Raw genomic sequence first — 60,948 nt, forward strand, 5'->3', positions numbered from 1 at the left:
CAAACACCACCTCTAGCTTTCTATCCTAGGCAAACGTTCATATATGTGTACAAGAAGACATACACAGTACGGTATATTCATTGTAGTACTTGTTTTCAATAGCAAAAAAGAAAGTGAATACAACCTAATCATCCATCAGTAGGGGAATGGGTAAACTATGCTTTTATTCACACAGTAGAATACTATGCTGCAGTTAAAATAAATGGACTAGCTCTCAATGTATCAACACAAATAAATCTCAAAAACAGTGTTGAGTGAATAAAGCAAGCTGCAGAGATAGCATACAGAATGATGCCATCTACTTATTTATTTAACTCATTCTGTAACTAATTTTTCTGACGTCTGTTTCTTCACATTTAAAACACAGATGACAAAATAGTATTTCACAGTTATTTCGTTTAAATCTTTTCCACTTTCATATATACAGTCTCATTAATAAAGGCAAAAGGGAACGTAAAGGTGTTAACATTACAAAATGCTTCTTCAGCCTTTGGAGTCCTGAGAATTTCTAGTAAAGACTTGGTTAGCTTGAGAAAGCTCCTTGAATGGGTTGTATTCTTATCTATAGGACATTGTGGGCATATCCTGCCCAAAATGTGAAACCCACTAATTAACATAAGCCTCTAACCTTATTCCAGCCTCCCAATCAGCTACTCCTTGAACCAAAGAAGAAGAGCAGGAAGTCAGTCCCAGGAAGGGCTTCTCACGGTGGTGCCTCTGCAGATAGCTCACTGTATAAAATAACCTGAACGTTTCTACAAGACTTCTTAGAGGAAAGCATGACGTAAGTTCCTTCTTTAAACTTCCAAATATAAAGTGATTCAGCTTTCATCACATAGTAGGCCCTCCAGAAGATAGTCCTAATACACATTTCTTCCTAACTGTCTTTTCTTACCATGGAGAAGCCAAATAATTTGAAGGCAGGAATTATAACCCTGTTTTTGCATCCTGCAGAGCATGGTTTTTGCACATGAAAGCTGCTCAACAAATGTGGAAGGCAGTACAGAGCAGCGGAATTCATGCAATCTGAAGTCACACTACACAGGGCTGCCTTCAAGTCACAGATCTACCATTCATTCAGTCATGGATCTGCCAACTGTCCTTGGGTATGGATTTCCATGATTATTTTTCAGGTTTAGCAAATAAAAATCCAGGATACTCAGTTAAATTTGGGGGACACATTTATGCAAAAAAATTATCGTTTATCTGAAATTAACATTTAGCTGGCCATCCTGTATTTTATCTGGTACTCCTACTTTGAGCAAATTACTTGTCTGTGTTTCAGGCAGTTTTCCCTGGAGAAGGGGACCCAGGGAAGCAGAACTCCCTATTCAGAATCACACCATGGATGAGACCAAAACCCTGGCTTTGACACTTGACAAGGGCTACTTGACACTAGTGCCCTAAACTCAAGACCCTAAACAACCTACTTAGGACTGCCCTTCCCAATGAAGAACAGCCCCTCCCAAAGCACTAATGATGCCTTACTTGAGAAACACTATACCAGATGCCTGTGGAATAGGGGCAACTGTGCTTATTTAATTGTTGAGTTGGGTATTTTATACAGAATGCAAATTGTTCTCTTCCCCTCGTTTTGACCATGTATGGTCCTATGCCACACACAAGACTGGAATGGTGAAATTATGAGATAACAAGTTAAAAGAATGAGCAGAAATCACTCCAATTCTGTTGATATCACTCTAATGACAGGCAACAAATTCCCACCATTCAATCCTTGTGGTTTTCTGAGAGAAACTTCCTTTTTAACTAGGAATTTGTTTAGACAAGAGAGTGGACAAATGCATCTTACTTCTCTCCCTCATTACTATTTTTTCCAATACATTTCCCTAGACTCTGAGTGTTATAGGAATACACAGAACATACTATAGCCTCACCTCACAATCTAAGGAAGATGAAGGGGTTCATATCTTATGTCTGCTCTGAAACAGTTGATTATTCAATAACCAGAATAACTAGACTTTTGGTCTGCCTGCATCCTTGGGTGGGTATCTCAGCTTGTCCTAAAAATGGTCCCTTCCCCTCTTGAACGCAATATTACCATCAGTATTGCAGTTCGTGGGTCTAGTCATACATTTGGCAAAAAATAGAAGGACTAAGGGGATAGTAAGAGTGAAACAGAAAAGACGACTCAGTTCCACAAGTAATTTCCTGAGGTTCTCTTCAGTGTCATGAAAGGTACTGGAAGCTTTAGCATTACATAGATGGTTCAAATTTTGGCTCTACCACTCATTAGCTCTGTAACTTTGGAAAGTTATTTGGCCTTTTTTGTGCCTGTTTCTTCATCTGTAAAATGGAGTTGTAACACATACTCAAAAGTGTTATCAGAAGAAATGAGAGAAATAAATATATGTAAAGCACTTAACACAATTTTAGGCAGAGAACAAGTGCTCAATAAATACCTATTATTACTATGATGCTTTCAGAGAGAAGCATTCCCTCTGACTCTAAGTCAACATAACCACAGGCAGGCTGAAGTTAGCCTTGAATAACCCGTGTCTGGCCAACCAGGGGAATGGCCAGCCTATCTCCTGGCTCAGAAAAGCCTTCTAGGAAGCGTACATGCATGCACATGTGCACGCATGCACGAACACACACACACACGAAGCAAAATGATAGGATAGTAGTTCACGTCTAACTCAGAATCAGTCTCATACATACTTAAAGAAAAGATTTTTCATAAGCAACTTATTATTTGGGAAAAAAAATGATTCACAAGTTCTCAGTTGAAAGCACTTGGCTCAGATGCCAGTGCCAATAACAAATGCCATTTTGAAAACAGAGCCAGCTATAGAATGTCTTCTATAAAAGGGAAAAATTAATTTCCATTTTAGCCTCCTGTGTCTGGAAAGAGCATCTCACTCAGCGTTACAAGTGGACAGCAATATCTCCATGTTTTGTGACTCAGGGCTTTACCAAGCCAGTTAGATCCAGCTGCTTAGCACTTCTGATTTATGATTATACTTGAGAGCATTCTTTGACACTCAGTGTCCATTCCTACCCTCTTCCATGTACCTGCTTATATACCACAGGGATGGAAAAACTAAAAACTCTATTTCCCTGGCTCTCTTGCAGCTAGGATTCTAGATGTGAATTCCAATTGGCCATTGAGATGCTCTTGTACAAGATTTGCAAGGCGGAAGTGAGGCAAAGGCCATCTTCCTGCTGCAATTATCACTGTTGGTTAAGTGTCACTGATCAGCCCTGTGCTCTGTGTGGCTGACAGGTAGTGGAGGCAGCATCAGTGGTGACAGGGCTACAGCAGCAGCTTCTTAGCCTTTGGGTCCCAGTTACAGTGGCACCTCCTGATCTCCAATCTTCTAATCTTTCCAAGGATTTTATAAGCACTGAACCCTGACTGATACAGTTCCCTTGATGCTTTAAAAACTTTTTCATCAAAATACTTTTAACAGTAGGGAGGCATGAACTCTACCTCCTCGGAGTCTGGGAAATAGCCCCAAATGAGCCCTTGCATGCATTAAATATCTAAGGCTCATATTTTATTTCAGAAATTAATGCAAAATTGGAATTCTGCTACATAATTTATGTTTCAAAAGGAAAAAATGTTATCTTCGAATAAAACATATGCTAGAGGAAAACATGCTACGCTTATTGTGTATCCCAGATCAGTGGTTCCCAAACCAGGATTTGCACCAGAATATGCACAGAGCACCAATTAAGTACAGGTTCTCAAGCCCAATGCCAGATCTTCAGAATGAGACCCTCAGAGGATGCATGGTGGACCATGGAACCTGAATTTCTAAAAGCCCCCCAGCTGATTCTGATGTGCAGCCCTATTTAAAAATGATTCGTTTCGATCATCAGGAAAGTATGTATCTGGACTATATTCCCTCAATTTCCCCAAAGAGATTTTTTTCAGTGACTGAGTTATGATTTGACATTTTGGCTGCATTTTTAAGAGGGTAAATGAAGAAAACAGTCAAAGGTTCTGGGCCTTTGGTAAACATATAATAAAAATATTGTCTAATATGTCAGTCAGTATTGCTTATATAAGATGCCATACAATAAATTTATTTTAATATTCTCCCTTTAGTATAAATACAAAAAATAGAGCCAACCTATTTGTCTTTTCTGCTTGGAAACCAGAAAGGTCAGAGCTAAACTCTGTGTTTTATTTAGTAGAGAAGTCATTCCATATTGCTGGTACAGTTATCTCATTCTTTCTAAATTGTTATCTCATTTCTTCTAAACAATTTGTCTTTTTTAGTAGTTTATACATTTGCTTTTATTGTTCCACTTCAGGTCTTTTAATGTTGTAAACAGCTTCAAATGTAAAAAGGATATTATTTATAAGTTAATTAATTGGTTTTCTTTGGCTTTGGTCTGTTCAAGATGAATGACAGAATTGATTATACTGAGCAACAATTATATTCAGCATATGAAGATCTCAGAGGATTGTGCCAACATACATTCCCTTTATATCATTACTTACTCAGATTACATTCTCATTAAATAATCCAGACAACAGGAAAATATATAAAATAGAAAATGTAAGTCCCCTTATACTGCAATACTACTCTCTCCCTCACAACATAAAACAAACCACTTAAAGCAAATTAGTGAATGGTCTCTTAGATCTTATTTTCTTAACACACAAAAGCAAATATATATTTCAAGCTAGGATCATATTTTACATATTGTTCTGCAACTTGCTGTTTCTCTTACAGTTCAGTTTTGATACCTTTCCATGTTAATATTTATGAATCTATGCCATAATTTTCAACAGCTACATACAGTCCATCATACAGACGTGTCATGATTTCTTTCACCAGTTCTTTACCGAACATTAGCTCTTCTAGCCAACACCACAGCACAACACATTGTTTCCATCAGGAATACAAGAAAGGAGAAGTTAAAAGTTCCTTTCTAAAGACATGACCATTTTACTATTTAGTCTCTCACTTGCATTCGCATTGTTAACTACTGGTAGCTCATAGTCCCTCAATAAGGAATTCTCTAACACTAATGAAGTTGAGAGAGTGAAAAAATGGTAAGAACTCAGTAAATGATACTTTAAACCAACTACACACTGCTAACGCATCTTAAGCGAGCATTTTATTTTCCCTGGGTAGATTATAATACATGATCCTTTTTTAAAAATCCATACCACCCAGACATCCAGATCAATTTGCTTAGCAAAGATTTTCTTCTATAATCAAGTGAATACACAAGTTTTAAAGACAGCTATCTACCAAGTTGTTTTCAATTTCACAGAAAATAATGTCCACTCTGCTTAGTGAATCAAAAAGAGGAGTGTTGTGTGGCTCAGCTCTCACACTACAAGCTGCTCACATTACAAATTGTATTTAAACCTAGTCTTGATCCAAACCAGGAACTCTCAGAGGAAAACAAGAGGCACAGTTGACACTCACAGGAGACTAGCAGCTTTCTGTAATCACAAGAAGCCTGGCTCATGTTACCCTAAAAAATGAACTCTTTTGATACATGTTTATAAAATGAAAGTTTTATATGGGGTAGCATCTCCATTGACCAATAAACTATTTTTCTTTGGGGAGTGAAAAAATAAACAGAGGCAAATGACTGATTCTGTTTGGTAGAGAATTGCTTTATGTGACCTCAAATATTTCGCTAAAGACTTTCTATCTTGGTGTGTGAGTTTGAGGAGTGGTACAGGGAGGCAGGACACTAAGTGCCACATTACACCTAGGTCTTCTGACTCCCATCCATGCACATCCATTCATCCTTACATCAATCCATTTAGCAAATACTCTTTGCCAGGGCACTTCAATGAACTCAAACAGTTTCAGAGAACTTATTTTAAAAAACAGCTAAAACTACTACCAACTCTGATGTGGTTAAGGCATTGACCTACTGACACTTTTTTGAGCCCCTCGAGCTTCTCAGTTTGGGGGCTGATAACGGACTACTCTGAGACATGGTGGAAGTTGTAAATACGCTCACCAGAAAAATGCTCATTTATACAACATTCTAGACACATTTCAGGAGTTTTGTGGATCAAATTTAACAAAATGGTATTTATTTCAACAAAAGCAAACTGTAGAATGATACAGCCAAATGACATTTTGTGTTCATATTTTTGTATAAATTTTCACATTAAAGTATTCACAGAGCAAAAGCAATCCTTTGTTGGATCTCACATCCCGCTTTTCAAATTAGAAAATAAGGTCACCTTATAAAAGGCTGCAAAGCACATTCTAAGAGTGTTCCTCTACTGCCATCTTGTGGGATTTTGTTGAAAAAATAGTAAAAGCCTACAAGGGTTTTTTTTTTCCCCTTCTAATTTTCAACACCCATATACCCCTCACCCATGCTTGCTACCTGTTAACATCTTGTTACACCCACTCCACCTCTCTGCACACCCACACATCCATTTTTTCAAATCATAAAAAGTAGGCTACTTTCATCATGACACTTCACCATGAAATATTTCAGTATGCATTTTCCAAGAGTAAGATCCCCCTATTTAACTACAGTATCAGCACACCTAAAAAAATTCATCATAAACTCAAAATTAAGCATCCAGTCCATACTAAAATTTCTTCAACTGTCCCAAAAATGTCCTTTATGGATTCCATTTTTCCAATCCAGAATCCACTCAAGATTCACTCAGAGCATTTGGCTGTTAACATCTCTTTAGTCTCCTGCAATCCAAAACAATACCCCTGACTCCCTCTGCTCTTCATCACATCAAAACCTTTGAAGAATCCAGGTCAGTCGTCCATCATGCTGCACATTGTAGACCTGTCTATTTTCTTGTAATGAGATTCAGGTCAAACATTTCCAGCAAGGACATCACATAAATGATATTGTGTACCTACCAGAGTCATACTGAAAGAGCACAGAGTCTGGCCAAACCACAACTGGCATTGCCAAGCTTGACCACTTGGTTAAGGTGGTGACCACTTGACTTTTTCATTATACGAGCACACTTTCCCCTTTATTAAAAGTAACCTGTGGAGTGATAACTTGAGACTTGTTCGCAATGACATTTTACCCAGTCATATTTGCATCAATTCATCATCCTTACCCAAACCAACGACTACTTTGGGGATTTTAAGACAGCAATTTTCTAACTATATTATTCTTTCTACATTTAATAGCTGGCATTCTTCTGTAAATATAAGAACAAAAACAGAGCTTTCCTCTATTTTCCTTCTCTCCTTTTCTTTTCTTTTAAGTATCACCATGGATTTATAGATTTTTCTTAACTCAATATATTATAAACCTTTTCCATCATTATAATTTTTGATGTTCATATTATTCCAGACTTAACCATTGGATGTCCCTTCAATGTGTCCTTATGACATGTTCCCATCCTTCTCTGGTCATTTTCTTACTTTCTGATACAGCAAGATACCCAGGCTCATCTTGTACTTTCCTTGAAATCAGCCATTTCTTCAAGGAAATTAGATTCATCTAACTGGGAGATGATGTATAGAAACAAAGATCTGGGTATAAGGTGCGTTCACTGCTACTGGAGAGGTACTGCTCCTATATCCTTTTGACCAATGTACAGAGATAAGGGGAAACACGCACACACACATTTTAATCATGAGTCCAGAAGACTTCTTCTAACTATGATGCAATAGCTTTGTAGTAGACCAATAATCTAACAAGAAAAACTAGCAAATTCCTGTTTTTAAAAATATCTTTTATGAAGAAATTAGAGGCCTAATGAGGCAGCCAGGACTTGAGTGATGAGATCCAGAAAGAATGGAAGCTCTGTAACGTGAGCCTTACTTTCTGCACACTGCTTTTCCCTCAGGATATTTTTGTCATGAAGCATGTGACAGTGAAGCCAGCAGATTAGCATTAGGTCACTTCATACGGTGGGGAGACTAAACATGGAGTTTGGAGCTGCCAAGGCAGCTGAATGCTGAGGGACCAAGATTCCAGAGAGATAGGAGGACACAGAATAGAATCCAACACTTGGAACCAGGTTTCTTTCAGAGGCACTAACAGCTTAAGCTGTGTGAAGAATGAGGCTAAAAAGTCAGGTGGAAAGCATCAGCAAAGCAGAGCAAGTCTGTGACAGGCTCACAGTGTTGGGGCAGGAAAAACTGGAGTTTATGACCTAACTGGTAGGAGGAGCCCTAGCAAACAGCCCTGATTCTTACGTGGAATTCCTAGAGGGCTACACCCTCGAAGTGGGGGGCTAGCCAGAGGTAAACCCAGACATATAAAGATTGCAAACTAGCCTTGAGACAGCAAAGTCCCTATGTGAATTAAAGTGATCTGATCCTCTGCTCCCTGGAGGAAGGAAAGGGTAGTTTTCTCTGGAGAAAGATGACATGATCAGGAGCCTCTATAATTCATCATATCTAATGTTGAGCATTCAATCAAAATTTACTGGCATACAAATACACAAGGCAAGAGAAAAAGAGAGATGGTAGAAACAGAAACATTGGCGATATTGGAGTTACCGGACACAGACTTTGAAATAACTGTGATGAATAGGTTCAAGAAAACAGATGGCAACAGAGAGATTTTCATTGGAAAATAAAATAAAACATAAAATGTAAAGTCTGGAACAGAAAATAAAATGGTTGAAATTAAGAACTCAACAGATGGGTTTAACAACAGATCGGGAAAAGGTGAAAACATGATTAGTACACTAAAAGATAGGTCAGTAGATAATATCTAGGAAAAAAAATGGAGAGCAAAAAAGAATGGAAATTCCTGAAAAGTATGTAAGAGACATGTGATATATGGTAGGAAAGTCTAACACAAGTGTAGTTGGGAGACCCAAGAAAACAAAAAGTGAGAGAATGGGTCAGAAGCAGCTCTAGAAGAAGTGGACAAATTCCTTGAGAAATACAACTCAATAAAATGGCAGAAGAAGAGAGTCTTATATCTATGAAAGACATAAAATCTGTTGTTAACATCCTCCCAACAAAGTCAAACTCAAGGCTTAAATGGCTTCACTGATAAATTCTTTCAAACACTTGTAGAAGTAACACTGATCGTACACAAATACTTCCAGAGATCTGACAAAAAGGGAATACTCACTACCTTATTTTATGAAGTCAGCATAATCAAAACTTGAACATTCCAAGAAATGAAAATTACACAACACAGTAAAATGGGCAGGAAGAAACTTTGGGAGGTGATGGATATGTCTATGGCCTTGATGGTGGTGATAGTCTCATGGGTACATACTTATCCCCAAACTCATCAAGTTGTATACACTAAATAGATACAGCTTTTTACATGTCAATTTTACCCCAATAAAATGGTTTTGAAAAAGAAATGAAAATTGTGTGTGTAATGAAACGTATGTGTGTAAATCTAATCCAGTGATATTTATCAATGATAATACATCTCAACCAAGTGGGGTTTATGGGGAAATCAGTGTAGTTTACTATATTAACAGGAAAAAAAGATAGAAAATTATATGATCATTTCAACAGATGCAGAAAAGACATTTGATAAGACTGAACTCCTCATAGTAAAAAAAAAACAAAAACAAAAAAAACAAAAAACCTCTTAGCAAACTTGGAAGAAAAGGGAATTTCCTTAATTAGAATAAATAGTAATTACCAAAAAAAATCACTATTGTTAAGTTATTCTTAAAATTTCCCCTGAGATCAGGAATAAGACAAGGATGTCTGCTAGGAACACTTCTATTTAACACTGTACTTCAGGTCATAGCCAGTGTAATCAAAAAAGAAAAAAATATAAAAGGCATAAGGATTAGAAATGAAGAAATAAAAACTATCATTTGCAGATGACATGATTGTGTACATAGGAAATCAAAAAAAATCTACAAACATTGTGAATGAATGAATAAATGTATTTAACAATGTTGATACAATGTGAAAATATAAAAATCAATTTAATTTTTACAGATCAGGACAAGTAGAAAATATACATTTTTCAAATTTACATTACCAACTAAAAGCCATCAAATATCTAGAAATAAATCTAACAAAAGATGTGTATAGTGTTTACACTGAAAACTAGAAAACACTGTTGAGAGAAATTAAAGAAAACCTAAGTATGCAAATGTAGGAATATACTGTTTTCATAGGTTAGAATCTCAATATTGTTAATATTGTTGATACATCAATTCCTCCTTGTTTGTGGAGTCAATGAAATCTCAATAAAAACTGCAATGGGTTTGTGATGAAAACTGACAAGCTGATATGAAAATTTATATGGAAATGCAAAAGGCCAAGAAAAGCCAAAGCAACCTTAAAGAACAAAGCTAGGACTTACACAATCACGTATCAAGACCACTATACAGCTATAAGAGAGTGTGGTATTAGGGAAGGAATAGATAAACAGATCGATAAAGCAAAACAAAAAGTATAGGAACAAACCACAATTAAATGATCACCCGATTTTTATATCCTTAGGAGACAATCTTTCTAAGACTGTTCACAGTCAGATTTACTCCAATTAATTATTTTGTCTGTGATTATCAATTTGAATCATTTGTTTTTGTATGTATTCACTTTAGGTTTGCTTGTCTTTCAACTCAACCTTTTAGATATGTAAAATATTTACATGGCTCAAAACTCAAAACTATATTAAAAGAGTAGAAATAAAACAGCACACTCCTTAATAACCATAGGGTCAAAGAAGAAATTACATACAAAATTATAAAATACTTTGAAATGAATGAAAATGTAAACACAACGTAACAAAACTTATGATACAACTAAAACACTTTTAGATGGAAATTGAGTTGTCAAGACTTATATTAAAAGAAAGATTTCAAATCAATAACCTAATCTCTACCTTAAGAAATAAGAAAACAAAGAGCAAAGTAAACCCAAAGCAGTCAAAAGAAAGGAAATAATACAGATTACAGTAGAAATGAATAAAACGGAAAGCTGAAAAAAAGAGATCAGTGACACCATAAGTTAGTTCTTTGAAAAGACCAACAAAATTGACAAAATTTTAACTACATTGACAAGCAAAAAAGAGAAAAGACTCAAACTATTAAAATAAGAAATGAAAGAGGGAACATTACTACCCATCTTACAGAAATAAAAAGGGATATAGAAATAAAAGAATACTATGAACCTACAGCCAGCATAGTACTCAACGGTGAAAAACTCAAAAGCTTCCCACTAAAATGTGGGACAAGACAAGGATGCCCACTATCACCACTCCTATTAAACATAGTCTTAGAAGTCTTAGCCACAGCAATCAGACAAGAGAGAGAAATAAAAGGGATCTAAATTGGAAAAGGAGAGGTAAAAGTGTCACTATATGCCAATGACATGTTACTATATATAGAAAACCCTAAAAGGTCCACACAAAAACTACTAGAGCTGATCGAAGAATTCAGCAAGGCAGCAGGTTACAAGATTAACATTCAAAAATCAGTTGCATTTCTTTACACTAATGATGAATCAACAGAAAAAGAAAGTAAAGAAACAATCCCCTTTAAAATAGCACCCGAAGTAATAAAGTACCTGGGAATAAATCTAACCAAGGAGGTGAAAGAATTATACACAGAAAACTATATACCATTGATGAAGGAAATTAAAGAAGACTTTAAAAAATGGAAAGATATCCCATGCTCTTGGATTGAAAGAATCAATATTGTTAAAACGGTCACACTGCCCAACGCAATCTACAGATTTAATGCAATCCCTATCAAATGACCCAGGACATATTTCACAGAACTAGAACAAATCATAATAAAATTTATATGGAACCATCAAAGACCTAGAATTACCAAAGCATTACTGAAGAGAAAGAAAGAGGCTGGAGGAATAACTCTCCCAGACTTCAGACAATACTCTAGAGCTACAGTCATCAAGACAGCATGGTATTGGTACAAAAACACACATATGGACCAATGGAACAGAATAGAGAGCCCAGAAATGAACCCACAAACTTTTCGTCAACTCATCTTCGACAAAGGAGGCAAGAATATACCATGGAATAAAGACAGTCTCTTCAGCAAATGGTGTTGGGAAAACTGGACAGCAGCATGTTAAACAATGAAGCTAGAACACTCCCTTACACCATACACAAAAATCAACTCAAAATGGATCAAAGACTTAAACATAAGACAAGATACAATAAACCTCCTAGAGGAAAACATAGGCAAAACATTATCTGACATACATCTCAAAAATTTTCTCCTAGAAGAAATAAAAGCAAGAATAAACAAATGGGACCTAATGAAACTGACAAGCTTCTGTACAGCAAAGGAAACCAGAAGTAAAACAAAAAGACAACCTATGGAATGGGAGAAAATTTTTGCAAATGAAACTGACAAAGGCTTGATCTCCAGAATATATAAGCAGCTCATACGACTTAATAAGAAAAAAATAAACAACCCAATCCAAAAATGGGCAGAAGACCTAAACAAGCAATTCTCCAAGGAAGATATATGATCAATAGGCACATGAAAAAATGCTCAATATCACTAATTATCAGAGAAATGCAAATCAAAACTACAATGAGGTATCACCTCACACCAGTCAGAATGGCCATCATTCAAAAATCCACAAATGACAAATGCTGGAGAGGCTGTGGAGAAAGGGGAACCCTCCTACACTGCTGGTGGGAATGCAGTTTGGTGCAGCCACTGTGGAAAACAGTATGGAGATTCCTCAAAAGACTAGGAATAGACTTAGCATATGACCCAGGAACCCCACTCCTGGGCATATATCCAGAAGGAACCCTACTTCAGGATGACACCTGCACCCCAATGTTCATAGCAGCATTATTTACAATAGCCAAGACATGGAGACAGCCTAAATGTTCACCAACAGATGACTGGATAAAGAAGAAGTGTTATATTTATACAACGGAATACTACTCAGCCATAAAAACCGACAACATAATGCCATTTGCAGCAACATGGATGCTTCTGGGGAATGTCATTCTAAGTGAAGTAAGCCAGAAGGAGAAAGAAAAATACCATATAAGATCGCTCGTATGTGGAATCTAAAAAAACAAGCAAACAAACAAAGCATAAATACAAAACAGAGATAGACTCACAGACATAGAATATAAACTTGTGGTTGTCAAGGGGGTGGGGGGGTGGGAAGAGATAGACTGGGATTTCCAAATTGTAGAATAGATAAACAAGATTATACTGTATAGCACAGGGAAATAGATACAAGATCTTATGGTAGCTAGCAGAGAAAGGAATGTGACAATGAATATATATATGTTCATGTATAACTGAAAAATTGTGCTCTACACTGGAATTTGACACAACATTGTAAAATGATTATAAATCAATAAAAAATGTTAAAAAAAAAAAGAAATAAAAGAATACTATGAACAATCATATGCCAATAACTTAGACAACTTAGATGAAAGGGATAAATTCCAAGAAAGGTAGAAATCAGCAAAACTCAAGAAGAAATAAAAAAATCTATACAGACCTTTTAAAAGTAGAGATTAAATTAGTAATTTTAAAACTATCCCCAAAGAAAAGCCCAGATCCAGATGGCTTCCCTGGGTTTTACAATGTCTTTCAAACAATATAAGAAGAGGAAACACTTCCTAACTCATTCTGAGGCCATTATTACTCTGATATCAAAACCAGACATAGATATTACAATAAAGAAAACTAAACCAATATCCATTATGAATACATTCACAAAAATCTTCAACAAAACACCAAACCCAGCAACATATAAAAAGGCTCATATACCAGCACCAAGTGGGACTTACCTGAAGAACGCAAGGTTGGTTCAGCATGTGGAAAATCAATCAGTGTAATCACCATATCATAAAATCAAGGGGAAAAACCACATGATTATCTCAATAAACACAGAAAAAGCATTTGACAAAATCTAACACCTTATCAACAACAACAAACTAGGATTGAAAGGAATCTTCCTCAACTTGATAAAGGGCCTTTAGGAATACTGCACAGCTAATTCATACTTAATGATGAAAGACTGGATACGTCTCCTAAAGATCAGGAGCATATGTTTTCATCTCTCTTGAGTATATGCCTAGAATATACTTGGAATTTCTGGGTCATATGGTGCTACTATGTTAAACATAGCAATATATGAAGGTTCTAATTTCTCCAAATCTTCATCAACATTTGTTATTTTCTGTCTTTTTGATTGTAGTCATACTAGTGGTTGTGAAGCAATACTACATTCTGGTTTTGATTTGCATTTCCACAGTGGTTGCTGAGATTGAATATCTTGTGTTTATTGGTTAATTGTATATCCACTTGACATATTATGTTTTAATTCAACACAATCTGCATTAATTGTGCATTTGTCAATAAACTTCAAATGAGAAAATTATCTTTTCTCCAATTATGAAGTACATTACCCTAAAAAAATACATTTCTTGATCTCACCACCCGCCCCCTCCCCCCACCACCTGTCAACTACTGCTTGATTTCTTTGTTCCTCTCTGAAGCAAAATCTCTCAAGAGTTGCCTGTATCTGTTGTCTCTAACTCCTCTACTTAAGTCTTTCTTAAACTCATTCAAAGTAGGCTTTCACTCCTTCCACTCCATCACACTGCTCTCATCAGGTCTACAATGACCCCATATTGATAAGCCCTCAAGTCTAAGCTCTCATCTTATTGACCTATCAGAAGTAATTGACCATGGATCACACCTTTCTCCTTTCCTCTCTTGACTTCCAGAACACCAAACACTTTGGGCTTCCCTCCTACCTCACTTGACACTCGCAGTCTTCTTTGCTGGTTCTCCTCTTTTTCCCTACATCAATTTTGGCATGCCCAAGGATTAGTCTTTGGCCCACTTCTTTAACTATGTGATTCATTCTAACTGTGGTTTTAAATATAATTCCCAAACTTTTATCTCCAGCCCTGAACTCCTGACATATATCCAACAACCTACTCGACAGCTCCACTTGAATATCTAATAATCATCTCAAATTCAACATGGCTAATTCGTGGTCGTCCCCTCTAACTTGCTCCTTCTGCAGCCTTCTCTGTATCTGTACTGACAGCAATTCCATCCTTCCAGTTTTTCCTGGATTCCCGTCTTTCTCTTACACCTCACATCCAATCAGTCAGGAAATCCTATCAACATTTCCTTTAAAATATCCCCAGAATCAGACCATCTTACCACCACTTTTCACCTTGCTTCCAGGCTGGTTTGAGCTACCTACATTGTTGCAAGAGGCTAATAACCGGTGTCCCTGCTTCTCCTCTTGGCATTCTACAATCTGTTATCAACACAACCCAAGTGAATCTATTAAAACACAAGCCAGGTCCCATCTCTCCTCTTCTCAAAACCCTGCACCAGCTCTCCTGTCAGAGTGAGAGCCCAAGTCCTCACCATGGCCTGCAAGGTCCTAGCTATCTTCTGGCCCCAACCACCAAGCTCACCTCCCCACCTTATCGCCTTCCCCTCCTCTCTGAATCAGTCACTCAGGCCTCTTTGCTGTTCTGTAAACATGCCAGAGACATTCTTGCCCTGGGGCCTTTCTTTGCTCTAGCTGTCCCCTCTGCTAGAAAGCACTTCCCTTAGTTATTAGCTCAGCTAACTCCTTTATATCCTTCAAATCTTTCCTCAAATCTTCCCTGCTTAATGAATTCTACCCTGACTATTCAACAGTGCTATCTCTGCCTCCCCTCAATACCACTCTGAACTTCTCTCCTTCTGGTCTTTTACTTTTTTTCCACAGTGTTTATGACATTCTAACATACCATATAGTTTACTTATTATACCTATTGTATATACCTATTGTATCTTCCCTGTCTTACCTCTGTCCTCACTTGAATGTAAGCTCCCTGATGGCAGGGATCTTTATTGTGTACCATAATGTATCTCAAGTATCCAGAACAATGCCTGGAATATAGAAGGTGCTCAATAAATACATATTGAGTGAATATACAAATCTTCTCTAGTTCTTCCAGAAGGAGTCACTGCCACTGCTGCTCTTCTTCCTGAGAAACTTCTTTGCTCAGGATGTTGTCTTCCAGTGCTTCCAACCTGCAGCTTCCATTCAGGCCTCACTGCACTTAATGCTATGTTCCAAGGAACAAATAAAAGAATGCTCTTCTCTCCATAGGACTCCAGCCTAGTCTACGGGTCCAGTCAGAGGAACAGGCACTCTGTTCACCCATCTATCAGCAAGATTCTGCTTCCAAGGGTCAGACATAAACCAAACCAGGCCCCAAGCCCTAGGTAACAAGCCTATGAAAATGGATGCCTACATATGTCAGAATTTTAATTTTTACTCAGATACAAACTTCTGCTACATATAAACTGAAGTGATTGGATGAGACAATTTTTGGACTTCTCTATTTCTCAGTGTTCTTGTTACATTTAAACTTGGCTTAAACAGTTAAGGTCCATTTTTCAATGTACTAATTTTTAATGCTCATTTCCAGTATGCTCCTCTATTTTAAAAAATTGTAATTCAAATTGCCTAAAAGCTGTTCTTTGAGCTATTTTATCATGAACATGCATCCCATGTCTGTCTATACTGGGTGAAAGATGACATTCTGACTGATCGATCATTCAACTCATTAAGTGACTTTTTTCACCGTCCAGTAATCAACTGGTCATTTGATCTGTCTAAATAAAACAACTGTAGAAGAATGTTTTAGAAGGCCATTTCTCTAACTGCAGCAAGACACTGTGGCCTATATAAAAGTGAAAATGAATACGCTCTTAAGGCTATATTTAGCTTTCCATTGTCTAACGCATTATTTGACTAGGCACACAGGTGTCAGTCAGCCCAAATCTCTTCTCCCAGCCTTGGTACTCAACTAAGACAAAGTAGACAGAATATCTGGGGGTTATGTTGGTTTTTCCTGGGAGATGCTAATCTACATGACCTATTTTTTGTTGTTATTCTGTATTTTTAAAAAATTTTTATTTTGAAATAATTCTAAATTCATGGAGAGCTGCAAATAGAACAAAAGAGGGTCCCACATATTTTTCACCCAGTTTCCCCCAGTGGTTACATCTCACATAGCTACAGTACAAGCTGATACTAACATAGTATCAACTATACTTCAATTAAAAAAAAAACCAGGAAACTGACATTGGTACAATGTGTGTATACAGTGCTGTGTCATTTTATTACATGTGTACACTCATTGTTACAGTCACCACAATCCAGATATGGAACTACTCCATCACCACAAAGATCTACTTATGCTACTCCTTTATAGTTGCACCCATCCTCCTCCTCTCTACATAACCTATTTTTAATTATTTAAGGAACATACTGTCTCAGACAGGATTTCCCTATTTTGATGCACTTATATCTAAAAATTCCAAGAACAGATCTTCATCATTTTCATGATCAAGAAATCCCTAACAACTCATCAAAGCTGTTTTGGGCTTGGCCTCAGAGCTATTGGTTTGCTTAATTAACATAAAAAATCTGAGATATATTAGAGCCTTTCTAGGAATAGTTAACATTCAAATACGTTTTAGTTAACTTGTTCTATTCTTGCCCTGGTTAAAGGATGGATTTAAAACAATCCCCTTAGTAAGCGATTGTTTAAAATGCCTGCTCCAATGACCTAGTTACATGCTCAATAAGACAATGCAATCTGGATCCATGGCTCTGAGGAATAACATTTGCTCACTGTCTCTCTCCAATATGAGAGAGGAGTCACATAATGTGAAAGAAGAGAAAGAGCTATGAGTCACAAGTGTTTAAAATACAAACTCTCTCATTACAATGAAAACATTCCCTCCATGTTACCCCTCCCAATCTTCACCATTTTTCTTCTCCAGCCCTACCATCCTTCCCCCTTTCCAGCTGCTCACCCTATAAGATTTCTTTTCCCTCCATCCACAGTAATCCCCTCTGAAAAACACTAAAGTCAATTCTACCTGCAGAAGTTCTGCTAGCTATCTCAAAAATTTTCAAAGATATGAATCCATGACATATTTTTTCTATTAGTACCCAACTATACATAGAGTTGGGTAGGTCTGCTTTTTTCAGTCTACACATGAATATTTTCTCATTTCATTAAACATTTCAGTATTCTTAATGGCTTAAAAAGGAAAATTCTGGTATAAGCACATATTGAGCTGATGTGGATCCATATCTTATGATAAAAATATCTAGGAATGCTGGATAAACTGTAATACCCAAATAAATTTAAGTATATAGCCTAGCTTAAAAGGAAAGTAAATTTCCAGGGGTCATGAGGGAAGAAAGAAATCAGAACCAGAACTAGAGTGACTATCTCAGGTTTAGCATGGAAAGTCCCGCATCCAGGGAAACCCCTCAGTCCTAGAAAACCAAGACAGAGGCCATTCTTGCCCAGAGAAATAAGTAAGAGGAAGCTGACATACAATCCATTTGCAGGCATTTCAGGCCTGATACGGACTCTAGGGACTGGATCCAATGCTCTTAAGACTCTCCAATTCCAATTGTTCCAATTGTTTGTTGACCTCCTTGGATTTTCTGTGTAAATGATAGTATTTGTATATGCAAATAACAGAGGTTGCCTTTTAGTCATTACAAGTCATTTGTTTTTCTTAAATGATTTATTTGGCTAGACCCTCTAGTATTGTTAAATAGCAGCTGTGATATCAGGCATCATTGCCTTGTTCTTGACCTCAGAGGGAATGCTTCTAACCTTTCTCCATTAGTATGTTTAGTTTACTTTTATAAGGTTAGGGGAGTTCCCTTCTAGTCCTAGTTTGCTAAGATTTTAAAAAATCTTAAATGAGTGATATTTGTCAATTGCTTTCTTCTGCACCTTTGTAGAAAATCCTATTTTTATCCTTCAGCCTGTTAAGGTAATTATATTCCTCTGCATTCCAGCACTGAAACATCCCTGCACTCCTGGAACAAAGCCTACTTAATACATTGTTGGATTCAGTACACAGACACACACACACACACACACACACTTTTAGGATTTTTGTATCCATGTCCTTAAGTTAAACTGACCTCTAGTATTCTTTCCTTGCACTGTCTTCTTCTGGCTGTGGTATCTGTATTACATACTAGCTTCATAAAACTAATAGGCAGCTTTTTCTGTTACTCTACTTTCTGGGACAATTTGTATAAGATTGGAGTTATCTGTTCTTGAAATTTCATAATATTCACCTAAAAAATTAGGGTCTGACTTGGGGAGCAATGAAGGGAAAGTAAAGAGTGCAACTAGAAGCTAAAGTCTAATCACTCTGGCATTTGTAGGCCCTGGCCATATCCTACATTTGCTTTCATATACTGACCCTGCCCAAAGGCCTTTGATAGATTTTTAGTTGTTAAGTTGAACATTGAATTCCACCAACTTTCCAATCACCTTTTTGGCAGTGACAGGGGTGAATATGAGGGAGGGATCCATATACGATAACTTGGTTTGCCAACTATGACAACTATTTCCCAAGGCATGCACGGGCGTGCAACCTGTGTAGTCACATAGGGCCCAGCTCTTAGAAAGGCCTTGTGCTTGGTTTAATGTTCTGCTGTCACCATCTTGAAATCCTTAATAATTCTGAACATAAAGTCCTGCATTTTCATTTTGCAGTAGGCCTCACACATTCTATAGACAGTTCTGCTATTCCTGAATAGACTTTCATTTTAGTTTCACCTCCCTCTGCTCTATCTTCATCCCTGAAGTTATAACTCATGTACATTTTCTTGGCAAGCCTCTGAGATCTGGGGCAGGCAGCAGCTAAGTAGGATGGTCCACACATTGCAGCTTGGTCTGAGGCTCTAAATTCAGCCTGGCAAACCAGTAGTAGGTATTATCAGTTTCCCAGTCTCCCCAAGGGAAAGTTGTGCATCATTTAGATCACCAGTAGACGAGAAACATTCAGAAAATGCTGTAATGAATCAAATGTGCCTTTATTACACCAAAGAGAAGCTCTTATTTTATGGAGAGCTTCCATTGTTCATGATGGTGATATTAAAGAGAGAGCTTGTCCTCATTTTCCAAGTGACTGAACTTTACATCTATCCAGATTCTCTACCAATGTCTCATTGGCAAGGGATTAAGGTATAAGGATCTTTGTTTCTGACCTTTTGGTGATTCTTGGTTTAAAGTCTCAATGCCCACAGAATTTGGAAGAATGTCCATCACCTCTAGTTTTAGAGCAGTCACCCTAATCAGTTTAAGTTCAGTTTCTGCATCAGAGGTACTTCTCACTTAGCTAGTATCTTTTCATTTGGAACAGATATGATAATGGCTTGAGGGAAATGACTCTGTGACTGTTAAGGTTTGCATGTTAATGACACGCTTATGATCTACCCATCTATCTCTTCCAGGGCTTCATCATCTGTATCAGACACAACTTCGTAGTACATTAGGCATTGGTGTTGGAGACAGCACTCTGAGCAAACTTATTTCCTTCCTACACTTGTGAAGGTGACTTTGGCTTTTAATCTTTAATAAATAACAACCCTCAATTGCTTCAACTTTTCATCTCTGGTCCAGCCTGTATCTTTAATTATTCGACTGTCACTCTGTGCTCACATTCCTTCCCATTACATTACCCATTTAGCGGTAATCTCTGTCAGTATATCCTGCAACCCAGCTTGTAATCTTTAAACAGGGAACAGTTGCAGATGTTCCCCTCTATTGCTTTCAGAGTACTGTTTGTTTCAGATTATGCTTATATTCTTCATAGAATGTAGCAGATTCTGCTAACATCTCAATCTTATAAAGTTTTTGTTTCCTTATGGAGTTGTCTTATTACTTATTTCTACCCAGAGAACTTTCTTCGGTTGTTCTTTTTCATTTAGTTTTCCCTGAATGCAGTTCTTAAAATTTAGATAAGCAGTATCAGATTCTTGGGGGAACAGCTTTAAAAGCAACCACTTGTTTTACTGAACTCGTGATCATTTGTTGTACAGTTTGACTTTTTTCCTAATATTTCAGTTCTCCTTGGAAGTGCTTGTTTGTTCATCATAGCAAAAGTGAAGAACACCACAAAACATCTTTGTTTCTAATCCAATCATTCAATAGGTATTTTATTTGTTGAGCACTTACTATGTGCTAGACACTGTCCAAGGCCCTTGGGATGCATCATTGGACAAAACACATAAAAATCTCTGCCCTCAGAGAGCTTCCGGGAGGGAAAGGCAAATAATAAACACTACGCATAATAAATAACTATATAGTATGTTTACAGGTGATAAGTGTTATGGGAAAAAACGAAGCGGGTAAAGTGGATCAAGAAGGCAAGCTGAAACTTCCCTACGTCCTTAGCCTTTATACTCAGTGTTCCATCTATTCTCCTGTCTTGAAAAAATTATTCTCCCCATTCTGTACTGCCAATCAATTACTGTACCATTATTTCTGATTCCCTTCACAGACAAATGTCTTCAACAAGTTGTCTACTCTCTGCTTTCACTTTCTCACTTCCCAGTTATCCTGCAACTTAAAATTATCTAGTTTCTGCTCCTATCTCTTCACTGAAACTGTGATTGCCAAATTCACCAATGACTTCCATGTTACCAAATCCAGTGGAAATGAATCTGAATTTTGATACTGTTGATCACTCATTCCTCCTTAAACATGCCATCCTCTTGAATTTCATTATATTGCTCTCTCCTGCTTATCCTCCTGCTTCTCAGTCTCCGACAGCTCACTACTTCTGACTGTCCCTTAAATGCTTGTGTTCCTCTGGATTCTATTCCAGGCCCTTCTCATTTTTCTTATTCTTTCTAATTGGAATCAATCATTTACTGTGATTTCAAATACCATCTATATATCAATGACTCTAAACTTTTATATCAAGCCAGACCCTTCTCCTGAGCTCTGGACCCATATATCTAACTGCCTACTAGTCATATCCACCTGGATGGCCCACAGGCACTTAAAACAGTCCATCCAAAAATGACTCATCTTCCCCTGCCAAACCTGCCCTTCTTCTCATTGTCCCAGCTCAGTGAATAGCTCCACCATCTTTCCAGTTAGCCTATCATTTAGAAACCTGAAATTCATACTCTCTTTTTAGCACCCTCATTTCTTCCCACATGCACATTACTCACTAAGTCCTATTGATGCTACAAGCTAAGCAGCTCTGTAATCTTTCTACTTTTATCTACAAGTGCCACTATTCTAGCCCAGGATTCCATATTTTCTCATCCACATTAATACAACAGCCTCACAACTGGTTCCCTTGACCCCAGTGATGCTCACTCCCAGTTCTCCACACAACAGTCAGAGTGACCTCTAAGGATATAGATCTAATGATACCATTCATCTGCTTGAAACCCTTCATTGGTTCCCTTCTGTCCACAGGATAAAACCTGACTCTTTAACTTGGGTTGTAAGTTCTTCTGATTTAACATCTAAGTCGAAGTTGCTGCCATCCTGAACTATTTGTAGTGCTCCAAATACTCCATGCACTTGGGCCTTCATACCTGAAACACTCCTTTCACCACACAGTGATTGCATGGCAAACGCCTATTGATCCTTCTTACCTTTCATTTTGTCTCTTCCTAAAGTCTGGGCTAGTGCTCCTGCCATCTTCTCCCATAGAACTTGGTCCTCCTCCTATCACAGCCCTGTGATTACTTCTTCCTAGCTTCCTCCCCAGCTGGATGGATGAAGGAAATGCCAAGTCTACCTTCTTCATGACTATATCCCCAGTATATATCCCATAGCAGGGGCTAAATCAATGTTTGTTGAACAAATGAGCAATGAGCCCAGGTAAACCTGAGCCCCACACATTTCAAAGAGGAAAGTGACTCTTAAAAATGTATTTTTTTAAAAAAAAATCAATTTTATGTCACAAAACACAACTGTTTTCTTTAAAAAATAAACAAGGTAATAACAGTGTTTAGCTCTGAGCAATGGATTATGGCTGATTTTTTTCTTCTTTTATATAATCTTTTAACTAAATTTTCTATAATGAGTGTGTCTTACTTTTGTGGTGAAAAAATGTTATAAATTATAAACTACAAAGAACTCTAACACAAAATATTTTTACCTCTTTTCCTCAAAATAGAGTGTCATATTTAGTGAAATATCACTGGGTTTTTCTGCCACTTTGCTGGAAGGTGAATAACAACATGAAATCTCTGCCTTACTTAACACCAACAGAAGTATATGTTGATAACATAACCCAAGTTGCAAAAATCATATCACCACCTAGGACCTGAAATGCCAGCAGTGCTTTTCATATAGTTTTATAAATTCTGTACTATTTTTAATAAGAAGAATTCGGATTCTGGTTTGATGCACCAAAACTGAACTATAACTTTATTTTATATCTGGAAGTAAACATAAAAATAAGAACTAATCCTTATCCTTCTAAAATGCTCCATCAGGTTTAGATGACTGGTACAGTCTCCTCTGAAAGATTTGTGTTCTTCTCAGTGGGAAAATAATGCTACAGGAGAAAAGTGAAGTAGAGTTAAACAACTTGAAAAAAACTAGCATAAACATCACACTTCGTTATAAAAGGACTGCAACAAAGTTCTCAAACTCTATACATTGAATGCTATGATTAACTTAGTTATTTTCAGTTTGCCAACGTATCGTCTTATGGTGAGGCATACAAGCAAAATAAACTAGAGCAAATACCATTACAATGACAATTTCTAAATAACATAGTTAACTTCCACGTCCCAGAGAATGGGCCACAGAAATCAAGTTTTGTTAGTCTAGTTATAACATCATATGTGTGTGCATACAGGTATGTGTGTGCATACATATGTGCATGCATGTATTACATTAATCTTATACAAAGTAATATATAAGTATGTACAATAATATACATGCAATATTATTATATATCTTACATATTATCTTATATAAATAATGTAACAACTACACACACATATATAATACCTTGCATAAGGATTTTCTTTGTTTCTTCTGAGATAGGTCACTTTTCCTATTCATCTAGTCCAAATTTATATTTTGCAGCTTCATGAATTGAGCCCAGGAAAGTTAAGGGACTTGCCCAAGCTCCCACTGTAAATAACAGCAGAACTGGGACTTAAAGCCAGAGTCTCCTGATGCTGTTTAATGGTCTGTTATTCTACTCTTCTCCTTCTCTATAACTGAAGCTAGAAATTCATACCTTAAATTTGAGTAATGAACTGCAATTTTCAAAGAATTTTCACCTATGTTATATTATTTAAGCTACAGAAAAAAAAAAATCTCAGCTGATGGTATCAGGGAGCTGAAAAGGTTAAGCCTGAGTCTCCTGACTCCCAGTCTAGTACTCTACTCCTTGAAGTATACCTCTTTTCTCATAAACCATTTTATTCTTACTTGGCCCTTCACAATTACTTTGGGAGGAAGAGACCCAGGTCAAGGCTAGGGGATCTGTAAGCCTGTGCAAGTGAGGCCCAGGTAATCCCTGGTGTATGATTCTGGGATCGCCTCTCTGAACCTCTTGTAATACTGCATTGTGTATGTCTGGGGAGCAGGTAGCTGAAACCACAGCTAGGATCCAGGATTTGAGCTAAGACCTGTTAGACTCCCAAGGCTATGCTCCTTCCCCTGGGTGTGTCATACGGTCAACAATCATGGAGGACCATGGCCGCTATTATTTAGTAAGGGTGTCTATCATGGAGCTTTAGAGTCGGAGCAGGCAGACTCCATTTCTTTGTTTACCTGAAGGGCTGAACTATGCATATCAAATTATATGGCACCCAAACAACTTGGTACATCTCTTGTCCACCTTCCTCCCATCCAAATATCCCTAGTGATTATATTTGTTTCAGAAGTTGATACTCCTGTGGTCCAAACATTTATGGGATAAAAACATAAACATCAACTGAATCAAGATGGTGAGAATAAGAGTCAAATATTAAATACTTCAACTTTATATGCTATTGTCATTACCTTTGGTCTCCTCCTTTTCATCATCTAATCCTTCCTCATCCATTTCTGCCCCTAACATTTCAGCATCCCTCTTTAGTTTGCTTCTTTGTTTCTTCAAACCCTTTAAAAGTCTGCTGACTTTCCTTCGTAAAGGATTGGCCCATCTGCTGTAATATTAAAAGTTCAAAGTGAAACCTTATTTCTCAACAGTGATAGAACAATAACAATGGCGGGTTATAAAGAAAAGGCTATTTGCTCACATAACTCTTTATACATTCCCACCTGATTGTTTAATTCACCATATTTAATAATTCTGATAGAAATTACTACATTTGGCTCACTGATATTTATCACTATAACCATAATTATTACTCTGTATAGTGTCATTTTGATCACTGGATTCTGTACAACAAGAATGCCACCCTACTTCCCTGTGCTGACATCAATGTTACCCACCCTTCAAGACACAGCTTACATATTATTGGTCTAGAAAGCCTTCCCTGTCACTCCTAGCCTATAGGAAATCCTCCCTCCTATGAACTTAAGAACTAAATAGTAATAGTTTACACTACACGATCATCTACAATCTTACAATTTTGCACTTACATTCACTATTGCTATCATTTGAAACAAATGGAAGCACACGTTTTGCTTGTATTGTTTGTTTGCTGAGGAGGAGGTAATTAGGTTTCTTCACTGATTTCCACTTGGAGGAGGCAGCAGGGATTGAACCCGGGACCTCTTGGGTGCTCAACGTGTGCTCTACCACTTGAGCTATACCCTTTCCCGCACTATTGCTATAATTTGGTATTCAATCTTGTACTTTCGTGCATTTGTGTGGATAGTGGACAGAGGTAGGCACTTGAGAGCCTCTCACAGGCCAAGAACTTGGCCAGGTACTTTACATGCTTTATCTCATTTAATCCTCACAACAACCCTATATGGTGCAAATGATAAGAATGGGGTTTAAGGAGGTAAGATAACTCACCCAAGGTCATACATAGCCAGTAAATGGAGATGCTACTAGTATTTGAATCCTGGTCTGTCAGACTCTAAATTACAGACTCTTTCTATTAGACAACACTGCAGCATTAGCGAGTAATGACTAATAACAGCAAGCAGGATGACTTCCTACATGCTAAGGCCTGTGTATAAGCACTTCATGTGCATGATATTATTTAATCTTCATGTTAAGTTGATGAGGAAAGTATTATTTCTACCATTTCCATTTTTCAGGCAGAGAAACTGAGGCACTGAGAAGGAAGGTAATTTGCCCAAGGTCACCAGACCAGTCAGTAATGAAGCCAGGATTCAAATCCAGACCTGCCTAAATCTAAAGTGCAATCTCTCACCCACTGTATCAGCCTGTCTCTTTTTTCCCCTCAGAGCTTGGAAATAACTTCAGGCTAGTGCTTTACCTTGTAACTTTATATACCCCACAGAGCCTGTTAACCCAATGAGGGCTCAGGAAATGTTAGTTGACTTTTATGTTTACGGAGCTTTCACTTTCTAAAGACCTAAAAACAATCCAAGGAAAAGAAATAGGAATGCTCAAAGCTCAAAGAGTTAAGGACAGAAACCCAAAAAAGAAAGAAAGAGAAAGATTTGCATATAATATTATGAAGAGGTAATGACAGATACATATTCCTATCCTCAGCTCAATGCCAGGTACACAAGAGGATACCGGGCCCCTGATAGTACTACTTAGCTATACAGAGCAATGGGTTCTGAGCATGTGGAGCCCAGAGATAAATAAACCTGCCTTTGACATGATGACTCTGAAGGTAATACTCACTTTTCTCCCCTAAAACTACATTACTAGGTTGTCACTGAGCTCCTCTAGGTGAGACAGATATGGAACAAATAAACATCTTTTTCTCAATTAATCATAAAAAAGTCTCCGGACATAAATGAAACAGTGAAGGCCAAAATATATTTATATGATTTACCTAAGGCCTCTTTACATTGCAGTGCTGTTAACTGTAGTCTCAAACAATAATAATAACTGAAACAACTACATAGTTCTCAGTCCCTTGGGGCTAGATGTGTTTCAGAACGCAGAACATTTTGGATTTTAGAAAGGTAGTATGACATGATATACTGTATATTACATGACACTCTCATGGGGTTTCGGGCAGCATCCCTTGATCAAATACAGTAATATTTCTATAACAAAATATATGACTAGTCACTCTAAGCATTAAATAATGACTAGAATGTGTCTCAGGTCAGGTCAGAAAAGGTTTTGCTGTCAAATGAGTTAGGAAAAAGGGCTTTAGGTTTGCAGAACTTTATGAATTTCAGAATTTTAGATAAGAAATTGGAGACTTACACTTTTTTTTCTAATGCTGTGACTTCAATATATCTTACTTCACATAATTAAAATGACTATGTTATCTTTATCCATAGATTTTACTTTAAATTTAATGATGTACATTTCACTTTAATTAACAAAGAAAAATGCAACACAGCCTTACTATTTTAAAACCCATTGCACTGGTTTAGGTTGCAGAGGACGTGGTTTTAGGTTCAGCCTTCTAACATTCACTACTGAGATCCAAAGTTACATATCCTACCCAATATCTAATGAGAATATCCAAGGGGGAAGGTAGGGGTGAGATAATCTGTTCAGTGTCCTAGAGGTAGTTTTCTTCTTTTCATATAAAATGTCATATATTGTGGCCAGCATACTCATATTTGAAATATACAGATCCTATGCTCATTCACTCACTGATATATTTGCTCATTTATGAAATAAACATTATTCTAAATAGTGAGACATAAAGATGAGTAAGACATGGGATCTGCCCTCAAGGAGGTTAAAATTCAGAAGGGAAGGCAGGTTATACAGGCTGATAATTATATCACACTGAGATAATTCAAGTAGAGGTAAGCAGAGGTTAGGAGGAGGCAAACAGGAAGAAGCCTGACCCAATCTGGGCAGGAGGTTGGGTTAAGCTTCCCAGAGGAGGTGACATCTAATTTGAGGTCTGCATTCTTAGTGGAGTGAGCCAGATAAAGAAGAGTGGAGATGGGGAGATATATAAGAGCATTTCAATCAGTGGGTAGGTACACTGTGTGCAAAGCTCAGGGTTGTGAGTCAGCATGTTGTCTATAAGCATCAAGTAGAGTGGTGTGGCTGGAAACACTAAGTAGGCCCACTGGGAATTTCTAGTGATACAGATTTATACAGTTGTGAGACTATTTTCCCTCTAGGAATTCCCAGGAACCTAGATCTAGGGGCAGAGAAGTGGTATGGATTCAATTTCAATGAAACAAAGGAGCTGGAATGAATGGATATCAGGCAATAGGGTCCAGGGAAGATAAAGAAATCAGATGATGCTAAAAAGACAGAAGACCAGGGAAAAAGAGAGTTAATGGGTTTGGAGATCTCAGTGAAAACAGGAGTAGTAAAGAAAGGAAAAACCTAGAGGACAAGGCACCTATGGTCAAAGATTAAGGTTTTGAAGTTTAAGATTTCAGAGACTCATAGGTTCAGTTTTCGATGAATGACAAGGTTCAGGACATGGGCATAAAAATGGGTGGCCAATGCAAAGTGCAGGTGAGATTCCTCAGAATTGAGCACTCTGAGGCTATGGGCTTAGATGGCTTATAACATGGACAGTGAGGCTGTCTAGGAAGACGACCAGATGGAGAACACTATACCGAGCAAGTGTCTGGACCAAGTAGGAGCTCAATAAATATTTGTGGAAAGAATGAATGAATAAAGGGTTGAACTGGAGAATGTAGTGCAGTCCCAAATGGGTTGCATACCACATTCACTTGGGGTGCTTTAAAAATAGAAATTTCAGGACCAAATTCCAGATTTATTAAATAAGAATCTCTTGGGTAGAGCCTGACAATCTGTATTATTAAATATTCCCAAGGTTACTTCCATAGAAGCCATCTACAGACCACAGTTTGAAAAACACATGGTCTAGTGGGCTGATTTTTCCATGTTTCCTAAACTCTAATTCATTAATATTAATATAAATATAAATTCTTTAAGATAGTTAAAGAATGCAACATCAGTTTTATAGCTAGGAAAACTTATGTTTAACTCATCACAAGGACAGTCATAAAATCCATAGAAATGGCTAAGTAGATTATTCTAGTCATTATTTACTGAGTTGCTCACCACATGGTCTAGAGATCAGAGGTTCTCAAACCTGAGTATACATGAGAATCACTGTTGGGCCTGTTGAAACACAAATTACTGGACTTTAAACCCAGAGTTTCTGATTCAGTATGTCTGGGGTGGGGCCTGAGAACATGCATTTCTTACATGCTCCAAAGGGATGATGATGATACCTGTGTAGAGACCCCATTTTGTCATCCACAGTTTCAGACTCAAAAAAAAAAAAATGAAGCTTAGCCCCCCGTCCTCACAGAAGTTACAATTTAGCCAAAGAAAACCAGGAACAGGAAACAAAGGATAATTACACGTTAGATAATGTGGATAAGAATACAGGTGCAGAAAGAGGTTTCAAAGAATGAGACAACACTGGGATCTGGAACAGTTGCAGAATACTTCATGGAAGAGTTGGGGAAGCTGCAATTTGAAGGTCAGAAGTAATTTAAATAAGTGAAGAGGATGAAGAATAATAATCCCAAGATCTAGGAGCAACATGGGCAAAAGAAGAGAGGCAAGAATAAAACCTGGGGTATGCCAAGAAAAGTAAAGACAATTCCCTGGCTAGAGCAAAAGATACATGGAATGTTGTAAGAAATATTATTGGAGTTATAGAATGAAGACAATATAGATGACTTTGAAAGCCACAGCCTTTTGAGTGGACTTGAAGCAACAAGATGCTGCTATTTTTATTGACATTTATTTTCTTCCTATTTCCTATAGTAGAAAGAGCATGATCTGATTCACCTTTTTGCCCTTCACAGACCTAACAGAAGGCCTGGAATCCAGATATTATTGAAAGCATTAGAAGTTCAGAAATGATACAATGAAATAAAGTAATGCTATTTTAAGAAGATAAATCTGGCAGGATATTACAGGATGGATTAGAAGGAGGGTAGATTAGGAGTCCAAGTATATGTCCAAATTAGCTTGGTAAGCATCCTTACTCATTCCCTCCTTCCTAAGGGCACAGCTATACATTCCTACTGAAGTGCCAGGAAACTTCCCCAGGACCTAACTCCCAGCCATCTTCCAAACCCCGCTTGCAGTGCCATCCCAGTTATTGTCTCTCATGGATGAATTCTTTGGATTGGACATAACCATCCCAAAGCCCTCCTCAGTTCCTAATCCTGCCTTTACTCTCAGATGCTAGCTAGCCTTGTGTTGTGGACTGAATGTGTCCTTAAAATTCATGTTGAAGCCCTAACTCCCTATGTGGTTGATTTTGAGGATGGGATCTCTAAGAATTAATTAAAGTTAAATGAGTTCATAAGGGTGGGGCCTTGATTGGTAAAATTAATATCATTATAAAAACTAAGTTTTTAGTTTTTTTGCTAAAAACCAGAGAGCTTGCTCTTTCTATTCCTCCTCTCATATATATCATGGAAAGGCCATGTGAGCACACAGAGGGGAAGTGGTCATCTGCATGCCAGGAAGAGAGTTCTCACCAGAAACCAAATCAGCTGGCATCCTAATCATGGACTTCCAGCCTGCAGAACTGTGAGAAAATAAATGCCTTTCATTTAAGCCAACAGGGCCATGGTATTTGTTATGACAGCCCTAGCAGACTAATACATCTTGGTTCTCTTTTGCTCCTCTCCTGAAGCCACTTATTTAGGACAGCAGTTGACAACATACAAGGCCTGGACTAAGCTGTGACTATAAAATATAAGAAGAGGTAAATCCCAGACTCATTGCAAAGCAAACAAACAAACAAAAAAGACAAGGAGACCAAAAGAACAGAATTACATATTAAGGATAAAAGGAAAGTTAATAGTCACATATGATTCCAAGGTTTCTAGTCTAGAAGACTGAAAAAATCACCGACAGAAATGACAGGTGTCAAAGAGAGATGATTTGGGGAAAAAAGAAGTTAAGCTTTGCACATGTTGTATTAACTACATTTTGCACTAAAAGAACATCTAATTCATGAGGGCAGTTGGAATATAAAACAGATAGAGGTGAGGATTTCAGAATGTACATTTAAGAGTCATTTATCCAGAGAAACCCAGAACATTATGTTCAGAAAGGGCTGTAGAAATTACCTAACTCAGTTCTCTGATTTTATGAGAAAATCAATACCAAGAGAAGTTAAGCTCACTATAAAACTGGTAGTAAAGGTAGAACTAGAACACAGATCTTTTAAAATATTCTTTCTACTACATACTTGTAATATTCTCTAGTAGATGAGAATAAGGCTTTGGGAAACAACCACAGTTGGGAAAACAAAGAAAAGCAAACTGAGATGGATCAGAATGGTAAGAGGAACAATGAAATCCAAGGAAGGAAAGTTTCAAGAAGGGATCAGTCAACAATGTGACAAAAGGTCAAGTTGGATGGGAATTGAGAAAAGGCCACTGCATTTTGCAATGAGGTTATTAGTTACTTGGAAAGAAACCGTTCTTTTTAATAGTGCCTAATATTCCAGAATTCTCTAAAATGCTGCCCTTGGAGTCCTTGCAACAGGAACACCTCAGACACATAATCCGCATATAATGAGGTTCTCTTATTATTTTAGTAACTAAATTACCTTGAACAGGGTCCAAGAAGAACTAGCTTTATGTGAATTTCAAATCTATAGTGACTCATGTCAGAGCAGAGTTCTAGTTTGCTCACATTCCCATCTGATCATATTTTATCAAAGTTTTTAAAGCCCAGCCATACTTTTAAAATTTACAGACTTTTATTTCTTTTCTCTGAATTTGTATGTATGTAATCCTAGGAACTTCAAACCTTTTAGCAGTTGGCTAATTACTGCATACACCTTTTCAAAATAACATTACTAATTATATTGTATGGTATAATGAAACACACAAACATGAAGATTTGAAAATGTAAATGCCTATTTTTTAAATTCAGTGAGTGATGACTTTTAGGCAATTTTTGACACATTTATTCCAAATTCTTCACCTCCCATTCAAGAAAGTAGGTGGTATTAAGACTATCTACATAATGAAAACCACATTATAATACAGAGAATTATACAGCAGGATTTGTCTAAAATGTAGAAATTTTCAGTAATAGCCATATGGCAAGTAGCAACATTGAAAGTGTATGGGGGATATGCCATTTACATCATCTGTCTATCAGATGATCTACAATCTTAAAAAATACGGCTTTTTTTATTAGTTGAAAGAAAACACAGTCTTGTCATTTTCAGACTGAGTTCTGAATTCTTTCTTAATTCAAAGTTAAAAATTCAATCTGATAGGAAGAAAAGGAAAATGAAAATGCACTTCATCTGGATTTAACAGGCATGGTATTACAGTGTTTGAATTTTCCACCTTACAAAAGCTATGTATATACTCAAGTATCATATCACTATATAGTATACAGATCTTTTACTGGCATATACATACAGATTAAAGTTTATATAAAAACAGATAAATATTAGAAGCTGATTTTTTGCACTTGACCCTACTGTTATTAGCACTCTATTACTGTAACAGGAATAATTCAGCCATCCCCCTCCTCCTCTCTCCCCCTAGAGTCCCCTCCCCTGCTTCCTTTTGTCCCAATCCACCTGATCTTTTCCTTCCTTGTCTCTACATAAGTCTTAAGCCTACCAGTGACACTTGAACCTAATGAGGCTTCCGATCTCTATTAATGAGAATAAAAATAGACCTTACACAACCTTGAGGACATAATGAATTTCAAAATGCATCTTATATGCAAGTTTAATAAGGCTATTAGTAGCAAATTCTTAGAAAGCTTTTCACTAATGCTCCCTACTCCCTTTCGTATATGTGAACGAGTTCAAGCTGGCTTGAGTTCTCTGTGTACCTGGTTTATATCACACCTGAATTCAAGTAAATCAGAGATTCAGTTATAGATTATTAAAGTGGCAAAGTTTAGCCCCTTCTGCTTAGGAATGACAAACATTTAAGGGGTCTATAGTAAGGAGACTCCAACTGGATGTAGTTAATTCTGAGGAAGGATCCCTGCCCCACCTAACCCAAATCTTGCCCTCCCTTCAAAACTCAGCTCAAATAGCACCTCCACCATGGAGCCCATTCTGCCCTCTCCCATTCAACCTGATCCCCATTGCCTCAGAACTTTTATAAGCTATTGCCACCACTCATTTTAGTCCTATATTCCATCTTATACTGTTACTTAATATGTCATGCTTGGGATTTATTTTAAGGTAGATTTAAGCTCCTTAAAACCGGAGCCTATTTCTTACACATTTCTGTATCCTGCACAATATCTAGTACAAGCAAATAGTGACTAAATATGCTCAACTGTAGAAAGCATGAATTAGGCACTAAAAGAATAAAATGCATTTGTCTCTGGAAAGTGATTATCGTCTTCACCTAAACTGTTTTTGTTTCTTCCCCCTACTCGTATTATTTCTCATTTTTCATCCCTCCAACTTTTGCCAGTTTTTAGCTCCCTAGGTGACCTGTAAATACAAGGCACTGTCCAAACTGCAGGAGTTGAGGAATGTCAAAACATCATTTGTTTTGGCTTAAGACTGAAGGTCAAAAAAGGAGAGCTACAACAGCTTTTTCCTGAAGGAATGTATATTTAATGTATAGGAAAGGATCCAAACAGGAGGAGGAGCTTAAGAGTATCTTTCAATGCCTCAAGTGTTCTTCCAACAAAGAGGCCCAGATCATGTTACTGTAGATCTACATTTGACTTTAGGTCCCCCTGATTTAGACAAACAACTGTGTTTGGCTTCTTTTCTTTTTTCTAAACCAGTACACATTGATTTTACTGCAGCATCTATTTCCCTTTTATGGGATTACTTATTTTACCTACTGTAATATTTTATCTCTCTCTTTATTCTTTGAAATGGAGAACAGAAAGTGAGTGAAGGGGATAGCTCTAAAGAGATACCCTGCCCCCCCCAAAAGGGGGGTTTAAGCTGGGGAGGGTATAGCTCAAGTGGAAGAGTGCATGCTTAGCATGCATGAAGTCCTAGGTTCAATCCCCAGTACCTCTTCTAAAAATAAATAAATAAACAAACCTAATTACCTCCCCTCCCCACAAAAAAGGGGGGTGTAACAGGTTTTGGCCTCCACTTAAACTCTTTGTTTGGTATCAAGGATAGAATCTTCGTTCCAACACAATTATTCCCCTTGCCTCTAAAATCAGCTTACTAGGAAAAGCTGACAGTGCCACATCCACCCTCAACCATCTATTGTTCCTAGAAATTCAGGTAAGCAGCAAGCTGAAGCCAACAGCTGCTCTGAGGTTACAACAAACAGCTCAGGATGACTGAAGGAAAATACCACTCTTACACAAAATAGCAAAGTAAGTAAATATAAATAAACACATAAATAAATCATAGTAAACCAAAATTTATGGTGTCCAATATATATACTATTCACATTGTTCAAGTCTCAAGCATTTTCTATTACGTAGAAAGAAGAAAATACATTCTTATCAAGGGATAATCCTCGGGAATTCATTTTAGAGAAAAACCCAGTGTACCTGAATATTCCCATAAAACTTCTTGGCAGAGGCACAACAGAGGGGCCATAATGAAATTATTACACCAGGCCTATTATACCAGACACTCTAAATTGCATGCCATAATACTAGCCACAAATTTCTAGCAAATTACATTTCATTTTCACACCCTTCAAAAGCTCAGCTGGTAGAGCGGGGAACTACAGAGGTAACATTTCATTTTTATTCATGGGTTATCTTTTATATGAAATCAAGCTCTGGGAGAAAGAAGGAAGAGTCAAAAATTCTACTCGTATTCCCATTCACCTGGGAAAAGAAAGAAAAGAAAGAGGCCTAGGAATAGAGATTACTCCCTCATTATAGGAAACTAAGTGAAAACTCAGAAAACAATTGACAGTTACATGCAGACTGGAAGAATTGAAAGGCTGTGACCCAACAGAGTCTTCAAAATGGTCTGAGAAAGTGATGTAAGCAATGAGAAAGTTTAAATCGCTATAGGACTGCCTACCAGGCTAGCCAACTCTATCCACTGTATTTCTATATTCTTTCAACTATTCATTTATTCAACAAATATATATTGAGTATCCACTATATGTGAAGCACCTTGTTATGAACTGAAAATACAACGATGAACATGACAAAGTCATCAGACTCAAGAAAAAGGTACAAAAAAGAAAAAAAAAAGACTTAATGATCCTTATGGAAAAGAAGATAACATGTTAGTATAGTCTAAATCTTCCAGTGAAATCTAAATAATGTCTTGGAAATTAAAATACCACTTTCTTATTAACTCAAATAAAAATATTAAAGATGCTTAATCTTCAACAGGCACCTTTTCTTTACCAGAGAGTTCAAGGAGGTACTTACTCTCAGGGTTGTGCTAGTGCCGACCCTGCACTTGCACCAACCTGAGAGTGAGTACTTAACTCACCCCACCCTAGTTCTGGCCCTGCTCTCTACCTCCACACCCATCCTGTCCCAGTAAGCAGGGAGCTATTAAAATAATAATAATAAAAAAACTTACAAACATCATGCCAACAGCCCACTGGGATTTTATATAAATTGTTAATAAGAAATCCGATACAAACTGGCTTGAAGACAGACCAAGGCTCTAAGACTCAATAGTAGATGACCATCTACTAGCTGGGGTCTAACACTTCTGGGAATCTTTCTGATTTGAAGTCAGTAACAACCTCCACCCCACACACCCTCAGCTCGCTGATTTATTTTTCCTTCCAATTGGGATTTTGTTTGATGAGGGAATGTACAGACTATGCAAGAGGATGTCTTAAATTTATTAAAAATTAAAATAACATGCATTGAAGAAATATTATGGTAACTCTTCCTTTAGATTTTTCCAAGCTACCTTCTTTTATACAAAAAGGACCCAAACATAATCCCTGTGTTTTTGGAGCTATGAATAAATGTGTCTACACAGAAATATCCACGTATACTCAGCAATCAGCAAATAAAAGTTTATGTTTGCCTACCTCCTCCGGCAAAAAGAGCAGCAATAAATGGGCAGACATCCCAGGCTGATTATGCTGATCACAACAAACCCAAACATCCGGAACATCTGCGTAGGCTCTGGTGGTTTAATGATATCCTGTTACTTTTATGACTTAAGCTAGAGAAGCAAATCTGAGCTCTTTCATAAAGTATTTATAAAAAAACTATCGGTTAATAAAGTAAAATAAGGAGGTATTTCTATACGACAGGTAAATCCTTGGTACCCTGTAAGGAGCAGGAATTAATGAAATGTTCTTGAAATACAACTAAAGGTTACTTACACTTGAAGTATGTTCTCCCCAATGGAAGCCTTAACAAAATGATTTTACTGTTTTTGTTAACAGATTATTACAACTGATACTATATATGTTTCTTCCTATGGCCTCAGCATGTTTTTTCCTTGGCCATATGTTATATATCCCAGGATACTCAGGGAGTGAATTAATCTATGAATAGTTAACTTGATAAAGGAATGGCTTCTTAAATGTCTGCTTCCAAATTATAAAACATTATACTAAATGAGAAATAAAGAATTTGCAGGTGAGTAAGTATGTTTTATTCTTATATTCATTCAGAAATGCATTCTAATATGATTGGGGAGTTCTAAGTCACGGTTCAATTTTTTTCTCTACAAGAACCAAATGTCTCTTCACACATAATATAAAGACTAAACTGATGAATGAATTATAAACACCATGTGGCAGTGTTAAAACTGTAATACTATATTCATGATCAGGTTTCAGTTTCCATTATTAATACTAGATGTTCAACAAAGAGCTGTAAATTGAATAGGGACTATATTAACCTAAGACACTGTTTTGCATGCATCCTTTTTGTAGCATTTGTTAGTGTTTAATCATATCAAATACATCCATCAAGGGACCAACTGGTAATATGTCCCCACCATCCAAATGAAGGAGCAAAAACAGATGGTGTAGTGCTCAAAACATTGTAAAAAAAAAAAAAATATTAAGAGAAGAACCTAACTCAAAAACAAAAGAACAAAGAGAGGAACTAATAAACAGACCTTAACAAGAAACATTCACATCTACTGTTACATACTGAGATGCTAAAGATAAGTGAGAAGAATTCTACTCAGGAAGAGAAGGTGGGAAGAAACAAGGAAGCGAGGACATGCCTCACTGGTATCTTCTCCCAGGCACTGAGAGTTACATCTCATAAAGCCTGGAATCTATGGGCCAAGACAGTGACTAAAGCAAAAAGAAAAGATGAGACTAACTTCAAACTGCCATAGTCACATCTACGCGCTAAGCAGAAAGGGCTTATGAATAGAGGCCCGACCACCTCAGGACTTTATATAGACGGCACTGCTCTAGGGCTGGGAGCTTCCTTTAAGTGTCAAGCTGAGATTCAAATTTAACTTATGCTATTGTGACCTGTTTATTTAATTTTTTAAATAGGAATATAATAAGTATAAGAAGATGAACTTACTATCTTTTAGTGGGGCAAAACAGGTGAAGTTACTGGTCTTGACTGACGAATAACAGCATTTATTTCTCAAACATTCACTCTCATTAAAATCTCGCAGCCGATTGCAAGGCTTCACCACCTGATTCTCCTTTGGAATGCATGCTTTTAGAAACAAAATGCAAGAAAGAGAATTCAGCATGGTTAATAACCACTTTCCCTAATTAAATAATTGCTGCAAGACAGAAAAAAGAAAGAAAAGCAAACACTTTAACTGGTACATTAAAAGAAAAAATTGAATGACATATACAAACAGTAATGAATGCTGAAAAAATAAGAGTTAAAGTAAAAATTAACACAAAGTTATTTAACATCACATTTTCAATCCTAGATGAACTGCAGAAAAATAAAAATTGTTAACAAATCATTGGTAAGGTAGTTTTAAAATGACTATAAACATAAGCTGAGTAATAGTGATACAAATATAACACAGAAGGGGCTAAATAACAAGAACAGGCCAAATGCCCTTAAAACTAAGACCTTGTTAAAGTAATGCCACAGATATCCTTTCTCTCAATTTTACTAAGCTACAGGAAACACATTGAATCCATCAGTGAAAATGAATGCAAGTAAAATTCACACAGTTCACTGCTAGAGAGTAAAGTAAGTGATACTACTGGTATTGACCTACTTTTTGTGAACACTTATCATACTCGCACTGCAATATGTTTTAAGATTCTTCCTTTTGGCCTTAAGTTATGACTCTATAATTTTGAATAGGCAATGATTTATGGCATGAATGCCAAGGTTCATGCAACTGCAATAAATTCATACATATTTGAATCTGTAAGATTCACAAGCTCATATAGCTGATTTTTAAAACATTATGCTTTATATGAGAAACAAATGGCAACAAAAAAGGCAGATAACAGATTTTTATTCAAAAAGAAAACCTCTACAGTATGGCTTAAGGACAGCATAGATTCAGTTCAACCTCCAATACTACCAACAACTACAGACTTAGAAAAGTAATTAAATGATGTTTTATGATCACTTTAAAATACTTCAGCATCAGCAAAGAACAATATAATGGGTATAAGCGTATTTTTACCTCTTGGTATATTTTATTATATTCCTCTTCTTTAAAGATTGGCAATCCCTGAAGCTAAGGTAAAAATAATAACAGCTACCATTCATTAGTCACCTGTTTGGGCCAGGTACCCTGCATTACACACATTATTTCTAATTTTCACAACAAACTCTCAAAATTAGTTTATAACCTCCATTTTTAAAATGAAGAAATAAAGGATCAAAGTAACTTGTGCAAGGTCACAAATTTAATGCATTACCAGTTGGCCTGGATATTCATTTCCCAAACATTTTAGACATGTGAGAGCTTAGCCTACTTTGTTGTTACACTCTAAGCAATCTGTTCTTCAATTCTGCCAGGCCCAGAGCGACTCTCCTCTCCAGGTTGGACTGCATCTGGAATACCATGTTCAGTCCTGGACATCATACACTCAGAAAAGGGTGACAATTGTCAGGGCCTGGTCAGAGATCAGATGAACTTCTTCCTATGTGCTAAGTTCCTCATTACTGGTATTGTTCAAAGACCACTTTCCAGGAATGAAAAATCATACAAAACATTTTAAATCATACGAGAGACCGAACTACATGATCACTAAGGTCCCTTCTAATGCTGGGCTTCTGTTATTTTACACTTAAATTGCATCTGATAGACTTTATGCCGAATACTAAAATTAACTTTCAGATTCAAATTACTAAGAGACACTTGTAATTATGAAGAATAAAAAGGGTAGAACAATTTTTATCAGATTTAAGTATATAATTTTGTCCAGAGGAAGAAGGATCATGTGACCTCTCAAGCTTCCCTGCCAATCTGTCTCAGGTTACCATTTTCATCTGCAAGAGATGAATCTGTTACTAATAAAAGCCTAATGACATGAGGACAGTCTTTTTTTTTTTTTTTTTTTAGTGCTTAAGTGGGAAGAGTATTCATTTTAAATTATACAGGGGAAGAAATAAATTGGTTAAAAGTACTTCACATTTTATGAACTTGTAGTTATTCTTTTCAAAGAATACAGTATATACATTTTATAAATATTTAATCACTGTTTTGAAAGATTTGAATCAACCTAGGTGAGATGTTTCTCTTAAAATGGAACAGTTTGATTTTGTTGGGTAAAAACGTCATTTCATAAATTGATTTTTGACTCAACTTACTGCACCAGGTTGGAAAAGTATTTCAGAAATGCAGATATCTTATCTAGACTATCTTTAAAGGTGGCTTCAGTGTTTGTATAATGTAGTTGTTATAGGTAACTATGGGACAGTTTACATCTGCTATCTTCTTAAGCTCTAAAGCTTAAATCATCAGTTGTTGTTTATGACCAACTCCAGCACTCAGTAAACCATTCTTTTAGCTTCACAAAATACTACCTTATCAGATTTCTCTTTCTCCACTCAATTTGACCATGGAGGTATTTTTAAATAGATTATTTATAGAGGTTTTTTTTTTTTTTTTTTTTTGCTCTTCCCAATGGTAGTAGGTATTATAAATGTTTGTTTTGTACTTGACGAATCCTGTATATAGAAACATGAAGAGATTCATACAAGGTCACAGAAGAATTCAGTGGTAGAGTCTGGAATTAAACAGTGAATATAATTTTGTGCTTATATATGTACATCAAATTTTGTAAGAATAAATTCTGCATGATTTTTAATAAAAGCTTCATCTTTGTAATTCACATATGTCAATTTCTTTGAACCTTCTCCTTGAAAGGACACCACATGCTGTACAAAATGAAATGTGTTTATTTGTGGTTAATAATCTCAGGGGCCATCATGTGCTTGATAAACACATTATATACAGAATCACAAAAAGACAAAGATGATGTGACTTGAAACCTGAGCTTTTTATCATTAAAGCAGATGGGAAAACATCTGGTATATTCCATAACATTAGAGCTACACAGTACTCTGGTTAATGCCACAGAAGGCATTTATTTCACAATACTGGGTCAGTGACTAAATTTCAAGTGATGTCATTAAGGTAAATTCTGAAAGGTTTAGAGATTTATGAAGTAAAAGTATTCTATAAAGAGTAACAAACATTTACAGAATGCCTTAAAACACTGGCTCAGTTCATTCTCACAATTCTTTCTGGTAAATATTTTCATTTTAAACATGAAGACATTGAAGTTCAGAGGTTATCTTGCCTAAAGCAAAAGGCAGAGTCAGTATTAAAACTCAGGTTTGTCTCACCCCAATACCAATAGATCACACTACCTCCTAAATATCTAACTATTGTTTTCAAAACAAGGACATTGGGAGGAATAAAAATAAACAGGAACTTACTTGTTGGAAAGAAAAAACTAAACACAGCTCCCCAGACAGAAGTTTTTTCCAGAGATTGTCCATTAGCAGTTTCATTGCTCCACAGAATAGACTTGCTTGGAGACAATGAATTCAAGAACCCTTAAGAAAAGTGAAATTATTAATCCCAGCATATAAGGCATTTATCACTTTCTATGACCTTTTAAAAGTAATTACCTTTGCTTAAATTAAATATGGAAAGTCTAAAAGCTAACAGACATTATACTTAAAACTCATAACAACTTAGGTACAACTAATAATCAGAATGTGTTTCTGCTGTGAAACTGAAAAACTGGGTCGTAAGTTTAAAGAAATTAAAAATAAATTTTAAAATGCTTAAGCTATAGATTGACATATCTCATTGTTGTGCTGTAAACTAATTTACAATACTGAACTGGCCTATGACGGTCTTGGCATTCAGAGGCTCAATCAATTAACAACTTGGAAACTGTGTATTCCAACTAAATCAGACCCCATCATAAGAACTCTTGGCAAATATGTTGGCTTCTTTATTTACTGATAAAAATCAAGGCCTTAGACACTGTAAACCTTCCTTATTCTTCCTCACTACTTCAAAACAACCTGCTTTTAATTTTATCTGCATGATTCCCTCATGTATAAGAGGAGAAGATATCCATGTTCATTCCCATAACATGGATTTATCCGTATTATTAAACATTTTCCAACACTATCTTTGATAACTTCACAGTATCCCATTATATGGCTCTATTATAAATGAGTTAACAACCCCCCACAGAAAGACATTTAGGTTGTTTACAATTTATTGATATTATAAAGAACACTGACTAGAACTCATAGATACAGAAAACAGATTGGTAGTTATTAGAGGCAGGGGGTGGGGGTAGGGGAGGGAGAAATGGGTGAAAAGGTACAAATTTGCAGTTATCAAATAAATAAGTCCTGGAATATAATGTACTGCGTATTTGAAAACTGCTAAGAGAGTAAATCTTAAAATGTTCTCATCACAAGAAAAAACATTTTGTAACTGTATATGGTGACAGATGTTAATTAGACTTACTGTGATTTCATTATATAAATATCAAATCATCATGTTGTACACCTGAAACTAATATGTTAGATATCAATGACACTTCAATAAAAAAAGAAAAAGAAAAAAATAAAGAATTCTGCAATGATTATCACTGAAGCTATATATTGTAGACATTTATGAAAAATTCCTTAGGATAAATTCTTAAGGAATAGTTCTTGACCTTAGCTACATCACCCTCCAGTAAGGCTGCCCCAAGGTGTACATCTAGCAGCAGTGCAGGCAATTGCCAATAGCCTTAGACCCTCACCTTTTTGTTGTTGTTTGCCAGTTTGATGGCCAAAATAATGGTATCTCTTTTGTTTTAATTCCCATCTTTAGTTATCAGTGAGTTTACCTCTTTCATATATTTGTTGTGTAGTAAAGAACTTAACCCTTAATTTGCTACATATGTTGCAAATATTTTTCAAGGCAGTATTTATATTTTTTATGATGTTTTGGGAAGTTCAAAAGTTTTAAAAGTTTTACATAAGCAAATGTATCAATCTGTTCCTTTACTGTTTCTGCCTTTCAGGTCATGTGTAAAAAGACACTGTGGACTTAGAATGTCACCTGCCATTTCAGTAAACAAAGGATGTTGCGGCCAACCAAGTCATTAGGCCCTGCAGCCGCCACAGAAGGTGCACCCCAAGGAGATTCAGGATGGAGAAAAGAAGGATACTGGCCCTAGAAAGTTAAGATGCATATCAGAGGGATAATTTCAATAAACCCAGACTCTTGCATCTTCCCATATATAGAGAAGCACTAAATTCATTAACTTGAGATGTCTGATTTTTCTTTAATTAACAGTAATCTTTTGATGTTTGACTACCTGGGGAGTTTTTAACTCCTATATATCCTGGCTCCTCCCTTGCCTCTTTGCAACAGTCCCTCAGATCTATGTGAGAGGCTATATATTCCAGGCTTAAGTCCTCAGTAAGTCTGCCAAATAAAACATAATTCTCAAATTTTAGGTTATGTATTTTTTCAGTCGTCAGTATTCTACACTCTAGTATTTCCTTCTAACACTTTTATAGCTTCACTTTTTAAATTTAAATATTTAATCCACTTCAAATGTATTTTGGAGTATGTTTTGAAGTAGGGTAACATTTTTTCCTGTTCTCTTAATACCATCTATTAAATCCATCCTTTTCTACTTATGGCAACACTATCATATTCTAAGTCCTTAGTCATAGACCTGTTTTCTTGACTTTCTATTCTGTTCCACTAATCTATCTGCTCATGCACCAATACCAGTCTTATAATTTGTATCATTATATGTTTTAGTAACTTATCTGGCAATCCTTTCATTAGTCCTCATTATCAAACTTTTATTCTCAACTCTGAAAAATGTTTTAGATGAAGCTCAGAATCACTTTGTCAAATTAAAAAATCCTAACAAAATTTTATGGTAATTATGTTTACTTATTTAAGTTCATTCAAAAAACATTTATTGTGTGCCTCATTGGCTAGGCATGAATTCACTTAAATGTAGACTCATTTGGAGGGAACTGATAACAGTACAAAACTATCTCACCCAAGAATAGGTCTGCTTCTCCACTCATTCAAGTCTCCTTTTATCTCCCTGAGTAAGGTTTATAGCTGCATTCATATAGGTCCTCTACCTTTCTTATTACACTTATTCCCATATATTCCCATATTCATATAAACTTTGTTGTCATGTGAATACAATTAATTTCACCACATTTTCTAGCTGCTTAAGGCTGGTACGTAAAAAAGCTACTGATTTTGGTTCATGTATTTTCTAACTTATTACTTTATTTGACTCTTGGTAGCTCTCAATGTTCTTCAGTTTCACTCCAGATCTATACAACCATGATATCACTAAGTATAGATGGTTCTGTCACCTTTCTTTCTATTATTTACAGTTCATCTCTTTTTCTTCTCTCATTGCATTACCTAGAACTTCTGAAACTATGTTGATTAATAGCTATGATAATGGGCATTCTTGAAACAATTCTGACTTTAACAGGAATGCACTAGTGTTTTATCATTTATTAAATTAAGGATGTATTCCTCTAGTCCTAGTTTACTACAAGTTTTCTGTTGTTATTTTGTTTTATTTTTAAGCGATAATGGAAATGGGATTTTATCAAATGCTTTTAATATTTACTGCCATGATCATACTTTCCTCTGCCTCTTAATTGTTAAATATTAATACATTTTCCAACATTAAAATATTCTTATATCCCTGAAATAAAGTCCACAAGTGCTAATGCTTTATGCAGAACTTGTGGATCAACATTCCTAAGTCAAGTGTGTCTGCAGTTTTCTTTTGTTTGCTATCTCTGTAGGTTTTGGCATGAGAGTTATAAAATAATCTGGGAAGCTTCTCATCTTTTTTCTATACTGAAACAGTTTAAACAGCACAGGAAATATTTGCTCCATTAACGGTTTGGGAAAACTCATCCATAAATAGTCTGAGTCTGTACACCGTGGAGGGGTATAGTTCCCTAAAACTTTTTACTTCTTCATGCTCCTGAGTCAATTTTTATTTTAGTTTTTCTAGGAAATCATTTGCTTACAAAATAATTATCAGGATGGAATCATAAGAATATTCACTTATAATTTTTAAATCTCTTTTATGTCAATGGTAATATTCCCTTCTTATTTTAATGAGACCAAATTCCATGCACATATACTTCCAATGCACAATGTGCATTCTCAGCCTGTAGGGTACTTTATTATAAGACTATGAACTTCATTATACATGTTAAATCAAGATAACTTGTATTATTCAAATGGTCAATATCTTTATTTTTTCTGCCAAGGACTAAAATACATGTATCACAGTCTCCCATTATGACCATGGATTTGTCCATTTCTACCTGAATTTGTAAAACCATTTGTTTTATATATTTCAACACTATGCATAAATGTTCATTCATTACAGCTTCATGTTTGCTGTATATTACATATCTTGACAATATTAAAAATAACCCATTTTGTCCTGTTTATTTTCTCCTAACTCCTACTCATTCAACAAATATGTATTTAATGTCTACTATATTCTAGGTTTTGGAGATACATCAGTGAATAAATTAGATAAGCTTCCTGCCCTCATAGAACTTACAATACAGTGGAGAAAATAGCCAAAAAGATGTAAACTAACAAATGAAATAATTACAAATTGTAATGGGTGCTATGAAGAAAGTTGTTGATACCATACCAACACAGTATAAGGTAAGGGTCCTACTTTATATAGGGGGTGACTTTTCCGAGATCATACTTCAGCTTAAAAAAAAAAGATTAGAAGTCAGCCACACAAGTGGCTTAAAAGAGTGCTTCCAGCACAAGGGACAAGAAATGAGATTAATATTACCAGCCATACTTTGCCAGATTAGAGGACTCATTGCCCTATACTATACAGAAAAGGAGCTACAGTTGGAAGCAGCCTTTGACAGGACCTGTGTTCTGTACTGACATTTGTTCACTCAGTGCCCTCCTTCCACAACTGACTGTCCTTGTCAACACGCCATCTGAAGGAAGTGTTGGCTGGCAATAGCACACTGTGGCCTGAGTTTCAACACGAGTTTATCTTCTGCAGGGGTTGTGCTCTCTGGAGTCCCTCTAGGATGGATATTAATCTCCAATTCAGAGTACCCGGGCCTCTGGACCCTCCAGACAGGCTTGGCTTTAGTTGAGGTGAAACACAGGTTGCTGCAACTTTTCTCAGTAGTGTCTCCCCTGGCCTTCTTTCTATCTTTCTGAAATCCCTCCAAATTTCTGGCATATCAGTGATGATAGCACCCTTCTGGGTTCTCTGGGTTTTCAACCATTATAGATCATTTGGTCATTTCAACAGGCACTTGAAAAGGAGAAGGCAATTAAACATTTTCTCAGATAAGCACCATTAGTGGCAGCCTAAACCAAAAGCCTCCAGCATGTTTAACCTGTTCTCTGCCACTGGTTTCTTTCCTATCTGAAAGACAGTTATTTATAAATTAACTTGAGCACTATTTCCTAAGTATGGTGTACCATCAGCATTATATGAGTTGATTTTAGGTGGAACACAGTTGAACATTTATAAATGTATTTAATCTTTGCTATTTACTGCATTTATCATAAAAGTAGAAAAATATATATGACTAGTGTATCAAAACTACCATGACACCAAACAAGGTTGACATCACTCACCATATGGCAAACCTTTATAAAATCCCCCTGGACAGCCCTGTTCTTTCATCCCTAGAAGCAAAGGTCCTTTCCCTTCTCCTTTCCTCTCTCCAAAATCTCCCATCAGCCAGTGCCCAGGTCTTCTGAGTCTTCCTCTCCACCCTACTGAATATCAGTCTCTTTCCCTTCCCCCATCGTTTTTCACATGCAGAATAATTCCATCCTCTATGCTTCTAATTTGCATCTGTACATTCATTAACGAGCTCAGCAAATAAAAGATTAGGAACCAGCTTCCCTAAATGGCAGCAAGAAATGGTAAAGAACCAATTATGTTTCCCTGTCACAAAGAATTTTTATTTTTTAATTTCCCTCTTACCAAGAAAACCCCCTGAAAATCTAACTACATTTCAAAGGAAAAATACAACAGACTCAAAGCTGCACGCTTCATGGCATGTGACCTGTACGGTCTACAAAACTTGGCTCTTAGAAAGATCTCACACTTGGTTTAATGTTCTGCTATTGCCTTGAAATTCATAATAAACTTTGAACAAGGGACCACACATTTTTATTTTGCAAATTATGTTGCCAGGTCTGCTCTGCAGCGAGGTCTCTCAGATGAGGAGCTAGACTAAAGGATGAAGAGACAGAATGTGAACAGTGATAGCTAATGGTATCAGGTTGAAGAGGATTCTGCTGCAACTTTAGTAAGTTGAGGGTCTACCTATGCTGCAGTCTTTTCTGGGCCTTGGCCCCAAATAGCCCTGAATTTGCATCCTGGCTCTGCCATATACTAGTTGGAGAACTTGTGCAAGTCGTAAACTTATCTTTGCCTCAAGTTATTCATCTGCAAAATGGGGATAGTATTTATTTTTAAGAATTTTTAAGTATTAAATGACATCATATACAAAGCACTTAGCACAACATAAAAAGGGTAAATATTTTGTCACATGTCTTTCACCACTTCTTGTTATTATTTATCATTTTAAATTGAATAGTATGTTGTTTTCAGAATATTTATTTTTATAAATAATTCTCTTAATAGCAAATATGACCAGTTTTCCATTTATAATCATGCTACAGTTTCCTTTTAAAATAAATACATTTATATAAAAAAGTGAGGCAATTTTAAAGAAAAATATGACTAACAGGTAGCATTAAGACAACCAGGAGTTGTGAAGGTGTCATACAAATGACTGAGGCAGGAGAAACACCTTTCTAGGGACATCGCCTCAATTTTTCAACAAGATAACCAAAGCCTAAAGAGGCAAGAGGATTCATCAAAGGTCAAGCAGCAAGTCAGTGACAGAATCATGACAACTTAAGTCTCCTAACTCAGGGGTCCTCCAACTACACCACATGCCCAAATGGTTAAAGCAAGACCAAGTTTGGTTCTTGGCGTGGTACAAGGCAGTCAACCAGACTGTCCATCTAGATGCACTGCCTCATACACTCCCCAGAATAACTGATAAATGAAGTATTCTAATATAATAATATAGAAACTAATCGCACAGTTTTTGTCTATGGAGCTAAAGCATTCTGAAAATATCACCTATTAGTCAATCTTTATTTCTCTCTCTCATTTTTAAATCTCCCCAAAAAGGATATGCAATAAGGACTGACCCAATAGGTTACAAAGAATTGGTGGAAGAGATGGAATCAAATTCCCAGCCCCAATCTGCTAGTCTCTTCATCCTGCAGGCACTAGTCTATATGCCTTATGCATAAAAATAACCTGAAAAGCAACATCCAAATGACAATACAACCTGGAGCTATCCCAGAGTTACTTCAGATCCCTCAACCTCAATTCTCCTTGGTGGCATTAAGTCTAAGAGAACTCAGAAGGGTCTGTCTAGGAAGAAGAAGGGAAATTTTAGCTCCCAGACCATGTGCCCTGCTTTCACCATAATACTCCAGGCCCATGACCAAATTATTTTACCCCTCAGTGTATATTAGTTTGCTAGGGTCACTACAAGAAAGCACCATAAACTGGTGCCTAAAAACAAAAGAAATTTATTGTTTCAACAGTTCTGGAGGCTAGAAGTCCAAAATCAAGATGTCAACAGGGTTGGTTCCTTCTGAGGACTGTGAGAGAAAGCCTCTCTCCTTGGTTTGTAGATGGCTGTCTTCTCCCTGTGTCTATCATATAGTCTTTCCACTATGAATGTCTATCTTTGTGTCCAAATTTCCTCTTTTTATAAGGACACCATTCATATCACATTAGGGCCCACCTCACTTTAACTTGATTACCTCTATAAAGACCTTATCTCCAAATAAGGTCACATTCTGAGGTACTAGGGTACTGGGGGTTAAAAGTCCAACATTTCTTTATTGTGAGGGGACACAATTCAACCCATAACACAATGCATTTATTTACATTAATTAAGTTAAATCATTTTAAATGCAAAATTATATTTAATCCATCCAGTCACATATTACCTCCTGGGAATCTGGGAAATCTGACAACATAAAGAATGAATCATGGATTATTTTAGGAGAAAAGATGTTAAACCTATATTGGAAAAAGTTCTCATGGAAATAAAGAAATCACACTGAATAACAGTATTCTCTTTTTGTAAAAGTTCTACTCAAAATAAAAGTAGAAAATGAACTCAGGGACTAACAAAAATAATGTACAATTTATAGTTTCGCTTTTTAACTTACTTTTTCAGAGAATGAAAAAAGCACTCAGTTTGCAAGGTTCTCAATTGTATTTGTAACTAACATTTATAAATACAATAGAAGTAAGGCAGAAATGCTTTGTATTTTAGATGAATAATACGAAAAAATAATTTGAAGTAATGATTCATAAACAATCATTTAAAAAATATATTAAAATATTTTTCAAAAGGCAGGAATCATATTTAACTTATTTAAAACAGTTGATAAAAGAATGCATAACATATACTTTATTTAATGTCCAATTTCATCCCCAAGCAATTGTGACATAGTGTATAGTGGTCCCTGTTCCTTTTACTTACAATGCCTCTGTCCAATTTTTACCTCCTTCTTTGTGGGAGGACATTGGTTGAGGACATGGAAGGCCTCTGGGGAGGGCAGGGAGAGAGAAGTCATTGAGATTAGAAAGTGGGGATGGTGGAAGGTCTTTAGGCTTGAAGCTGGAGCTTGAGGTGGGGAGGAATACTGTGGGAAACCCAAGGCCTTTATGCAGACAAGGAGATAGAATACCATTGGGAGGGGGCGGGGAGGGGGCAAGCCAAGGGCGGTTAAGGTAGAGAAGGCCCTTTTGAGAAGGCTCTCTTGGAGCTAAGGAGAGAAGGCTGTGGGGAATGGAAAATATCTGAGTCGAAGGTAAGAAAGATTTGGAGGAGGAGGTGGGAAAGACGTCGAGTGAGGAAAGTGAGGCAGCAAGACCACTGAGCAGGAGGAGGAGACTTCTGAGGAAGGAGAGAGTACCTCTGGGCGGTGAGGGAGGAGGAAACTGTGAGTGGAGAGAATGGGGGGGGGGGGCCTCTGTAGGGCTGAAGCAGGCCTCTGAGAGGAGGGTGAGCAAAGGCCCCGAGGAGGGTACATAAGAAGGGAAGGGAAGGGAAGGAGTTTGACTGAGGAAGGGAAGGCCTTTGTGAAGGTAGGTTAGAGAAAGAAGGACAATGTGAGATAAGAGACCGAAGGCATTTTAAAAGGGAGGTGAGGGAGTGAAGACCCTGAGTGAGAGGAGTAAAGGGCTTTGTGAAACAAGGAAGAAAGGCTTTTGAGTGAGAGGAGAGAAGGCCTGTAAGGTAATCAAAGGAAAGTCACTGTGGGGAGGTGAAGAATGAAAGGACCTTGACTGACAGTTAAGAAGAACTTTTGGAGTGTGGTGAGGAAGGGAAGGCAGCTGTGGGAGTGACAGAGGAAAGGGATTTGTGAAGTGAAGTGACAGAGGGAAGGTCTTTGTGAGCATAAGTAAAGGAGGAAAGTTCTTTGAGGCAGGAGGTGGGGGAGTTCAGCACTATGTGAGGAGAGGAAAGTTCCTAATTTGCGTCAGGACTTGAGAGAAGGAGGCCTTTCAGGGAGGAGGTGAAGAAGGGAAATCATTGTGAGGATAGAGGAGGTAGGGAAGGCAAGTATGAAAGAAGGGAAGGCCTTTGTGAGAGGAAGTGAGCAAGGAAAGGTCTTTGTGAAGGGAGGTGATGGAGAAAGGAATTTGAGAGGTGAGGTAAGTAAGATGAGGTTAGAGGTAGCAGAGCTTTAAGCGAGGAGGTGATGGAGGTTAGCACCGTGGGTGGTGAAGTGAGGGAGATGAGTCCTTTGCAACGGGAGGTAATGAAAAGGCCTTAGGAGAAATGGGGGAGGGAAGCCACTCAGGAGGGACAGAAGGGCATTTGTGTGAGTTGGTGAGGGGATTTAGTAGTTTGTGAAAGGAGGCTAGGGGAGGAAGACCTTTCAGAGAAGACCTATAACTCAATAACAAAACCATAAACAATTCAGTTTAAAATAGTCAAATTATTTTGATTTGAATAGACATTTCTGCAAAGAAGATCTACAAATACCCAAAAGCACATAAAAGATACTCAACATCATTAATCATTACGGAAATACTCATGAAAACCACCATAAGATACCACTCCACACGCACTAAGATGGCGATCACCAAAAGGAGGAGGGGCGATAACAAATGTCCGTGAAACGGCGATTCTCATACATTGTCAGTAGGAATATAAAATGGCTCCGCCTCTTGGGAAAAGTTTGGGACTTCCTCAAACAGTTCAACATGGGATTCCCATACCACCCAGCAATTCCACTCCTACGGATATGCCCAAGAAAACTGAAAATACATTGACACAAAAACTCCTATATGAATATTCACATTAACAGTACTTATAATAGTCAACAACCAAGAAACAACCCAAATGCCCATCAACTGATACATGGATAAACAAAATGCAGCGTATTCATACCACAGAACCGGATTCGGCCATAAAAAGGAATGAAGTACCAATGCACAAGCTACAGCATGCCTACATCCCGAAACCATTATGCCAAGTAGAATAAACCACACACACAGGACAAATACTGCACGTTCCCAATTACAGAAAATCTCCAGAAGAAACCCTGAGAGACAGGAAGGAGACCCGCAGGGGCCGGGGGCTGCGAAGTGAGGAGTAACTACACTCTTAATGGGAGTGGGTTTGGATTCGGGGTGACTAGATAGAGGTGGTGGCTGCTCAACGCTGAAACACAGTAACTGCCACTGAATTGTTCACAACATAGTTAATTTTAAGTTCCAAGAATTCCACCTCCATTTTTTTTAAAAAGACGAGGGCGGGGGTAGGGTTTTGTGAGGTAAAGTGGGGAGGGAAGGAGGGGCTTTCTGAGGAGAACGGAGGGGAGGGCGGGAAGGCGCTTCCGAAGGGAGAGGAGGGAGGAGTCTGTCGTCGGACTTCACACTGAGGCAGGGACAAACGGCCCTGGGCAGAAAAGCGGGAAAGGAGGCGAGCACAGAGGCCGCGCAGTCGGGCGCCCTGCCGGCCCTCACCCCTCTCCCCCCGCCCTCCCCGAGGGGACCCGGGCCCGGCGGCCCGGGGCAGACACTCACCGGGACTCAGGTAGCACAGCAGCAACAGCATGCAGAGCAGCAGCAGCCCGACGCGCCTGTAGGCCCACATCTTCACCAAGCAGTGGAGCGTCTCAGCCCCGAGGCCACGCAGAGGCGCCTGCCAGCCGGCCTGAGGCGCGGCCGCCATGACGGCCTGGTCCTCCGGGCTGCTGCCGCTGGGGTGCGGCGCCGTGGCCGGGTTCTCCGCGCTGCAGCCCGCCTCGGTGTTGGTCAGCCTGTAGCGCGCCCCTCGCTGGCCCCGGGACTTCGACCGGGTCCTCCCCCTCAACGACTTCCTCTCCGCAGGCATGGCTCAGGGTTTCTACCACGCTGAGGCGCTACCTCACCGATGGCCGCCCAGAACCCAGAATCCCCCGGGCCGGTGATGCTGACGTGACACCAGCCTCGTGGCACGTGACACCCCCCTCGTGGCACGTGACACCCCCCTCGTGGCACGTGACACCCCCCTCGTGGCACGTGACACCCCCCTCGTGGCACGTGCCGCCCTCGTGCTGCGCTTAGGCCCCGCCCCTTTGTAACGCCGCCTGGTGGTGGGTACCCAGGCACCCCCGCTCCAGGCCTGGCCCTTCTAGGGCTTGTCAAACGTTGTGAAATGAATGGGGCCCTGCGCCAATGGCGGGACTGCTCCTCACGATCAAAAATAAGGCCTCGCTGGAATTCACACCCCAGCCTTGGCTGCTAATTCCTCCTCATATTCAGTCCTATGACACCACTGTAGCCACACGTAGTCACTGCAGCGCTGTCCAATGTGGCTATTTAAGTGTAAATTTTAATTAATCAAAATTACACGGGATTAAGTAATCGATTCTTCAGACCCAGTAGCACCATATCAGGGACTGAATAACCACACATAGCTCAGGCGACCATATGGGACAGTGCGAATAGTGAGCTTCTCCATTGCGGCAGAAGGTTGTGATGGGCAGCACCGGATGTAAGGGTGACTATTGTGAATATGGTAGATGTTCAACAGGTTGCTACTCTGTCGTAGGAGCTTTTAAGTGGAACAAAACAGTATTTGCCTTCAGAGACTTTAAGATTGAATTACAAATAAATGAAACAATAGCACAATATGAGAGCAAAGAGTGTGTAAGGAACACAAAAGAGTGACTCAGAACACTTAGATTTTTATTCCCATCATTTGTCACCAATGAATTGGGTGGTCCTAAGTGCCTTCCTTCTGCTGTGCCTCAGTGTTGCATGTGTAAAATGAGAAAGATGGCATTGTCTCAAAGCCCCCTCTTGGCTCTAAAATCTGACCCTTGGACAAAATCCCATTAGCTTGGTTTGGGCACATCTGCAAAAGCACCATTTAGGTGATGCTGGAGCACCTGTTAGTCCACCTCATTTTAGCTTTCAAGGGATGTGAAAACTGCCCCTCCTCAACTGCATTTCCATCATTCTTATTACATTTTACTCTGGCTTTCCAAATGGTTTCCTACTAATTGTATTCTGTTGTTCTATTGTTCTTTCCAATGTTAATAAGCATTCCATAGGAGGAAGAAGGAAGTAAGTTTCCCTGTGTGAATAATTCTTGAAATTTAGCACACTCCACCCTACCCCCACATCCAGGAGCAATTCATAATGTTTTGTAGTTCATTAAAGGATCCGACAGGGAGAAAGACAAATACTGTATGATATCACTTATATGTGCACGCTAAAAAAATGACACAAATGAACTTATTTGCAAAACAGAAACAAACTCACAGACATAGAAAACAAACATGGCTACCAAAGGGGAAGGAGGGTCGGGATAAATTAGGAGTTGGGGGTTAGCAGATACAAATTACTATATATAAAATAAATAAACAATAAGGTCCTTCTGTATAGCATAGGGAACTATATTCAATAGCTTGTAATAATTTATAATGAAAAAGTATCTGAAAAGAATATATATATAACTGAATCGCTATGCTGTATGCCAGAAATTAACACAACACTGTAAATCAACTATACTTAAATTTTTTTAAAAAGGATCTGACAGGAAAATAATCTATTTTTCTTTCCTTTTACCTTTTTAAATTTTTTTTTTTTTGCCTCAGCTTTTCCAAAACTAATTTGACCAGAAGACACTTGTATTAACAGCTTCTGAAATTTCTGCCTTCAACTCTGAGGAACAGCGAAGTGTCTGAGATTTTACTGTACTTCTGTGTAACAGGCAGCCTGCCACAGTTTCATAAATGCTGGCAGAAGATGCAAGACTATTGGGTCAGAGACTAGACAAATGCTCCCCTGGACATGCAGAAACCCATGAACAGCTGGCTCCTAACAAACAACCTTGTTCACGTCACAGAACTCGTGGAAAATGATTGGAGAACCAGGCACCACGCAGCTGCCCTGAGGGCTCGGGGACTAAGGCAGAGCATGGGGGTTAGGAATTCAGCTCTCTACCATGTCAGGGGTTGTGCTCTTTGGGCCTTAGCTTTCTCTTCTGCAAATTATGACCTGTGGACAGCCCAAATGTGAAGATTCTTTCCAGCTCTGGCTTGCTATGACTCGTACTTGACTGGGGCAGTTGGAGTTGCTGTAACCAGACGGGGCATGGCAGTCCTGCAACAGCGCAACCCACACTGTGCCGCTCGAAACCCAGATTACTAACAATGGCTCAGGGGGACAATTTCCTAAGATTAAGCCTGCCCACTCCCTGGTTTACAAAACACTAATTCGAGTTTGGAACCACAAAAAGCCACGTGAAGTATCCATTTTGTAGATTATCAGATGTAGATTTAAATTCTACACTGGCTTTCCTCTTTCATCCTATATTTTCAAGGAAATTATAATTGATACTAGTCAACCCAGACCTAATTAGGGAGGAAAATCTGTTGCATGGGCATGAAAACAAGAACTGCCTCACGAGATGTTAGATACCACTGCTCAGAATGGAACTTGTGCAAGATTAAGAATTTACACTATTTTCAAACTATCACTACAGACATGAAAAGATGTTCAGCCTCAGGTATTCAGTGGAATACAAATGAATCAACAATGAGATATCATTTTATGCTCATCAGATTGGCAAAAATGAATAAATATTCACAAGAATGTACAGAAATAGGAATTCAATCATTGCTGGTGAAGGTGAAAATGGGTACAAGCACATTAGATGGCGATTTGCCAACACCTGGTAAAGTTAAATATTCACGTATTCTATGACACAGAATTTCCAGTTTTAGATATTTATCCTGTCACCTATGTGTGTGAAAAGGATATAACGTGCTAATATGTAGTGCTTAGTGATGATCCGGATCCGTCACCTTAGCGGATATGGAAATTCTCTCTTTTTTTTTTTGGTGCTGATCTGCCTAGTGGCCTGAGGTGGCAGTCTCAGCTTCTAGTTCAGTGGGACCATTGTGTTTCCTGAAAGAAATATTTCTCTCTTGAATAATAAGCTTCTAAAATAGCAGAAATCAGAGAATGAGAAGCAAAGTGAAAACATTAGTACAAGTGTGTCGTTAGGCATCGTTCTCACCATCCCCTCTTAGTTCCTAGCCCCATGTGTTCTGGATCTGGGAGAAACAGCACCTTAGGATGATTACTGGTCCTGATTCAGAGTGCACCATACACCTTGCAAGACTGCCACCCAAACTCACAAGGTATTTTCTCCTAGGTGATGTCATAACTAGGTTTTCAATAGGTGATTTCATTGTTCTATTAAGTCAACTTCTTTTTTACAGCTTTTTTGAGGTATAACTGACAAATAAAATTGTAAGATATGTAAAGTGTACACATGGTGATTTGATATACACATACATTGTGAAAGGATTCCCACCATATTTTAGCACCTGAATATCTGACTTCCTTTCCCTCACAACTCTTGATCATTATCCTTGGAATGAAACTGCCTACATGGCTCCTTCACCTTCCAATTTTAAATCCAAAGGCCAATGAAGAATTTATCCTTCTTAACCTCTTTGCAGCATTTGAAACTGTTTCCCTGAGGAAAGCTATGTGGCCCTACTGGACTGTAAGCTCTGTTAGAGCAGAGATCTTGTTTGTCTTGTTTATAGATGTATTTTTAATGCCTAAACAGTGAGAAGCACATAATATCCACTGAATAAATACATGTAATGGATAACTGCTATGACAAAGAACAATTCTCGTGTCCTTTTAATCCTCATCCCATTGGCTAAATGCAGGCATTCCCTAAGAGTTAGCCCACGGCCACCTATTTGTGTGCTATCTAGTTTTTTCCCTAAGTAATATATTTACTTCCATTTCTTCAGAGATCAGCTCTGTGCCAGTGATGCTTTCATCTTTGTATATTTGGCCTCACCAGTGTCCTGAGCTCCAAACTAGAGATCAATCAAAGAAGTTCAATGTTCTTGCTTCTAAAGGAGAACCAGATGGAGTAAGTTAGAAGCTCTGGGTTCTCGGAGCTCCAGTCTAGTGTGGGAAGCAGGCATGTAAAATATAATTATAACAGAATGTGATGAATGCTCTTAAAAACAAAGGTATGAACACTACTATAGGAACACAGAGAAGAGGGAAAATAATTCAGCCTAAAGTTGTCAGTGAGAGCCACTGAAAAGTGACATTTAATTTGGGCTCTGAAGATTGAATAGAAAATGTCCAGGTAAACAAGATGGGAAAGGTATTTTTCTTGAGGAGGATGAACAGAGACTCAGAGAAATAAAAGGATATGATAGATATGGTATGTTCAGGAATCAAGGATAAATATTGTGCTACATCTGAAAGTATGTCCAAACCTGATCTTTAAATATTTTCCTCCCAAACCAATACCTCCTCCTGAGTTTCCTTTCTCTATGGATCCTCCTCCATATCCCTTCAACTTGAGTCATCCTGGATTCTTTATCCCTCATATCCAATTAGATGATGATTGATTTTACCTTCAAAATGCTCCTAAGTTTCATTCTTTTCTTCTATTCTTACTTCAACAGTCCTAGCTCAGTCCCTCGTTACTTCCTCTCTTGACCAGAAAAGGTTTCCTAAGAGATCACCTGACCAATTGGGTCTTGCAATTCTAATCCACCCTACTTACTGTGGTCAAATGATTCTTCCTAGTTAAATATGTCTGCCGGCTCCATGAAGTCTACAGGATAAATAATGATAATAAATCTGCTCCCTCCTCAGCAAGCAGTGTCTGTCTTTGGCGTTTTTAGATCTCCACATCCTGGTCTTCCCACATGTCTGACCACTGGTTTTCATTTACTCTGCTGAATCCCCCTCTCCTATGCCCTCCTCAGGGTCCTCTTATATACCTTCTGCTCTTTCCTTCCTCACTCTATAGTGTTATCTCTGCAAATGATCACGTTCACTCCTGCAGCTGACTTGCTGTTAAATCCTGATTATTTATGAAACTGTATCTTAGATCTGTCTTCTAAACCCACTTAAACATCTCTGCTGGGATAACACACAAGCTCTTGAAACTGTTCACATCCAAATTGAATGATTATCCACCACAAACCTGTACTTTCTCCACTATTCTCTGTCTCAATGAGTAGTATTACCTCTTACCCAGTTGCTCAAGTGGGAAATCTGGGAGTCTCCCTTGATTCCTCCATATTCTTCAATTCCCATTCATTCAATGAACAAAAGCGCTCCATTCTAACTCTGAAACTATGTGTGATGGTTGGTTTCACGTGTCAACTTGGCCAGGCTATAGAGCCTAGTTCTTTAATCAAACATTAGTCGAGGTGTTGTTGTGAAGATATTTTAAAGCTGTGCTTAATATTTATAATCCATTGACTTTAAGTAAAGGACATTCTCTCAGTAACCCTGGGTGGGTCTTATCTAATCATCTAAAAGACCTTAACAGCAAAACTGAAGTTTCCCTGAAGAAGAAATTCTGCCTCAAGATGGCAGCATCAACTCTGGCCTGAGTTTTCAGCTGGCCAGGCTGCCCTATAAATTTTGACTTTGCCAGCACCCCCATCTGCATAAGCCAATACCTTAAAATAAAGGTATATCTATTTTATACATCCTACTGGTTTTGTTTCTCTGGAAAACCCTGACAGATACAGGATGTCTCTATTCCACCCACTGCTCTCTGTTTCCTCCCACTCATTCTTTCTGGACTCCTGAGATAGACTCAACTCATCTTTGACCTATATAGTCTTGCCCACGCCAATCCGTCCACCACACCACTCCATTGTGGACTTGTCAAGACATAAACCTGATCATGTCACTCACCTACTTAATACCTTTCAACAGCTGGTGATTATCCAGACAACCCAAATTCCTTCCCCAGTTCATGAGAGCTCATCTGCTCTGCACTTTGCTTACCACCCAGCCTCAGCTCTGTCATCTCCCTCCCATTCACATATTGTGGCCACACCAAACTTGCCCAGGCTCCTGATGCTCTCCCTTGCCTTTGCAAAAGCTTTCCCCTCCTTTCCCCCTAGCAAATTCCTCATCCTCCTTCAGCCTCATCCTATACACCACTTCTTTAGGAGATCTTTCCATAAGTTTGTTTCCTATGTCTGTGAGTCTCTGTGTTGTAATTAAGTTCATTCATGTATTTTTTTTTAGAGTCCACATATAAGTGATATCATATGGTATTTTCTTTCTTTTCCTGGCTTAAGTAAGTAGTATGCTATACACCAGAAATTGACACAACATTGTAAACTGACTATACGACAATAAAAAAAACTCTGTCTCCTAAATATCATAGCCATCCCACCCTTCTCTATTCTCTCTGCCATTGCATTGGCTTATTAGTCCAACAATCTGGCTTCTCTGCCTCTAGTCCTGCCCCCTTTAATCTATTTTTGGAAGATGAGTTAAAGAAGACCCCACTATGAACCTACTGTAGAGCACAGGAAACTATATTCAATTTCTTGTAATAAGCTATAATGGAAAAGAATCTGAAAAAAAATATGTATATGTACATATATGTATATATATATATATAACTGAGTCACTTTGCTGTACACCTGAAAGTAACATTGTAAATCAATTACACTTCAATAAAAATAAAATTAAAAACAAAACACCACTATGTCATATAGAATAGACACAGTAATAGGTTTACTTGGGGTAGCTTACAAGCCCAAGTGTTAGTAAGATGAGGTACATAGTCTCATGTTCTTTCAGTATCCCACAGTGAGAACTGCCTCCCTTTGGGGACAGAAATTGATTGGATTTTTCAGTGGGGTTTCTGGAGTTGATGACAATGGCAAAGAATACATTGTAAAACTAGGAGAGTCCTAAATAAGAGTGAGTACAATGTTCATCATGAAAACTGTAGAGTTCTCTGAAACCTCTAGTCATGGACTGGAGTCCAAGCCATGAGAACAAGATCCAGGGCTTAGGGGGAGGTGGTTTAGAGCTATGTGGCTAGCTCTTACAGTTGTTGTTGGACAGCTCACTTGCAGTGAGGTATTCAGCCAGAAGCAGCTGGAGCTGTTGGCCACAGTATACACACTGCCTAGTCAGTAAATAACCCAAAGCTACGCAGCTATCCAACACAATCAGAGGCAAGGAATAGAGAATACCTTTTTGGTAGTGAAACTCCCAGCTATCTCATTGGTAATCTCCCAGGTGAGCCTTAGAAACACCTCCTGATGGGGGAAAGTCCATGTAAACTTGTGATAAACTGTGTCCCTAATGCCTCCAAGGAGATCCTGCTGATTGCACCAGAGGCTGGGGATATATAGCCAGTGCCCATTGGACCTCTGATTACCAAAGAGTCATGTGACTACCCTCACGAAGTGGGTAACCCTGTGTCCAAGTGGGAGGCAGTGGAGGCAAGAGAATCTGTCCTAGCACACAGAAAAACTAGTCCTGGAAGTGGGTGAGGAGCACAGAATGTGGCTTGGAGTTGGGTCCAAGATGACCCTCTGCATCCATTTAGCACGGACATCACGGAGTATGAACACACAAGTGGAGAAGATGATGGCAAACAGTGGCTGAGGCCACTGCCTGGTAGAAGCGATACCTGAGGCATTGTTTGGTAGTGGGATGCTAATAAGATCACTCAGAGCCAAATCAAGTTGTAGGGGACATATCTAGCTTTATGATAGTTGGCCCTATGGTCACTGCCCCAGACAATACAGTCTGCCCATATCTGGATTAGGAAAACTGAGAGGTCGTTTGCCCTCTGACGCTCTACTTGCTCCACGGGTTTGGGTGTCTCCATGCCTCACCAGTTGGGGCCGTTAAGCTACCCTCAGGAATGAACCAGATCTTATTTTATATCCCGGAATATAAAAGAGAAAAGCTCCACAGAGACCCAAGGCTAATAATTCCTTTACTCAAGGCAATTTCTTGAGATTGAGGAAGATGGCTTCATGACAAAGACGACTTTGTTCATGAACGTAAGAACCACAGGAGTGTCCTCCAACTTTCAGAGGAGGTGTGTGGCAAACCCAATGTCAGAGCTGTCTGCTCAGTGGGAAAGGACACCAGATGCCATTCCAAATTTGTGTCCATCCACATTTCCGTGATCCATGCAGTAAAAAGCTCCTAGCTACTCATCCTGGCCAGTGCAGATCCAAGAAAGGAGGGAAATTATTAGTACGTAGTGTGGAGAGTTTTGCAGTGTCCGATCTGCTGTGGAGAGCATAACTGCCCGACAGCCCCAGGTGCTGCGTTCTGTGTTTGTGCTGGGGTCGTGTTTCCTGTAGACTACTTTCAGTCAATAATTGAGCACAGAGGAAGTACTGATGCAGCTCCATTCTTCTGAGTGGAAAATCTCCTTTGACAGGTGATTGTGGCTCAAGAACGTCCCATCATCCTGACTGAAATATACTTGGAACCACATTGTAGTCTAAGATCCTTCTTACTTCATCCTTTCTTCCTTTTCCTTAATAGATGTCAGATCTGCATCATGGTCTGAAGTCTCTCTTGACCTTCTCTGGTATGTGACAACGGTAGTCCGTCAGAGCCTGAAATCTATGTGTGCTATCTGATTGGAGGAGATGGCCAGCAACCCTATACCTAGCGAGTGCATCCAAACTACGGGGGGGCAGTGGGGCTATTAAGTGCATCTGCCACTATGAGCCAGTCCTGTCTTGTGCGGTATCACCAAGTTCACCTTGAATTATGTGCCTGTGTAGCTGTCATCGAATGCAGGCTCTGGGGCTGCCAGCAGCTTTTTTGTATGTCAAATGACAACACTTCGTGGTGATTTTGTTACTGTGGTGGCTCTGGATATGGACCCAGCAGGTCTCTATGGATACGACGGCTCACAGGCGCAACTGACCTTCTCATTGCAGATGCTTTGCTTTTCTCAGGATGTGTTCTTTTCCAGGAGACATATACATTAGTGACTTATTAACTGAGCTTGTGTGTGAGTTGTTTGTTTCCATAGGGTATGACTTTAATCGTCTTGTCCTGGGTGCCTTAATGACCTGACTAAAGAATGAAGCCATTAGCAGCAGCCCATGAGTCTTATTGCCAGAAACATCAGATGTGAGACTAGTCACAGTTACTTAAAACTCCATGGGATCAGAATGAGTTGGGGATGGGGAGGGGCAGGTGTTGTTTTACAGCTGCCTGTATTGCTTCTGTGGCTTCTTACTGCCGGGGTCCCCAGTTGAACTTGGCTACCAGTCTGGGGACTTATAGATTCTTAAATGACATCCCTATGTGCAGGATGTGCTGCCTCTAATGCCCAGAGGTCAAACAGGTGATAAGGGCTCTTTTTGTGTGGGG

The 60,948-nt window shown here is 38.1% G+C and overlaps 1 protein-coding gene across 2 annotated transcripts; it reads right to left on the bottom strand.

Moving 5' to 3' along the window:
• Positions 1–23,015: 23,015 nt before the first annotated feature.
• FMR1NB (FMR1 neighbor) lies at positions 23,016–51,665 on the bottom strand. 2 transcript variants are annotated; one of them, XM_032474927.1, is made up of 6 exons: positions 51,316–51,665; positions 40,577–40,696; positions 37,223–37,363; positions 35,752–35,848; positions 24,733–24,875; positions 23,016–23,266 (listed from the first exon to the last, which is right to left on the bottom strand). In XM_032474927.1, exons 1-6 carry the CDS (start codon positions 51,623–51,625, stop codon positions 23,250–23,252), a joined length of 828 nt encoding a protein of 275 aa, XP_032330818.1. In that variant the 5' UTR covers positions 51,626–51,665; the 3' UTR covers positions 23,016–23,249. The 2 variants fall into 2 exon arrangements, with proteins under 2 accessions (XP_032330818.1, XP_032330817.1); XM_032474926.1 differs by having other exon boundaries at positions 24,733–24,878.
• Positions 51,666–60,948: the final 9,283 nt, after the last annotated feature.

This window comes from Camelus ferus, chromosome X (assembly GCF_009834535.1).
Source record: "Camelus ferus isolate YT-003-E chromosome X, BCGSAC_Cfer_1.0, whole genome shotgun sequence".
In the NCBI taxonomy this organism is placed as follows: Eukaryota; Metazoa; Chordata; class Mammalia; order Artiodactyla; family Camelidae; genus Camelus; species Camelus ferus.

What these genes read in the sequence shown, in the direction of transcription:
- FMR1NB (XM_032474926.1), bottom strand. Translation starts at nt 51,625, where the DNA reads ATGCCTGCGGAGAGGAAGTCGTTGAGGGGGAGGACCCGGTCGAAGTCC. An exon ending in TAGTTTTTTCTTTCCAACAA is followed by an intron (nt 37,364 to 40,576) that starts GTAAGTTCCTGT and finishes TGTTTCTAAAAG; the next exon opens with CATGCATTCCAAAGGAGAAT. An exon ending in TGCTCTTTTTGCCGGAGGAG is followed by an intron (nt 24,879 to 35,751) that starts GTAGGCAAACAT and finishes TTAATATTACAG; the next exon opens with CAGATGGGCCAATCCTTTAC.